A 72,089-nucleotide genomic window follows, 5' to 3' on the forward strand; every position below is an offset into this window, starting at 1 on the left:
GATCGGAATGGGGGCTTTTTTCGTTTTTACCCGTAACCTCTAAGGTTTTCGCCATCGATACGTTCGTCGACACAACGCAGTATAAAAGTTTAAAAATTGTTAAGTGAAACTACATAACACTAAGAGAATTTTGTTTAAGAAGAAGTGAATTGTGTGAATATAAAAAAAAGAAAAAAAAGAAATAAAAGTTATTCATTTGAAAGTAACATGCTTATTTCCTTTATTTCAAAAAATTTGCGAATTAAACATTCCTGCTGCAAGTGCAAGTGAGTATACCGACATCAGGGTGAAAAAGAGAATTAAAACAGAAAGAAAACGAGGCAGTTGTCCATGAGAACTTGGTGCTGTCATTAATTGACGATCCTGCCAGGAGATGAAATAATCTCTGGTGGACCAAAATGTGATAATGAAATTCTGCGGTAACCATTTAAGGGGACAAAAAATCCCCGTGTTATCATTTAAAAAACGCAAAAAGTATCGCGAACTTGCGAGAAAAGAAAAGCAAAATCCGAAATATAAATCTACAATCAAATGTATACTATTATATCAGAAGATTCCAGGAGATTTAACTAATTATACCGCGGACCAAATAATAAACAAAAATAAAAAATTTTCAATATAACAAAAAAACAAAAACTCTGTATGTAAAACTCTGTGCGAAAGGGCATACTGAAGTTGAGTGAAAGTTAAAACAAGTATCCGTTAAAACGGAAAAAAATGAAAAAAACAATACGAAGGAAACATTTGCGTGAAAATTATAAATTTAAAACTACGGAGTAGAAAGAGCGGAATAAAAATAAATATAAACTTCTTCTCTCCTTAGTTTAGAATAAGAATAAAGGCAAGAGGCAATGAAAAAAATTTATTAATTGGAAAACTTAAGCAAAGAAAATAAAAAAAAAAACAAAATAAAGAAAAGTAAAAATTAAAGAAAAGTATAAAACAAACAAAAAACATTTGCATGTAGAGAAAAATTTTGTACACAAACCCTAAGGCAAAGAAACATTTGTACTTCAATATACATTGCTAAGGTTAGTGTAAAAACTTTTATGATAAAACTACAAAAGCAGGAACAGCAAATAGCTAGTGAAATATAGCAGTAAAAGCAATAACAGAAATAGCAGTAGGCTGCAAACTTCATTAACAACAACAACAACATCTTCAACAGCAACATCAAATGCACCAACAAAATAGTTGTAAGTAGCTCTTATATTCATTAATTGCAAGGGAAACAATTCCTCTAGAATTAAGTTAAGTTAAAATAAAAATCATACCACTCACAACAGACCGAGTTAAAAAAAAAAAAACAAAAAGAAGAAAACAAGATAAATTTTTATGTCAACAAGATACATTGTATTAGTATATCAAATATATACATATTATATTAAATTAAGTCTTAAAAGTTTTAAATGAAGGCTCGACCAGCCAAATAATAAAATATTTTTAAAACCGCGATTCACTACCGCAAGGGGGATCCTCCGGTTTATAATATAAACTCCAGGTGTTCCAGAATAAAAGAGTATATTTTCGTAGAAACGATAAAAAAATTAATAATTTATAAAGCAAGGAACAACAAATGTAGTTGCTGATTAATTTAACTAGTTCAAATGAATCGAGTGACTCAAGTGATTCACTAATAGAAACCCAACATTCTGCAGAAAGTAGCGATGGGTATTAAACTCATGAAACAAAAAAACCTTCGAATAATTTAAAGCAACATATAGTAATTGGTAATGGAGCAAGAATTACTGTCTTAGAGACTATTTCTTCTTTTGGTAATAATCGTTTTTAATTGAATATGACACACCAGATAATATAATTGGTATTTTAAAAGAATATATGAACCCAAAAGTAGTTACAGGAATTTTTGCACACCTGAAGTGCTATATGCAATAAAAAGCATTTTGAAAGGAGAAATTTTCCACAATAAAATTTCTATATACTAAACTATTCCCTAATGATATATGCAATAAAAAATATCAAGGAACGATAATTGAGTAAACACATAATAGAGCTAGGGATGCAAACATTGTGAAATGAAACATGGATGGTTCGATGTATCGATGTTTCTTCAAACAACATCGAAATCAAAAACATCGGCCATTGAAACATTGATGGATTTTTGAACTTTTTTAACGTATTTTATTAGTGAGCTACGCCTTTAATTGATATATATTTTAGCTACCCATTAAAACCTTTTCTCAATAAATAAAAGATATAAATAGTTTGTGGGCCAGCTGTTTATGATGGCTCCAAATATCAAACGGGTTTTCCGTTGCACACTCATCCGAAGTTTCCGACGTATTAACGCCATTATTTGCATCCTTTATGAAATTATTTAAATACAAAACTGTTTTGTTTTTAGCCAGTTCATCTTTAAAGTGTAGAAATTTGAATCTCGAATCCAATACAGTAGCCAACGCCAGGACTGAATTAAATTCAAGTTTGCCAAATCTCTTATTCATGTTCTTTTGCAGTTCACTTTTTAGCTCTCTACAATAGCGTCTTGAGCTGAAATTTTTGTCAGAGCTTCAGTTAAATAGCTTAGGTATAGGTATAACCCTCCTTAATTTTGTTCATCTCGTAGGCATTAACCATAGAGGGTGCTTCTGGGCGAGTGAGCAGTACTTCACTTAAAATAGGGCTAACTGGACAAATCTCTTTAACATACTATAAAAACATGAATTCCATCGCGTTCTTACGTCAAGAATCATTTTCTTGGTATTACTTGTAGAAGCTCCACTGTCTATTTGTTTCTTTCGCAATTTATCACTGGCATTAACACTTCTTTTAATAAACTTAACAATATCGCGCACCTTAGTTATCAAAGCTGATACTTCCGTGGACTTGTGTATTGCGTTACAACCGAATTAAGCGTGTGTGCGAAGCAGGGTATTATTTTTTTTTCGCCAAACAAGCTTCTATTTAATTTCATCATGGTTGAATCATTATCAGTTACACAAGCAGAAACTTTATTTATGGAAAAGTTTATTTATTGAAAAGTTTAAACATAGTTTCTTCTAAATAAGCTGCTGTGTGACTTTCGTGTAGTTCGATTACTCCTAACGTCCCACTCAACAAACGTAAATTGTCCAAAAAATGAATTGTTACCCCAAAGAACGACTGATTTTTCATTGTCTCCGTCCATATGTCATACGTTAGGCAATAACTGTCGCACTTACGAATATACTCTTTGAAAATTGAAGACATTGATAAGAAATACTTTTGTCTTTTGTCTTTCACATTTGCAGTACTTACGGAGTACATGTACTAGGAGACGATTCAATACATGCAGTCTTCTTATTACTATTGTCGGATAACTCACTTGACGCTGTCGTCCCAGCGGTTGGTGATATGTTAATTATTTCAGAAATTTTTCGCTGTTTTGGTTCCGAGTGCGGCGTAGTTTTGGAGGAGCATTCTGCATTATCAACTTGATCGAGTAATACCTTTTTATGTACATTCTCAACGTGACAGCGAAGATTCGACGTGTTACCTGTTGATTTTAATTTCTTGTTGCAGAGTTTGCATGTGGCGGAGGCATCTGAATCTCTTATAAAGAAGCTCCAGACCTTGCTTTTTAATTTTGAAGGCAGCATTTTGAAAATCTGAAATATTATGTACATATTTAAACGTCTAACGCAATTATTTACATATATTTTATATTCACTACACCACAAATTTGTGATTAACAACAGATGAATTCGCAACAAAACTTATATCAAACGCTCAAAAACAACTTCTAACACACATAACACGAAATAGACTGTCACACAAAATGTATTTTCGATTTTTTGTAAAACTTATTTCGCATTAATTCATAAGCGAATTCTCAGTATTATTCAAGTGCACATTCAACCAACGAATTCTCCGTATTTTACAACAAAATACATGACAGTTTGCTAAAGCGTTTCGAAGCAGATGTTTTCGCATTAATACCGAGAAAAAGTGCTTCAAAGATGTGGAGGAAAATTTGAAAAAACATCGATCCAGGCAGCATCGATGTATCGATGTTTTTAGAATCACAACATCGATGGCAAACATCGATGCTTTTTGACAAAAACATCGATGTTTCAGAAAAAGTATGCAAAAAATTGTAGCATATGTAATAGTAATAAATATAGTAAAAAGTAGGGGAAGCACCAATACCAAAAAAGAGGGAAAACAACTCCATATAGATATTTTTTTCGCACAAAAGCTTAGATTTCTTACATGTATAGATTCATATTCCAAATTTCTAATCATAAAACATATAGAAGACAAATAAAATTTAGAAGAAAAAGTTTTGGAACTATTACAAGCCTTTCCAAATGTTAAAAGTATAGTTATTGATAATGAACCAAGCTTAAGTACTTAGTTCAAGTCTTTAATGGAAAGGATAAATGTACAAATTTATTATTGTACACCACGTCACAGTACAAGTAATGGCCAAATAGAAAGAGTTTATTCAACACTGTTTGAAATTTCTAGATGTTTAAAGCAAGAACACAGCTTAGTTAGTAATTTTGAATCAATTAGGAGAGCAGTTCAACAAAATAATAAAACAATTCATTCTGTAACAGGTAAACAACCTTGCAACATTTTATTTTATAAAGAACCTCACGAAAATATGAAAAATGTGTTGCAAAATGCACAAGAGAAAATGCTAGAGAATCATAACAAGAAAAGGCTTCAAAAAAGTTATAAAAAAGGAGATATTATATGTGAAAAAATATTTGGGGAAAGAAATAAGTTAAACCCCAAATACAAAAAACAAGTAGTATTAGAAGATTTTGGAAATAAGTTAAACAACAAAACAGAAACAGAATAATTCATAAAGATAATATCAAATAATAAATCTTTTACCTTCAATATGGTAGAAAAATAAATTTTTCGTCAAATTAATGTGACATATAAAAGGACTTCCATCAAAATATAATTAGAAGTCGAAGATAATATAAAATGTATCGAGTCAAATTTAAATAAATTGTAAATATGAATTAAGATTTCAAAATAGTACTGTTCAAATTGATAAATTAGTCTATAGCCTCACATACTTATATATATATCTCTTTGAATCGGGACGCTTCAATTTAGAGGTGGGGGAGTTAATACCACCAGTTCATATTACATGAACATATCTATTATTTGTCATAAATATGTAACATGACACTTACGACCCATATCGTCCGTTTTAAGTGAATTGGAAATGTAGTTTTTAAAACGAAATATGAAACATTGTACTTAGCCAATACAGTCCGCCTTAATGGCCCTATTTCCTAGGGAATAAAAAGAATCTCCCGGGAGATTCTGATGTGCACCCCCGAACGCAATACCTTTTTAAATTTTTGTTATTCTTTTTTTTTTAATAAAACTATTTAAAAAATCGCGTTAAATTGAATTGGCGATCTTATGAACTTTCCGCGACGAAATTCCTTTAGAAATAAAATGCCGTTTACGATTTCTTCTTCAACTTTCATTTTGGCGCAATTTCCCTAGTAAAAGATATAAGACTTAGAAAAAAAATCTAACTAATTGTATATAGTATACAAAAACTTTTCGAATCAAAAAGCAATATCCCCTCCTTATCTTTCATTTTGGCGCTATTTCCCCCTTAAAACATACATATACATATATGTTAGCTTTAGAAAAATTCATATGGAGCATACAGGAACTTTTCCGCCAACCAAAAATCGCCTCTATTTAAATAAACATATGTGTACATATACATATATTAGCTTTGCCCTACATTGGTTTTCTTTTATTTTTATTTACATATATTAACGTTCTTATAGACTCTAAAAACCCCTCAATCGCTGTTAAATGTGGTGAAACACGCTAATAATTTGTCTGTGATGAAACTCCCTCATCTCTGCCGAGTACCCCTTCGAAAAGTTACGATATCTAATTCGTGAAGCTTCTCTATGATAAACGTTCTCTGCTAAGAACATCCTGGGCGGCCTTACTCGATAGAGATTGCTACAAACATAAGAAATCCTCACCGAATATTTGGGAGCCACTCAGGCAGCCATATCAAAAAGTTTAAAGGGGCACGATTCCGATTACTTTGGCGGAGGGGTAAAAAACCCGAATTTCCGTATAAATGGGGTATGTGCGGATAGGGGAGCTTCTCCAGAGAAGAAATATCCAAAAATAATATAAAAATAGCTTTTATTTTTCAAAATATTCACGATTAAAAGTTCAAAAATTTGCACTAATAACACATGGTATTTCTCTATGTTTCACTAAATTTTTTCACGTTTTTTCACTGTGTATATTTAAATATACACTATAAACATTGAAATAAGTTCATATTTCACTTTTATTTTGCTATATTTTACCTAAATTTATTAATTTACTTAGCACACTCATCGTTGAAAAGGTTAGATTGTTTACAATTATGAGGAAAACGAGCCTTGCCACATCTTAAACAGCAAATATGCAGGATTTTTAACAATTGTTCTTTGTTTGTTTTTTCGTGTGATTTCTTTTTTCTATATTAACTAACTTTCGCGTAGTACTCCTTTCTGCGTTGGCGGCCTTCGTCCGCGCTTTAAAAAAATAACCCTGGTCGAGCGAATACCTGGGGTGACTCTAGTACTTTCGGCACGATTCCGATTACTTTGGCAGAGGGGTAAAAAAACCGAATTTCCGTATAAATGGGGTATGTGCGGATAGGGGAGCTTCTCCAGAGAAGAAATATCCAAAAATAATATAAAAATTACTTTTATTTTTTAAAATATTCACGATCAAAATTTCAAAAATTTGCACTAATAACACATGGTATTTCTCTATGTTTCACTAACTTTTTTCACGTTTTTCACTCAGTATATTTAAATATACACTCTATAGTACATTGAAATAAGTTCACATTTCACTTTTATTTTGCTATATTTTACATAAATTTAATAATTTACTTAGCACACTCATCGTTGAAAAGGTTAGATTGTTTACAATTATGAGGAAAACGAGCCTTGCCACATCTTAAACAGCAAATATGCATGTAGGATTTTTAACAATTTTTATACTCTCGCAACAAAGTTGCTAAGGCGAGTATTATAGTTTTGTTCACATAACGGGTGTTTGTAAGTCCTAAAACTAAAAGAGTCAGATATTGGGTTATATATACCAAAGTGATCAGGGTGATGAGTAGAGTTGAAATCTGTCTGTCTGTCCGTCCGTCCGTCCGTGCAAGCTGTAACTTGAGTAAGAATTGAGATATCATGATGAAACTTGGTACACGTATTTCTTGGCTCCATAAGAAGGTTAAGTTCGAAGATGGGCAAAATCGGCCCACTGCCACGCCCACAAATTGGCGGAAACCGAAAACCTATAAAGTGTCATAACTAAGCCATAAATAAAGATATTAAAATAAAATTTGGCACAAAGGATCGCATTAGGGGGGCACATATTTGGACGTAATTTTTTTGGAAAAGTTGGCGTGGCCCCGCCCCTACTAAGTTTTTTGTACATATCTCGAAAACCACTATAGCTATGTCAACCAAACTCTATTGAGTCGTTTCCTTCAGGCATTTCCATATACAGTTCAAAAATGGAAGAAGTCGGATAATAACCACGCCCACCTCCCATACAAAGGTTATGTTGAAAATCACTAAAGTGCGTTAACCGACTAACAAAAAACGTCAGAAACACTAAATTTTAGGGAAGAAATGGCAGAAGGAAGCTGCGCCCAGGCTATTTTTAAAAATTGAAAATGGGCGTGGCGTCGCCCACTTATGGACCAAAAACCATATCTCGGGAACTACTCTACCAATTTCAATGAAATTCGGTATATAATATTTTCTTAGCACCCTGATGGCATGTACGAAATATGGGTGAAATCGGTTCACAACCACGCCTTCTTCCAATATAACGCTATTTTGAATTCCATCTGATGCCTTCTCTGTATAATATATACATATGTACATTAGGAACCAATGATGATAGCGGAATAAAACATTACACAAATACTGGATTTGAAAAATATGTAAATGACTGATAATGAAATCTCGATTATCACTTTATCGTGCGAGAGTATAAAATGTTCGGTGACACCCGAACTTAGCCCTTCCTTACTTGTTCTTTGTTTGTTTTTTCGCGTGATTCTTTTTTCCATAATAACTATAAAAAAAATACTTTCTACATATTTTTATGTGTAATATGAGATTTATGTGACTGGAGTACTTTCGCGTATACTCTTTTCTGCATTGGCGGCGGCCGCGCTTTAAAAAAATAACCCTGGTCGAGCGAATATGCGGGGTGACTGAAGTACTTTCGCATAGTACTCCTTTCTGCGTTAAAATAAAAAAATATATTGAGTTTCGTTATAAAGTGTTTATATTTTTTGATTATCTTGCACTGATATTGAAACAAAATTTGAGTTTCCGTTATAAAATTGTTAAATTTTGGTTATATATGGCTGACAGATATAGCGCTTTCCATTTATTTTTGATAATACGTTGTTTTGTATATTAGGTGACAATATACATATATAATATTATTATATAATATTACTTATTTATTTATTAAATTAAATAAAGAACATATCCAAATGAATGGATAGAGGAATTTTTGGGAAAAAAGGAATTTTAGCGAATTTCCTTATTATCACATGGCAGCGCTCCATTTCGTCGTAATTTTTAGCACACACATGATGTTCACTACGAGTGTAAAATGTAATTTTTAAAATAAAGATTTCTTCGGTAAAAAAAACTGTTAAACGTGTAAAAGGTGGATTTTTTTAAAAGTTTATAGTTTAGTTTAAATAATTTGAAGTGAAAAAAGTGAGTAAAGTGTCTTTAATGTGATGAAATAGCTTGTTGAAATGTTCGAATTTTGGGAATTTTTGAACTTTAAGGTCGAATATCTCGTAAACTAAGCGTTTGCGGTACCTATAACCCTGTATATTTTTTAATCAGGAGGACTTTCTCTTTCCAACGGTACCTTCAAACCGTGGCGCCAAAGAAATCGGAATTGTGCCTTTAAATGCTGTTTGAACGCAATAGAAGTAACTCAGTTTTGCGTGTTTGTGACTGGTGATGAAGAATGGATCCATTACGGCAGCCATAAACGCAAAAATCATAGGTGAAACTTGATCAGTCAGCCAAAGCCGAATTTCTATGATTTATTTAAATTAATAATAATAATAATCCCAACGATTACCCTCCTCCCGCCCAACCGACGCGAGGGGCGCAATCCGCGAACGAGCGGAATTAGCCGAGTCATAAAAGGCAAGAGAGTTTTAAGCGTTGCGATCTTAAGCTGCTCAGCTACAGAAACAAAAATTTCAACAGCCGAAATTAAGAATTAGATTAAAGTTTTTAATTATTAAATGTTACTTGTTAAGAGTAGATAAAATAATTTTTTTAATGGTAAAGAGTGAGTCTGTTAGATCAAATGTGCTGGAATGAAAATTGAAATCATGACATATATACGGCGGAATGATTCGTTTGACTCAAAATTTGTTCTAGAAAATTTTAAAAGTAAGGGTCTAAACTGCCTGGTAGGGCGAGCGGGAACGTTAAAATTAATATCAGATAAGAGAGATGGGCTACAGACTGACCCATTCATGAGTTTTACAAGAAATATTATACCAAGCATCTCCCTACGACTAGCGAGTGTCGGAGATTTATAAGTTTTAAACGGTTAATGTAAGGGGGAAGATTTAAACTGGAATCCCAATGCAAATGATTTAAGGCAAAAAGTAAAAAATGTTTTTGAACGGACTCTAATTTATCCGAATGGACTTGGTAATTAGGGTGCCAAACCACAGAAGCATACTCCAATATAGGCCTCACAAAAGATGTAAAAAGAATTTTTGTGGTAAGCGGATCTCTAAATTCTTTAGACCAACGTTTAACAAAACTAAGAGCGCCTTTAGCTTTAAAAACCGTGGAAGATACGTGAAGATTAAAATTGAGTTTGGGGTCCATAGTTACTCCCAGATCAACAAAACTGCATACTTGCTCCAACCTAAAGTTTTGTATTGCGTATGAGGTAGGGTCTACAGCTCTACGTGAAAAGCACATCGTTTTACATTTTTTAAGGTTCAATGGCATGTCATTTCTATCACACCAAGAAACTAGGTTGTTTAAGTCTGTTTGCAACTGACATCTTTCGCTGTTTGAAGTATACGTTTTAAAAAGTTTTACATCGTCAGCATATAATAAAACTTTTGAAAACTTAACAACAGATGATATGTCGTTAATAAATAACAAGAACAGAAATGGACCAAGATGGCTACCTTGAGGAACGCCTGAAGGAACATTGATTATGTCAGAAAAAGTATCTTTAAATATGACTTGTTGAATTCTATTACTAAGATAAGAAGCAACACATTTTAGAAATATTGGTTGAATAACTGCATTAATAACTATGACTTAATCCTCAAAATTTTAGAGAGTGAGCTGCATTTTTGTTGGCAACATTGTTAAAGATGGCCAATTTTAATCGACTGTGATTGAAAAACAAGTAACACTGACAGCTGTTTTTCAAATTTTCGATAATAAAACAAGAAGTTTTATGTTATGATGCAGTAACCTAGTTCAACTGATTTTTAATATTATTTACTCGTAAGTAAATTTGCGATTAAAAAATTAATACCCAAATTAAGTGAAACATCGGCTCTATAATGAAAAGTCTATACAAATTATATAAAGTTTTACCGCTTGAGGAAAAAAAAGATATGTTATCTAATGAGAAATTTTCCATTCCGATTTTGTTGTTGTTTTGTTTATCCTTATATACATGTTTAAGTCTAACTTTTCTAATTCAATTTGTATATGTGTATGTTTGAACTTATATTGTTACGCGCGATGGAGTTGATTTCAGTTGTACAAATTATTGCATTTACATTAATATATTTGAATATTATCCATTTTATATGTGCATATATTTAGTTTACGACATTTTAGTGTTCCCTGCAAGGCGAAGCCAACAGACCAGGGATAATGGGATGCAGGGATAATGGGATGCCCAACTTATTCCAGTGTGAGAGCGCCTCAAAATAAGCGTTTTTTATAACATTTTCCATTGCGGCCACATCGAACAAAATAAGAATTTTTGGGCATTTAAATTAAAACGCCCAACGTTTATTACGATTGCAAATTATTATATATTGGACTTTTAATATATGTATGTATGGCGATACCACTTAAATCCTTTTTTATGATTTTATGATATATTAAAACAACTGACTTTCGATCTTTCAATACTTAATAAGGTGAATTAAGCCTGTTACTTGTCAATTAATGAATGTTTTTAATCATTTGTAATAGAAAATGATTTCTATTATGCATCAAATTACAAAACGTTTCATGAAATATGTTTAAATTTCGCATTTTCTCTGCTTTTCTTTGTTTTAAATTTTTATTAACGATCTTGAACGGCGGCAACAAATTTCTCCGTTCACATATATTTTTCGTATAATTTCAATCTGGCCGTTCCAGTCATTCCAATTGCAAAACGTCAAAACCTACCCAATCCAGTCAACTGTCAAAGTTCGGTAGGTGAGCGGCTCTCACATATCCAGTGACAGGAGAGTTGGGCATCCCATTATTCCTGATGGGATGCCCAACTTATTCCAGTGTGAGAGCGCCTCAAAATAACCGTTTTTTCTAACATTTTCCATTATGGCCAGATCAAACAAAATGACAATTTTTGGGCATTTATCAACCCAACACCCAACATTTAGTATGACTAAAAATTACTATATAGTGGTTATTTATTATATGGAGAAACTATTTAAATCTTATTAAAGTATATTGGAATAACTGACGTTTGACCTCTCAATACCCAATAAAAGGATTTAAGCTTGTTAGCTTTCAATCATTAAATGTTTCTAATCATTTTCCAATACAAACAATACTATGATACTTCAAATTATAAAACGTTTCATCAGATACCTTTAAATTTCACAAATTTATTTAATTTTCATTGTTTTACATTTTTTATAAGAGGTCATGAACGATGCGACAAATCCCTCCGTTTACATATTTTTTTGGTAAGATTTCAATCTGGCCATCGCTCGTTTCCAATTGCTAAACGTCAAAACCTCCCCAATCCAGTCAACTGGAGTTGGAGATCTCTTTATCTCTGCAACAGACTAAAACATTTTCAGCTGATCACCAACACTGTTCCATTTTCTGCATTTTTCAATTGAGCGGGAGAAAGCGTAAATAAAAAAGAGAAAAACTATAGACTTTCAAGCTAATCGAAATATTAATATGTTAATACCATGTTCAAACCGAAAATTTAAAAGATTAGATTATATTTAAGCATTTCATAACCCAAAAGTGTTCTCACTGCCGTTAGAAAGATAAAAAAAACAGCTGTTATTGTCATTCAAGAATTTACATCGCTTAATATTTATCAAAAGAAAAGATTGTCATATAGTATTTTAAAATAAAAAGACGGCTTTTTTTAATATTTTCCATATAATAGAAATAATGGATCCATTTTTTCATTTCTTAAGTCGATTTTCAGATGAAATTAGATTCATTGCTTTAAAAAAAAATGTGTTTGTTTACATTTTTTTCCCTTTGTAGTGTCTAAATCAGCTGTGATAATGTAACAGATTTCCAGTGCTGACAAGTAGATTGCGCAAAATCAGAGTCGCACAGAGAGATTTAGCGTGGATCAGTTTCAAATCATTTCAATGAAGTGATTTGGAACTGTAATTTTTGGTATAAAGGAGAATACTAACTGTCAAATCTTTTGCTTTTGCCATTGGCAAATCTGTATGTAGGCAGTTGTTATCATAACATAATCATTTGCGAAAACTTTTTTCTACAAATGTATTTCTTGTAAAAAAAAGATTTTATATTTCAGACTATGATAATTACAGCATAAATATATGTATATATATAAAAGAAAGTTGTTGTTAGATACACCATTTATAACTCAAGAACGGAAGAACCGATTTGGCTAAAAATTGGCGGGGAAGTAGCTTAGAACCAGGGTAAGGACATAGGATACCTTTTACCTCCGGGGCAACGGACAGGTAGAACGCGTACCGTAGTTCCAATGCTGTCTAAGAAATGTCAATGTAACCCAAGCCAGTGGTACAACCACGTCGCAAAAGTACAACAGATTTTAAATAACACTGCACCACGCAGTATGAAAATATCACCTTTTAGAATTCTTACAGGACTGAACATGCGAGTAGTAGATTACCCAGACTTACAGGAGATTTTAAAAGATCTCGAAATAGAGGAACTGAATTTAGAACGCGATTCATTAAGAAGAGTGCTCATGAAAATATAGAAAAAATACAAAAAGAGAACTGTAAGACATTTAATCAAAACAGGAAAGAAAGCTGTGAATACAACATAGGAGATTTGGTAGCCATTAAGAAAAAAAAACGAAAGTTTCATTAGTTACACAATTTATAGCTCAAGAACGGCTGAACCGACTTGACTGAAAATTGGTGGGGAAGTAGCTTAGAACCAGGGTAAGGACATACGATAAATTTTATCTCTTTATATCAAAATTTAATACAACTCATAAATACAAAATTTATCTTTCAAATAATAAGTATTTGTTAAAAATTCATGGGAATCATTTGAATATATGCCTACAAATTTAAACAGATTCTTATTCAAAAATAATACAATTGCTAAGTATTTGTAATAGTAGAAAAGAACTACAATCAAATACGCAGTGCAATGGATTATAACTGGCTCAGTAATCAGTCGTTGAGTGTGTATTATACCACGTGCATCCCAAAAGACTGATGTTATAACCTTTTCAGCCGACTTTTTCGTCTTTCCACGCCTGAGAACCGGTTCATCATGCGCAGTTCACTAGAATGACAGTCGATTGGACTCCAGTGGCAAATGATGGAGCTATGTTTCTATTATCACACACTGACGCAAAAATTCGGTTTTGGTAGTAAAGAGCGCTCAAATACTTCTCATAATCATTTATTCGTTGTTTTTATTGGATTATGAACTTGCGAGAGACCCACTTTGCACATATGTAGCTTTCGAATCTTTAGAGCATCATTGTCCTCGGTGCTCAATTCGCCTGTTTCCAGGTTAGCAAATGTTTTTTCGAAGCGAATTTCCCTGTGCCAAAATTCAACAGTATTTTCCCCAAAAAAGAAATGCTTTATTAACACACGAAATGCTTTATGATCAATTTTTTTGTAAACTAACACAAGTTACTCCACAAAAATGCTATAATGCTTATCAACTAAAAGTTATAATCCAACTAATAGAAACCATTAAGATGGTAGTAGTATTATCTATGTATTAGCAACAGTGAAGCGTGGACGGATCCTCTAGTTTTATATAAATTAAAATAATAAATTTGATATGAACAATGATATTTTGATTTATGCTTGTATAAGTTTATTAAATTTTAGACTTCTCTCATTCCCAACCCATTTTGCATAATTTATCTGTAAATTAACAATACTAAACTAAATATTAATTTTTCGGAAAAATGTTATTTTGAAAATGTACTTTATTTTTATATTATAACACAAACGCCTTTATACTCGCTCAACTACATTTAATATTACCGAAATGAAAATGCCGCCGGTATATGTGCAAATGGGATATGTTGCCTCTTAGAAATTTTCATGGGATTGAAAACTGCGCTGTCAAACTGCTGAAGTGACAGCTTATTGCTTTCAATATATGGCATACTAATTAGTAATCCATATATTGCTTTCCATAAGCAATAGGAAGTCTCCACTGCCAAAAGGCACGGCAATACAGTTAGTATAACAAAAATTGTATCCTGTCGAAATGCCCCGTTAAAGTGCCCATACACGACACACACAAGTGCGTTCGTCCGGTATGTGTGCGCATGCAGTTTACTCGTGTATGGGCTTGTGCGCGTACCGATTCATGATCGCGAAAATGTTTGATTTTTTACGATCGGTGCGCGCACATGTGTGTAGTGTATGGCGTTGTGTGCTCACAAAATCTCATTTCTCTCGTGTCGGCGAACAGTGAAGATCGCGGACAATGGCACGTGTTAAGGGGAGAGCCTGCTTTCGAGGCTTCAAAAAATCGAGTTTTTTGAGAATTTTTTTGGGAGGGAAAGAAATAATTGATTCAAGCGAAATTTCTAGGCTTTTTAGTTATATATTTGGGCATATCAAAAATTTTTTGGATACGAAATCTTTGATATTCTGCCTTTGGGAAGCAATTGTCCGATGCATCTCGCATGTGCATTTTTCGGACGGCGGGCAAGATGCAGGTTGCAATTTCTATCGGAAACAAAAAATTCAAAGAGATTCATATTTTTCAATAATTTATCTTCTGGTTAAACTAAGAAAATTCCACAAAAAGTGTAACACTCTAAAATTTTTTTTTAAATTGAATAAATAGTAGCTTTTGGGAAAAAAAACTTACTTTATGTTGTTTAAAAATATGTTAAAACTTGACTTTTCTTAATTTTTTTTTATTTTAATAGAAGATAATTTTATGCCAATGATAATAAATTGTGTCCTAATTCCATACGACGTTTAGTTTTTTTCTATCCTGCCCTCCAATTAAGAATAATCGTAAAAATGAAAAACCGAGAAATCGCGCTTCAAAGTTTTCGCTTTTTGCCCAACCGCTCATACATACTATATCTGTTAGACGCTCGGCAACTATTTCCCTTCTAGCTTCTACAATATTTCGAATTCCAATCTATAACATTGGGGAAATATTGTTAGATAATTTTTAAAGAGATTTAAGCAAAAAAAAAGAACAAAATCGATTGTTTGAAGCTTCTAAAGCAGTCCTGCCCTTAAAAAAGATTTCGTAACAGAATTTATTGATCTTATAAAAAATTAATTGCCAATTTGGCAAACGAAAACAGTGATAAATATAAAAATAAAATTGAGAAAAATAAATTTGGAATAACTTATTAACAAAATACTACAAAGAAATGGATAAAAGTTCTACATTAGAAATAAATTCGAAGAAATGTTCCGCTTGCCTGTCGCACATTTTCACTGTGTGAAGAACGAACGCAAAATGGATTTGTGTGTCGTATATGGGCGAAACGAATTCACACAGATCGAACGCACATATGTGTCGTGTATGGGCCCTATAGATTAGATTATATTTATTTATGAGGAATGCACCGCGATCTTTGGTCTATTGTGCCCTCTCCTAAATCACATGGACTCACTTAGCCCCAGCACGTCGATGAATTCCAATATTTTACTGGGTGCTAATGAGTCGATGCAATTCCTGTTCGGAAACATGGATCCGAGGGCCTTAATCCTGCGTCTGCAGACTGCTGTGCAGTCGATCAGCAGGTGTTCCGGTAATTCAGGCTCCATGTCGCAGAACCGGCAGTTAGTGCAAGAAGATAGGCCAATGTTATATAAATGCTTATCTAACTTGCAGTGGCCAGTATAAAATGCGACCAAGAGCCTAAGCTTACTCCTAGGGAGGTTGATTACAACTTTGAACCTGCTCATGTTGTACCCTCCCATTAGCAACCTGGCATGCCGCATGCCGTGAGTTTGTTGCCAATACTTCTTTCTGCACACTCCCTCTTCTTTGCGAAGTAGCTCCTTTATGGTATGGGGACCCACCCCTGTAAAGGGTTCAGAACCTACCATTTTGGTGGAGGCTGCGGATCGAACGAGCTCGTCTGCCAGTTCGTTACCGGCTATTCCTTTGTGACCTGGCACCCAAATTAGGTGCACCTGGTTTCTTTCCGCAAGGCTGTTCAGCCTTTCTCTGCACTCCTGCACTAGCAGCGACTTGATCTCGTAGGAGGAGATCGCTCTTAGTGCCGTTTGACTATCGCTAAGTATGGCTATCCGCTCATCCGCTCTGGGACGAGATTACCTTTCCTTTGCCAAACCCTTCTGCCGTTATTTGCAGAAGCGTGCTCTTGGCTACTTGGCCGATAACCAAGTGCAGCGGTGTGAGTTCAAGCAGGGCCTCCATAGCTGCCGTTGGGCAGGTGCGCATTGCGCCCGTCTTGCAGACACAGGCTAGCCGCTGCAGCTTCGATAATTTAATTCCTACCGAGGTCTGCGACGCTATTGAGGCACAGGCTACCGCCCCGTACGTGATTATCGGTCGCACTATCATGGTGTACAACCACCTAACAATCCTTGGCTTACAGCCCCAGGACTTACCCGCCAGCCGATTGCACACCATTAATGCCTTTGTTGCTTTGACCAAGGTCAGGTCCACGTGCTGCTTCCACCGCAAAGTGGAGTCTAGCGTGAGACCAAGGTATTTGACCTTATTGGTCATCTCTATCACTCTGCCTCCTAATGTGAGGTTCCTGAGGCCGGGTAGGGACCTGCGTCTCGTGAAAGGGACAATGGTCGTCTTGGAGTGGTTGATGTTCAATTCAACCCCCCTGCACCACCCCTTTGCCAGGTTTAGACCCCTTTGTATCAGGTCGCAGAGAGTGTCCTCATATTTGCCTTTGGCTATAATAACAATATCATCCGCATACCCTTGGCAGCGGATCCCATTGTCCGTTAGCATTGCTAACAGGTCGTCTACGACAAGACTCCACAGCAGGGGTGGAGGTCCCCCCTGTGGACAGCCTCTTGTTGTGCCGAGACGAATACTTTTATCTCCCACTGTGGTCTCAGCAATTCTGGTGCGTAGTACGGCTTCTATCCATCTACGCACCGGTGCTGCCACATTTCTTTTCTCCAGTGCTCTGGCCACACTCCTGTGAGACGTGTTGTCAAAGGCACCTTCGATGTCCAAGAAAGCGCAAAGCATCACCTCCCCGTTCTCCAGAGAACTCTCTATCTCAGAGGTTAGCTGGTACAGAGCAGTACTGGTAGATCTGCCCGCTCTGTACGCATGCTGAGCCGCATGCAGGGGTACCCTCTTCAGCGCTTTCGACCTTATGTCATGGTCCACGATCTTCTCCATGGTTTTTAGTAGGAAAGAAGTCAGACTGATCGGCCTGAACGATTTCGCCAATGAGTAATCTTTCCTTCCTACTTTGGGTATGAAGATCACCTTCGCTGTCCTCCATACTACAGGGATATACGCCGTTGCGAGGCTCTCTCGCAGCAGCCGAACCAGGTGTGGCAGTAAAAACTGCTCCCCCTGCTGTAACAGCGCTGGAAAGATGCCATCCAGTCCCGGAGACTTGAATCTCTCGAACGAGGCGATTGCCCACTTGATTGAGTCCACCGTATACAACTGCTTGGCTATCCTCCAATCCTCGCGGGATGGCCTGTGTTTGATCACGGGTAGACACTGGTCTACCCGAATAGTCTCCGGGAAGTGCGCCCGCAGAAGCTCCGTAGCTATGTCTTCTGCGCTGATCGTAAAAGTCCCGTCATCTCTTTTTATTGCTATTACTACGTCAGTCGTACCTCTAGCCAGAGCTTTATGCAGCCTAGCCGCTTCTGGCGTGGAGGAGACATTTTCGCAGAACCTTCTAAAGCTTGCCTGCTTTGCAGACCTAATCTCCTTACTATATAAGGTAAGGTAGCTTCTATATTCTTCCCAGACCCCCGTACGTTTCGCCTTGTTAAATAGGCTCCGTACTTTTTTCCGGAGGTCTGCCAGTTTCTTTGACCACCAGGTGCAGTTTCGACTGTCTGTGGGCACTCTTAGAGGGCAGCTGCCATGATAGGCATTGATAACAGCCCCGTTCAGCTCCGTTAGCCTACTCTCAATTCCCGGGGCTGAAACGCTTCTATCAGTCTGCCCCCTCTTGCTCAATTCCTCGCTTAGTATCTCACAGAAGGTGTCCCAGTTCGCCTTCCGAGGGTTGCGTCTGGGGGGAAGTTGTCTGACCTCCACCTTCAGCCTGAACCTTACAATCCTGTGGTCTGACAAAGAGGGCTCCGTTGAGACTCTCCATTGTGAGACCAATCCGTTTGCGCGCTCATTGCTCAAGGTGATGTCCAGCACCTCCCTCCTGCTTATAGTTATGAATGTGGGCTCACACCCTACATTCTCTATCGCTAAGCTATTACCTAATATGTACTCTAAAAGGGACTCACCTCTAGTGTTGCAATTGGTACTGCCCCATTCTAGGTGGTGGGCGTTCGCATCACAGCCAATGATGAGGGGAAGCTTGAGTCTCCGGCAATGCTCCACCAGCTTTTCCACCACTACCGGGGGTGCCGTGGATGCCTCCCCTGAAAAGTAGGCTGAAGCCAGTACGAAGTCCTTGCCTTCGAAGTCCCTGGCTTGCACCGCCACCAGATCCTGCGTCAGGAACTCTGAAATACAGAAGAATTCAATGTTATTCCTGACCACTACGCAAGCCCTAGGTCTGTCGCTAGAGAGATCCCAGATTACCTTGTTGCACTCCAACTTGAGGCCTTTAACCTCTCCTCTATGGACCCAAGGCTCTTGGATCAGCAGGATGCCCTATAAGATGCGAGGTTAAGAATCCCCAATCCATTTTGCATAAGTTTTCTACCAATTAATATTTAACTAAATATTCATATATTACAAAATTATATTAATTTATTTAGAAAATTAACTTATATTCCGTACCTTATTTATATTATATAACACAACAGTTTTAATACTCGCACTACTAAATTTAAAATTACTGAAATAAAACTGTCATCGGTACATACTTATGTAACTGAGCTGTCTTGCCTCTTCGTAATTTTCATGGAACTGAACTGACAAACTGTTTACAGTTCAATGCATGCATACAAGAATGATAGAATGTAAGATTACGACACTAGTTTACAGTTAGTTTTTTTCGGTTTAGCTCTTGACAATTCTTACAAAAACAAATACATTGTGCAACAATTTCGTGACGTAACAGTTTTGCGTTGAGAAGAACAAGCATAGAAATGCATACAAATTGTAAACAGAAAAGTAAACACTTTTTGAAATTCCCAAAATAATATTAATTCATTCGTCTTTACAGGAAAAATTTCAGTGGAATGTTTAGAATATTGTTGCGAGAAAATATGTATATAATTAGTTTTAGGCACATCCACAATAAATAGAGTAGCATGTGTGGAAATTGTTCAAATGAAGAAAACCAGTGAAAGTGTACTGTTGTATTTATTTAAATTTCTAAGCATAAATATATTAATTTTTTAAAATAAAATGTGCAGTGGCTTGTTGTAGTAAATATTATGCAATTAAAGGATCGAAAACGAGGCTTTTCAGTTTTCCGGCCGATTTAAAAGTTGCCAAAAAATGGGTGTTATTTTGCAAAAGATATTATTTAATACTAAATCCTCTTTTTTATAGATTAAGTTAATTTATTTTCATATTTATATTAGAATTATTACTGACATAAATATCTGTTTATGTACACAAAAAGAAAGACTGAAATATCATAAACACAATTGATTTAATCATTCACTTTATTTGGAATTCGTTGACGATAGGTTAAAAATATGTTACAAATATATCTTCAATATAATTTCACAATTCTTTTATCATAATTTCATACATCTGATACATCTGAACTTATAATATATGTATATATTTATATACAACACAAGAAACGTCTTCTCCATTTGAATCACAACTTAATAGACAATTTTATCATCACTAGGCCGATATATTTCTTTAGGAATGATTCAAATCTTTTCACTCAACAATATTCAATCGCTTCACTAAAACTTTTCATTAAAATCGAAACAATTAATAATATTTTGCGAATTTACAAAAGTGTTTACTTTTCTGTTTACAATTTGCAAGCCATTTGACAGTTTTTCACTCTTGTTCTTCTCAACACGGAACTATGACGTTTCGTAATGGCGGTCGTTGTAATCTTGTATTCTATCATTCTTGGCATGCATATATGGCATACTATTTTTTATGTATTGTATTCCATAAGCAATATGGAGTCTCCACAGGCAATACAAGAGTGATAGAGAAAGAGATTACGCAATGCGCATGTTTGTTTTCAGTCAGCTGTTCTTGCTGACGTCACGGTTGACTTATTATTCGCCCGCGCCTTTGAATGTGAATTCGAATTGTATTTTCGCGTGTAGTATTAATTGTGAAATTTTATATTTTGTAAAATAAGTTGCGCAGTGTTCGGATGTAATAAAAACAATGTTAAAAATAGTGCAACGAAATGGAGATTTTTCCATTTCCCTTAGGATAAAACAGTACTAAAACAGTGGATTCATTTTTGTGCACTTTGCGCCCGAAGCCTTCGAAAAAAATTTGCAGTTTGAAATGGGTAATTATAGCATTTTGATTACAACAATTTTACTTTTATAACCAAACGCTCTTGCAGGTTTAAGTTCGAGGAGTCTAACGAAGTTGCTACCTAGCGCTATTCTCTCGTTAACCAGATTAACTCCTGCAGAGGCTAATGAAAGGTAGAAAAGGATGGAGTCTCGTTTAAACCTGGACGTTTTAGAAAACTTGTTTGGCGTAATCAGGTTAAAAGGCGGTCTTCACGATCACCCTGACAGGAAGGAGTTCAAGCATAATCTACGTTCCTATATACTTGGTCAGAACGAAGGATCGATTACAGATGAAGGAAATGTTGAAGTCGACAACACCCCACCCTGCAAGATGGAGGTAACAAATTGCACAAACACATTGAAACATTTTCAGCTGTTCACTAACACTGTTACATTTTCTGGAATTTTCAATTGAATGGGAGAATACGTAAGTAAGACAGAGAAAAACTATCGGCATTCTAAACATATTGTATTATTAACTTGCTAGAATAGGAGAGACGAATGCCCATTTTTTCAAGAAGAAGAAAACGAAAAGCGCAGTTTATTTTGGATTTTAAAGAGGTAAGTTCGTTATTTCATATTTTGATATTTTATAATTAATTTCTTATATATAAATATATTTGTTTTTAATTTGTTTTATATAGAGTAAACGAAAAAACGAAAAAGCTTAACAAGGAAAAAAAGGTAAGCATTGTGAATTGAATGTCGTGTGTGTAATTAAAATTTTTAATATTACAGAAATCATTTGGAGCATTTGGATGCGTATAACAAAGACGCACCATTCAACTAGCCGCATCACCGGTCACATGGAGGACGATCATTACGTAGAGCTCGCTATTAGTTTAAGTAAATATTTGATTATTTTTATTTTATTATTAAATAAAGAGAAATAATAAAGAAAAAACTGAATTTTATTTAAATGAATTGAATTTGCTAGAAGTAACAAATGGGTAACAAATAATCTTGTTACTTCTAACATGTTTATATGTTATAAGTAACAAACTGATAACGAAAATAGTAACACTAATAGATATTCGGGTAACAAATACTTTTTGTTATCCATAACACATAGGTAAGCTATGCGCTAACAAAAGAATTGTTTACCCGTAACATACTGTGAAGAGATTTCCTAACAAATGTATGTATTCTGTTAGAACAAGGCAGCATGCTATATTTGCCATTGGTTAGAGCGAGATAACCATTGAACATTAAACAGCTATGTGTTACTATTTTCCCACTCTCTGAACAAAAGTAACAAATATTATAACGAATGCAAAAGTGAACAATAACAAGTCGCTTATACGTCTAATAACAGCTACCCGTCTTGCAGGGCAGATTTCGAAGGTAATTACCCTGCAAGACGGGTAGTTGTTAGCAAACGTGTAAACGAGTTGTTATTGTTCCCTTTTGCATTCGTTAAAATATTTGTTACTTTTGTTCAGAGAGTGGGAAAAAAGTAACACATAGCTATTTAATGTTCAATGGTTATTTCGCTCTAACCAATGGCAAATATCGCATGCTGCCTTGTTCTAAAAGAATACATACATTTGTTAGCAAATCTCTTCACAGTATGTTACGGGTAACAAATTCTTTCGTTAGCGCAAAGCTTACCTATGTGTTATTGATAACAAAAAGTATTTGTTACCCGAATATCTGTTAGTGTTATTATTTTGGTTATCAGTTTGTTACCTTTAACATGTAATCATGTTAGCAGGAACAAGCATTTCTGTTACCCATTTGTTACTTCTAGCAAATTCAATTATTTTAAATAAAAGTCATTTTTTTTAATTATTTTGCTTTATTTAATAATAAAATCAAAATCAGATATTAATTAAATTAATAATATGCCTATTATTATTGCATTCGGCAGAAAAATTATATACAAGTTATTTGAGTATAAAAATTATAATTGTAAAATTCATATTTTAAAAGTAAAATTAGACACTTCAACTTAGAACTAATATATACAACTTAAAACTAATATGTACAACTTAAAACTAATATTTACAACTTAAAACTAATATATATAAGTAATAATAATAAAACTTATATTAGTTTAGCCCTTAGTTTATGTTTCTTCTATTTAAAACGATTGTGGCTTAAGGCCACAAATCTCCGGAGCTCCCCACATATACTGCTTTTATCCTTGTCAGGAAATAATGATTACATCGTCTGAAAACAAACCACGAAGTACGCCGTCCACACTGCCTTTTGCGCCCTTTGATTTCAATATTAGCCGCATCTGTAAAAAAAATTACAGTAAAGTATATTACAATCGCATAATATTTAAAAACGAAATATTTACCATAGCATCCGTGCTTTCCTTTTGGGAAAGTTTGTCTTCCAGGAAGCGCACGTGCTCTTCCGATGACATGGGCAGTTTCGAAGCGAGCTCCACGTAATGCTCGTCCTCCAAATCACCGGTGATGCGGCTAATTGAATGGTGCGTCTTTGCCGCTATGACGCGGCATTTGCGCAATAATTTACTTTGCGCCTGCACCTCGGCCTTCACTGGCATCTAGAAAATTAAAATATAAAAATTAGCTTCTGTTTTAATTTGGTACTGTAATACTGCGTTACTTACTTTGTCTGTTAGGGACTTCTCAATGGCAGTGAGACGGGTCTCAATAGCATTCAGCTTCTGGATTATATCTGAAAAACATAAATGTATTTTTATAAAACAAATACTAATATATTTATATATTAATACATTATACCTGCATGGCCGCCAGACGATGGTGACGGTACCACAATTTCTGATGGTTCTGCTGGAGGAGCGCAAAGAGGTTTGAAAAGGTTTTCTTATTCATTATTTAAAACTAAAACTTAACTGATTGATAGGATCCACGTCGAAAACTAAAAAAAAATATTATATAATTATTATATAAAATTAAAAATATTAAGTGGTCGTTTAATTAAAAAATACAATATAGCAACAAATATTACTTTGATAAAGATTTTTGATTTGTAAATACTTACAAATAGTATATTGCAGGAGGAAAATATAGTTGAGAAGTGTCTTTTTAAAAGAGAATATCTATTTCTTAATTAATTTTTGTAAAATGAGAAAACATTATAAGGGAAATATTTACTGATTTACCGAAAAATAGTATTTATGTTTAGGACACATAATTTAACCCTTTTTTACTTGCGACATATCTTTTTGAGATCAACATCCAAGTAAAGAAGTTGTGTATTTCAGCACTAAAGAAAAGACTATATAAATAGTTTAAAAAAATTAAAATGTAAATATCCTTTTTTGAAAAGACACTCCTCATTTGCTTGAAGCTTGAAAAAGTTTAATTTTAATTTTTAAAATCCTGCTTAGGAGCAGAAATGCGTATATGTATGTTTATGATGAAACACTAATGTTGTTTTTATTTTAAACAATTTTAGATATTCTGCATGCGAACAGATATCTTGGACGAACAAATGAACATTTTTAATTATGGAGGAGATTATCCAGTTCAAGAATTTAAATATTCGAGATATTTGCGTTTAAAGGTGGGTTTCCAGCTCTCAAAAAAAGCAAAAACTTCATATAAAAAATCGCTTATGAAATGATCAAGAAGTTTTCTGGTGTAAATTAATTTTACACTTACATATATTTCGCTTTTTATGTTCACTAGCACTTCACTAATTCTGAAAAACCTCCTCAATCCGACAATACCCATTTTATTCCCGAAATCCTGGGACGGTATTCTAAAGTCGGCACAATTATAATTGTAACCGCACAACTCGTTTCAATTTAGATTTTAAATTTTTTACATTTACACATGTATGTATGTATATATGTACATACATATATATGTAGATATAAAGTACAAATTACATATTTGAAATAAATATGCGCTATTTAGCTTTACTAATTTAAAACTTACTCTCTTATTTGTTTGTTGTACCCAATATATCGGGTGATTTTTTAAGAGCTTGATAACTTTTTTAAAAAAAAAAACGCATAAAATTTGCAAAATCTCATCGGTTCTTTATTTGAAACGTTAGATTGTTTCATGACATTTACTTTTTGAAGATAATTTCATTTAAATGTTGACCGCGGCTGCGTCTTAGGTGGTCCATTCGGAAAGTCCAATTTTGGGCAACTTTTTCGAAGCATTTCGGCCGGAATATTTTATCGACAAATTTTGTTCAGCGATGAGGCTCATTTCTGGTTGAATGGCTACGTAAATAAGCAAAATTGCCGCATTTGGGGTGAAGAGCAACCAGAAGCCGTTCAAGAACTGCCCATGCATCCCGAAAAATGCACTGTTTGGTGTGGTTTGTACGCTGGTGAATCATTGGACCGTATTTTTCAAAGATGCTGTTGGACGCAACGTTACGGTGAATGGCGATCGCTATCGTTCGATGCTAACAAACTTTTGTTGCCAAAAATGGAAGAACTGAACTTGGTTGACATGTGGTTTCAACAAGATGGCGCTACATGCCACACAGCTCGCGATTCTATGGCCATTTTGAGGGAAAACTTCGGAGAACAATTCATCTCAAGAAATGGACCCGTAAGTTGGCCACCAAGATCATGCGATTTAACGCCTTTAGACTATTTTTTGTGGGGCTACGTCAAGTCTAAAGTCTACAGAAATAAGCCAGCAACTATTCCAGCTTTGGAAGACAACATTTCCGAAGAAATTCGGGCTATTCCGGCCGAAATGCTCGAAAAAGTTGCCCAAAATTGGACTTTCCGAATGGACCACCTAAGACGCAGCCGCGGTCAACATTTAAATGAAATTATCTTCAAAAAGTAAATGTCATGAACCAATCTAACGTTTCAAATAAAGAACCGATGAGATTTTGCAAATTTTATGCGTTTTTTTTTAAAAAAAAGTTATCAAGCTCTTAAAAAATCACCCGATACTTGAATCCTCCAAATGTTTTCTGTAATATTAAAATTTTTAATTATACACACAACATTCAATTCACAATGCTTACCTTTTTCTCCTAGTTAAGCCTTTTAGTTTCTCTATACAAAAGAAATTAATAATATACATATGTATATATAAATAATATAAATTAATTATAAAGTATCAAATTATCAAGTAACGAACTTACCTCTTTAAAATCCAAAATAAACTGCGCTTTTCGTTTTCTTCTTCTTGAAAAATTGGGCATTCGTCTCTCCTATTCTAGCAAGTTAATATTACAATATGTTTAGAATGTCGATAGTTTTTCTCTATCTTACTTACGTATTCTCCCATTCAATTGAAAATTCCAGAAAATGTAACAGTGTTAGTGAACAGCTGAAAATGTTTCAATGTGTTTGTGCAATCTGTTACCTCCGTCTTGCAGGGTACTTATCTCTAACCGGTAATTATCAAAATATTAAACGTACATAGTATTATAAACCTAAAACTACAGAAAACATTCTTATATAAAAATGTATTGATGCTAACAAATGCAAATATGTACTTACATACAAACTAAGTTTTTGCATACTAACCACTGTTTCTTATCCGAATTGTAATAATAATCTTAACTAACAATTTACTCCATTTATTAATACGCATGTATGTATGTTTATTATATTTTTGCAGGTAATATTTTGCAACGAGTGTCAGTTGATCTAAATTCCACTGACCCAATTGAAAAATATGATGACTTGAAGATTCTCAACAACGGCGGGCTTGAAAATTTGGCAGGGTACATCAGTCACAAACTTGGTAAAGACAACCCCGAAATTGTTTTTCGGAGCTAGAATGTGTTTTAGGATTCGTTCCTTAAATAAAAACTTAATTGAAAATATGTACAGCAAAATAAGAAAATTAAATAAGACAATAGATTGATAGTTGGTCACAAAATATTGAATATTTTTATTTGCATAAATGTATATAGTTGAAACAAACACTGCAAAGAGATAAAATTTAATAATACAACGAAATGAATATGTAGGTATATGTTCACTATAAAATATTCACTTATGTATATTGATATCTTTTATTAATATTCACTTATATTGATGTTAACTTTTGATGATATTCATGTTTTTGTATGCCTACAATACAAAATTGATTTTTATTTCAAAGAAAAACAAGCAACTGAAAATCAGCTGATTGTACGTTGGTCAACCGTGACGTAGATGCGCAGAACGAACAAAATTTTAACTCGTTATTGCGCAATCTTGTTTCTATCATTCTGGCAGGCAATACGTATTGGAATACTGTTAGTATATATTAAAATTTTGCCTGTCGAGATACATTGTAATGTACCAAGTGGTGTTGTGCATGTGTGCTATGTTTGTGTTTGAAGTTTGATAACGAAAATTTGAATTTTTTTATCGATTATTTTTAACCTGAACTTTTTTTGGCGCCAGGAAAATCCCAAAAACATTTTAGTTTTGCAATCAGTTTTAAAACTTTTTGTGCGAAATGGAAGGTTTTGATGAAGCAGGCGTCTTTTTTTCCGACAATTTCAGTGGAGAAAGTCAGCAAGATGGGTCACAAGTTAACATGCAAGCGGTCAAAAGAAAGTATAAAGAATTCCTCCGCACTTTCAGCGAGGACAACTTTTTTTACAAATACAGGTTGGTGTTTATAATTTATGTTTAATATATCTACAATTTTTCATTTTCATTTAGAGATTCTTTGAAGCGCAATTACTTGAATTCAAGATATTTTCTTGAAGTTGAAATTGAAGATTTAATAGGTTTCGACGAAGTTTTAGCAGATAAACTATACAAGCAGCCGACTGAGCATTTGCAACTTTTCGAAGAAGCGGCTCGTGAGTTTGCTGATGAGATAACTTCACCAAGGCCAGAACATGAAGAAAATGTGCATGATATCCAAATATTACTTTCTTCTCATGCTAATCCCACCAACGTGCGTGAATTGAAGTCTGATAGTGTATCAAAATTGGTAAAAATTGCTGGCATTATTGTGTCGGCATCAGGTATTAAAGCTAAGGCAACTCGAATGTCAATAATGTGTCAATCATGCAACACTGTCATTCCTAATTTAAAAGTAAATGCAGGTTTGGAAGGTTTTACCCTTCCGCGTAAATGCACATCTGAGCAGGCTGGTCGTCCGAAATGCCCCTTGGACCCATTTTTTATTATGCCTGATAAATGTAAATGTGTAGATTTTCAACTTTTAAAGTTACAGGAGTTACCGGATTTTGTGCCACAAGGCGAAATACCTCGTCACTTGCAGTTGTTTTGTGAAAGATCATTATGCGAACGTGTAGTACCTGGCAATAGAGCGCTTATCCAAGGTATTTATTCTATAAGGAAAGTTGGAAAACCATCTCGACAAGATGGTCGCGAAAAAGCTGTTGTAGGAGTTCGTGCTCCTTATATGCGCGTTGTCGGTATAAAAGTAGATTCGGAAGGTTCTGGTGCTATATCACGCTATAGTAATGTCACAGTAGAGGAAGAAGAGGTATTCCGGAGATTGGCAGCTTCTCCCGATATTTATGATCGTTTATCAAAATCATTGGCCCCTAGTATATTTGGTTCTGAAGATATCAAGAAAGCTATAACTTGTATGTTATTTGGAGGATCTCGTAAACGCTTACCTGATGGTCTTTGTAGGCGTGGAGATATCAACGTGTTATTATTGGGCGACCCTGGTACTGCGAAGTCACAACTTTTGAAGTTTGTGGAAAAAGTTGCTCCCATTGGAGTGTATACTTCTGGGAAAGGATCAAGCGCTGCAGGATTGACTGCTTCTGTAATAAAGGATCCTTCTACGGTAAACTAATTTTTTATAATTATTAAAGTATTTTAGTAAAATTATATTTTTTGTGAACGGTCAGCGAAATTTTATAATGGAGGGCGGTGCCATGGTACTAGCTGATGGCGGAGTTGTTTGCATAGATGAGTTCGACAAAATGCGTGAAGATGATCGCGTTGCTATACATGAAGCCATGGAACAGCAAACGATATCTATAGCGAAAGCAGGTATAACTACAACACTGAATTCACGTTGTTCAGTTTTAGCCGCTGCAAATTCAATTTTTGGTCGGTGGGATGAAACAAAAGGAGAAGAGAATATTGACTTTATGCCAACTATATTGTCTCGATTTGATATGATATTCATAGTGAAGGATGTACATGATGAAACAAGAGATATTACAATGGCAAAGCATATAATTAATGTTCATTTGTCGTCTAATAAGAACATACCAGTAGAACGTTCAGAAGGAGAGATTTCATTATCAACATTTAAAAAATACATTCATTATTGCCGCACGCATTGTGGACCGCGCTTAAGTGAAGATGCAGGTGATAAACTGAAAAGTCGATATGTATTAATGCGAAGTGGAGCAGGGCAACAAGAAAAATCTGCTGACAAACGTTTAAGTATTCCAATTACTGTTCGTCAGTTGGAGGCCATTATTCGGATCTCCGAGTCTTTGGCAAAAATGAGGCTACTTCCTTTTGCAACAGATGAGCATGTCAATGAAGCCCTCAGGCTGTTTCAGGTTTCTACCTTAGACGCTGCAATGACTGGTTGCTTGGCTGGTGTGGAAGGATTCGCCACAGAAGAAGACCAGGAAACATTGAATAGAATTGAAAAGCAGTTAAAACGACGCTTTGCTATTGGCTCTCAAGTTTCTGAACAAAATGTGGTTCAGGTTGGTGTTTTTGTTGACATGTACAAAAATAATACTATAATGCTTTCTCTACAACAGGATTTTCTACGGCAGAAATATGACGAACGGGCAATTTTGAAAGTAATACATACTATGATAAGACGGGGAGAATTACAACATCGAATGCAACGAAAAATGCTATATAGGTTATGCTAAAGACTTTACACCTTTAAGCATCTATATTTGCGAGAGTACACCAGCGACAACAGGATACCAACCCTTATTTAGTAGGTAGAACTGTTAAAATCAGGAAACTGTTCGAGAGCAGTTATCCATATTACTTTGTGAATTTTACAGTTGAATACATTAAAAATCTTTATAGAAAATATGTTTACTTTATTTTTTTTAAATTTATTTATGCATGTTTTTAACAGAATATTTTACAAAAAAATTGGGAAACTTTGGTATTACCGTTCCATGACTTCGGGAATAAAATAGGTATGTTAGGTCAGGAACAAAAGATGTCGATAAGGTAACACTGGGATCGAATCGTTACATCCGTGTACGGTTCGGCAAACATACGAAAGAAAATCCCGTAGCAAGAATCATAGAATATAAGATTACGACACTAGTTAACCGTTAGTTTTTTTCGGTTTAGCTCGTGACAATTCTTACAAAAAATACATTGTGCAACAATTTCGTGACGTAACAGTTTTGCGTTGAGAAGAACAAGCATAGAAATGCATGCAAATTGTAAACAGAAAAGTAAACATTTTTGGAAATTCCCAAAATAATATTAATTCATTCGTCTTTGCAGGAAAAATTTCAGTGGAATAATTAGAATATTGTTGCGAGAAAAGATATAATTAGTTTTAGGCACATCCACAATAAATAGAGTAATGTGTGGAAATTGTTCAAATGAAGAAAACCAGAGAAATTGTACTGTTGTATTTATTTAAATTTCTAAGCATAAATATATTAATTTTTTAAAATGAAATGTGCAGTGGCTTGTTGTAATAATTATTATGCAATTAAAGGATCGAAAACGAGTTTTTTCAGTTTTCCGGCCGATTTAAAAGTTGCCAAAAAATGGGTGTTATTTTGCAAAAGAAATGATAAATATGTTACAAATATATCTTCAATATAATTTCACAATTCTTTTATCATAATTTCATACATCTGAACTTATAATATATGTATATATTTATATACAACACAAGAAACGTCTTCTCCATTTGAATCACAACTTAATAAACAATTTTATTATCAATAGGCCGATATATTTCTTTAGAAATGATTTAAATCTTTTCACTCAACAATATTCAATCGCTTCACTAAAACTTTCCATTAAAATCGAAACAATAATATTTTGCGAATTTACAAAAGTGTTTACTTTTCTGTTAACAATTTGCAAGCCATTTGACAGTTTTTCACTCTTGTTCTTCTCAACACGGAACTATGACGTTTCGTAATGGCGGTCGTCGTAATCTTATATTCTAACATTCTTGTCCCGTAGTACGTCAATCTTATACGGTGATTGGCATTATGACCATGGTAGAGGAGGAGTAAGGTCACTATCAGGTGATGTTATGTAAACAAAGGCACAGCTGAGAGGTGCCAATGTAGGAACGTCAAGTGTAGTCCGGGGTTGAGTTTCTATTGGTATCCAAGATGGCCGACTTTTAATCAAGATGGCTGACTTTTGACCGGAAAATGGTTGCATTCTGTTATTTTCTTAAAATTTATGAAAAAGTTGTCCCAAAAATATTGGTTATATATAAAAGTTTAATATATTTTCAAAAGAAAATCCTTTTATTTTAATATATATTCTTAAAGATGAGAACAATATGAGCTAATACATGAAAAATTAAGTTTTTTATTTATGCCTCTTTTTAACTTACCACAATAATAAATGTTCACCACAGAAAAATGTTACGAACAAATAAGCAACCATGCCGAATAGTGGGGTCCAGATTATGCTCATTCACAGCCATATTTACATTTTTGCCATCGTAACGAAGGTTTTTGCAAGATAATTTGTTTGAGTTTATTTCATGGTTAAATGCTTTACGATGGTTTATTTAGTTATTTGAATCTGGAAGAAGTGTGCAAATTTCCCTTGAGACGATAAATAACAGATCGGGTTGGGATTTTATTCCAATAAAAGTACGGAATAACTAAACATGGCCTCGTTAATACTGCTGCGTAATGGGTCAGGTGCTGTTCCAATTTTATGATTTAAGAGATGTAAAAGCGATTCGCGATGCTGTGAAGTACTCAAATGTATTTATGAACTTAGTTGGTCGTGAATGCGAGACAAAATTTTAAATTCAATGACGTGCTTGTGGAAGGTGCACGTCGCATTGCTAGGTAAGCTAAAATTAAACTTTATTTCAAAAGATTTACCATGTAATTTTTATTTTTTTTTATAGAATCAGCAAAGAAGCTGGTGTAGAACGTTTGATTATTTGTCTGCTTTAAACGCTAGTCCCAAACCAATGAGCTTTGTGTTTGAAGGTGGAAGTAACTTTTTGAAGAGCAAATACTCCGGTGAGCACATTCGGATGTTGTACGAGCTATTGTCAATTGCGATTAGGATACCGATACTGCTGGTCAGCTTTATTAAGCTGTTGTGTAGGTTTTGAGCAAAATTGAATTTACATAAATTCAGAAAACATGATTATTATAATTATCTCTTGATTTATCTTACAGTAAAAAATTGTATTTTACTGTTCAGACGAATTATTATGATATGTAATACCAAATTTTTCCACAATAGTTATCTCTCTTTGGTACACTCATTATCAAAAATAATTTTCAATTTGTCCATGAATAAATTAACTTAAAAATATATAGCATATTTATTTATTTATTTATTTATTTATTTAATAATAATTTTATATTATAGCATTTTCGCTTTCTGCAACCCGTTTTGACCTCTCGCCACCCTTATTCACCAGAGGTGGCCATGATGTTTTATTGTGAACGTACACTTGAGGGGTAGGTTAAGGACTGTGAATGGCTCTTTCTTCTATTGTGAATGGGACTTTCCCTACTCCTTTATACCATGATTATGACTTACGATGGCAAACTGATGGTAATTGGTTTTTAATTCACAATAGTTTTTAGAATCGTCATTGCTTTAGATCACAATAGATATGGAACTGTAGAAACTGTTACAAATTTTTCAATAAACTAAATAATAGTGGAATTCAGTAAAAGTGCCCATACACGACATACAAGTGCGTTCGATCGATATGTGTGCGCATGCTGTTTACTCGTGTATGGGCTTGTGCGCGTACCGATTCATGATCGCGAAAATGTTCGTTTTATTACGATCGGTGCGCGCACATGTGTGTCGTGTTTTTTTTTTGTTTCGAAGGGGGAATCTTCGCTGAAAAAAAAACTACGTTTTTGCCAAAATGTTACAAGTAAGCGAAAAAACATCAAGATAAGGAAAAAATTTAAAAGGTCATAAAAAAAAACTGACACATACGAACGCCAAACCCTTTGAGGGTTTTACTATACTGACCTAGTACCATCACCCTGACTTGGAATTTCTCACCCCCCCAGACAATAATCCCAAAAATGTTCCACAGTGTAATTAGCACTGCTTCCGTTTTTTGGGCTGCTAGTTGGAGCTTTTTTGCCGTGAGCCAGCTTTTTATTCTTAAAGTGGTGTCTTCACATAAACTTTCTACTTGACTGATTTCTTTTCCTACCACCGTTACCGCAATGTCATCGGCGTACCCGATAATTTGGACCCCTCTTTCTAATGGTAGTCGAAGCACTCCGTCATATAACACGTTCCACAGCAGTGGACCTAGGACTGGGCCTTGTGGTACTTTTCCCGCCCCCTGTACTGTTTTGGTCCCTCATCGGTATCATAAAGTAGCAGCCTATTCGACAGGTATTTGGAGATAATTCTCAACAGATGCTTCGGTGTTCTTTTGTATTCGAGAGCGCTCATTATGTATGGCCAATACGCAGAATTGAACGCATTTTTAACGTCAAACGTTACGACTGCACAGTATTCTTTCGTGCCATACATCCACCTCGTTCCTTCGATGGCCTTGCTTGCCACATTTGTCACGTTTGTGATCGCATAGATGGTTGACTTGTGCTTACGAAAGCCAAATTGGTTTTCGGCGAGTCCTGGATATTCTTGCTCCAGATGCTTCTCCAGACGTACGCATATTATTCTCTCCAAAATGTTTCCAAGCGTGTCTAGCATGCAGAGAGGGCGGTACGCACTTAGTTCTCCAGCCGTTTTGTTTGGTTTCTGCAAAAGTACTAAGCGCTGTTTCTTCCATATTTTTGGAAAGACACCTTCTTGCAAACAGCGGGTAAAGGGCTGTGAAAAGGGGCTCGCTTTGTGTGTTATAGCCGCCCTAAAGTTGGGGATTCCATCTAGACCCGGTGCTTTGGTATTTCCAAACCTTTTGGCTGCTTCTATCACTTCATCGTCGGTGACCGATGGTGCATCTATTACCGTAGATATATTTGATAATAAAGGTCCTTCGTTCCTCTGCGTAGGGAAAACCGTTTCCACGATGTTTTTCTATAGGGTGGGACAGGTTGGTGTTCTCCCTTTGCTTAATTTGAGTTTTGTCATCACTATTTTGTACGCATCGCCCCATGGATTCTCATCGGCATTTTCGCAGAGCTCTTTGAAATAGGAGAGTTTGCTTCTTTTGATTGCTTTCTTGAGCTCACGGCGTTTCCTTTTAAAACTTTCTTGCAGGTTTTCGTATTCTGGTGAACTTCGTCTTCTCTGGCAGGAACGCCCGGCTTTGTTGCAATCAGTTCTCAGGCTGTCGATTGCACTATTCCACCAGTATGCAGGGTGTCTGTAAGCGTTAGCGCCTTGTTTTTCCCTGCACATGGCAGCGTAACATGCTTTGCTGACATGCCTCACCAATCAGCCCTATTCTGCATTTCGATTACGTTCCCGCTCTACGCTCCGTCTGAATCGAAAATAGGTATTCTGAATTACGATTGGATTGAAAGAAGAAGAGGAAGAGCTGTAGCTCTTTCGAAGTCAGCTGTTTGCCTTGAAACGTGTGAAAATGAAACATAACAAAGCAAAAATACACAAATTATTGTTGGTTTATTAAAATAAAGAAATTATATCTCGTTTTTTTTTAAACACTAACATGGAATCAGTAGCGGCAGCGATATTACTTGAGGAGGAGAGCAATGCATTATTCAAAATATGCCCTACATTATTCTATTAAATAAAAACAATTGCATTCAGTGCATTTTACAGCTCCTATATTAAAAAAGTAAATGTTTTTATTTCATTTCACAGCTCGTTATATAAATGAATAATAGTAAAATAAATAAAAGGCTAACAATTAAAAAATGACTACTTTGAATCCGGCTTATAATTTGGATCTAATCTTAGCATTTGCATTTTTATTTCTACTTTTTCCTTCACCAGCTCTTCCTTAATTCTATTGTGTCGCTTCTGTTCTTCAAGTTGCTTCACTGCAGTCTCCGCCAAAGTTTCTAGAGAACGATTCATGTGCCGTAAATATGAAGTAACCTCTTCCATTTTACCAAAGGCAGCTTCATTGAATTTTTTCGTCTCTGCATAAAATTCTTTTTGATTTGTATCTGTTGCTTAAGTAATGAAGAAGTGCTCTGCTTGTCTGTTCTCGCCTCTCTATTTTGGCTGCTAGCTCTACTGGTTGAAGGGATATCATCCGATTCCAAACCCGTCAAAGCTATCACCTTTTCATCAAGTGGGCTTATGCGTTGTAAACGGCAAGGACCTCCACCGGTGCTCATCCTTTCTTTTTTGTTATGCGATAATTTTCGCTTCATGTAGCATTTTTAGTCAATCCAGACCTGCACGAAAACGTTAGATTTAACTTAATCTTTTAAAATTAATTGTAGGTAATACCTTACCTCCATGTATTGGAATCTTTTGTTGGTGGGCCAAGTGCATTTAAATTCCTTGCAACCTCCTCCCAAAACTCCTGTACTTATTCCTTCGGTCGCTTTTGGAAGCCCTGCGCAATATCTCTTTTCGTGGCCATCATATCACACAATTTTTCGTATTGCTCTGCCGTTGTTACTTTTGACCTGCAAACATATCAAAAAATATCATTTAAGCACAAACAACCAAGGACACCACCATTATGTCTTTTACAACTATAATCATAAAGTTTTACTTACATATTTGAGGAAATTATTTTATCCAAGTGCACGAAAATGAATATATAACGGCTTTCCGTCGACAAAACTTCAACGTAAAAAAACGTAATTACGATCGCAATGCAGAATACATAGAATTGGAATTTTCGAAGTTGAATCGAAACGCAGAATACCAAAGTTGCCAATCGGAGAAAATTTCGATTCGAGTAGAAATGCAGAATAGGGCTGAATATCTCCGCCTGTCGTTCTGTATCTTCTACATTTGCGATGTTGTCATTTAGCATAAGTCGAAAGATATTTTCGTCGAACGTTTCTGCTTTCCATTCTTTTGTCTGTACCATCTTTGTGTGCGTGTATATTCTACTCCTAGATTTTCCGATCTCCATTATGATAGCTAGGTGGTCACTATGCGTATAGAGGTCAGACACTTCCCAGCATGTTGATCGTACCAACGGGCTACTAACAAACGTGATGTCAATCAAAGATCCACGGCCATTTTTTTCTAAAGTGTTCCTATTTCCAGTATTCAATAGCACCACTTCGAGCGATGAAAAGGCCTTGAGAAGAGCGTCCCCTCATTTGTTCGTACTAGCACTTCCCCAGTCCACAGCCCATGCGTTAAGCGTTAAAATCGCCTACCACGTTATTCGTAGTTGTTAGGATTTCCTGTACCAGGTCATCCAAAATCCTCTCAAACGCGCTTTGCGGGACACTCGGTGGTATATAGCAGCTATAAAAGTTGATTCCACAGATCCTGGCTCGTGTGAAGTAGGGCTTTCCTAATAGTGGCTTTTCATGGAAAGCTTTGCCTCCACATGCCCATATGGCAGCTTTGCGGGTGGTGTCTGAAGCCCATGTGGCGTTGTCTATGTTTTTGTACTGTTCGCAAAGTATTGCTACGTCCACCTTCTCTTCAAAGACGGTTTGCTGAAGCAAATCTTGCGCCGCTTCGCAATGATTCAGGTTTAGCTGTATAACTTTCATTTGTTGAATTTTTTTATGCTTCCTGATATAGAGGGCATCTTTTACTACCTATTTGGTGGTTTGAGTTTTCCCTTCCCCTGCTCTTGCAAGCACCACAAGAGGGAGCCTTGTCGCACGTCTGTGTGAAGTGCCTTTTTCGCCACATCTTAGACAGCACTTGCTCTTATCGTCCGAAATTTTACATGCTGCTGCCAGATGCCCATATTCCAAGCACCTGAAACACCTTTTTAAATTAGGTTTCTCTCTTAACCTGCAGACTACCCAGCCTATCCTTATTTTTCGCTCATCTAGCAGTATCCTTGCTTCCAGCGCAGGGAGGCTTACTACCGCTACCTGTGTACCGGCATATGCCGCCCTGAGGTTTTTTATCGCACTCACATCAAAATTATTTAGTTTTTTCACCTGCTTCCGCATAGCTTCCGAAATGTTCTCTTTGGTTGTGATTTCGTCAGGGTCCCGAATTTCTACTGTGACTTCGTGGGTAAGCGCTTTGATTTGAGCCTGGTCTTCTAACAGTTTTCTTATTTCGCCCCTTAGTTCGCTCGTATTTTCCATTTGGGTTTCTTTGAGTTCCAGCAATATTTCACCTTTGGCTGTCTTCCGAATACGCGATACATTTTCCCCGAGTTTCTGCAGATTTTCTTCTTTTGTCACCTTCATAAGGATGTCTCTATAGGACATATCTCCAGAGCGCGCTATGACTATAGCATCGGGCCGTGGGGGTGGCTTTCGGTCAATTTTTTTGTGGCTTGCGCTTGACGCTTACCCAGCCGTCATCTTTTTTTCTTCTTTTCTGGATTTATCAGGGCTATTTCATGATGTCTCTTTGATCTCCGCTTGCTGGTTTTTCGGTGCCTCTTCGTGCTTCGTTTTATTCCTTTTAATCGGTGTTTTCCGTTTGGGCTGAATTTCCTCGCGCGGCCTTTTTGGTGTTGGTCCGTGTTTGCGGTTCTGAGCTGTACCTTCCGTCTTGCTTCTATCATTCTTGTGTGCTCCTCCAGGGCTTTTGAATATAGCTTTGCTATAGAACTAAGCATGTCTCTCATTATTTAGAGACCGCTGCGGCGGTCAGTCAGTCTTTTTATGGCACTTCCTAGTTCAGAGAAGTAGTCCCCGGGATGTTGTGCTACTTTGGCTTGAGGTGTACTATCCTCGCTCGCACCGGTTTACTGATTATGGGCGTCTGATTGGGCGATCAAGCTATCCTCGATACACGTTTGAATGGATCTACTTCCGTATTTGGGGTCCTCACAGTCAGATCTGCCTCTGATGTAGATTTTTCAGCATGGCTACTCATTAAAATTCCGCTTTCAGTAAGAGTGAAGAGTTCAAGGGACTCCCAGTATGCTGCGTCGTGTACCGGTCAGGTAGATTTAATCAGCCGCACCTAACATGGTGAACAGACGCTGACCAGGAAGTCGCCCATTATGGATCCGTTGGGCCTGGATTTTTTTATTACACAAAGGGCATGTTGCGGGAGACACATATTTCAAAGGGGCGGTGTCGATTCGCCCACTGTCACAGGAGTTTCAACGGTCTTGCTGGCTTTTATACCGCAACCTCTACTCCCCCCGCTTCTCGTCGGGGATTGCTTATTCGTTTAAACTTATTTCGCAACTAACCTGCTACTACAGGCCGTCTGGCTATCCGCGACCTGCCGACCCCCTCGGTCGCTTAAAGCTCAGCGACGGTGACTATTCCCCTTGGAAATTTAAAGTCCCACCGGGACTGTGTGTCGTGTATGGCGTTGAGTGCGCACAAAATCTCATTTCTCTCGTGTCGCCGAACAGTGAAGATCACGGACCAGGGATAATGGGATGCCCAACTTATTCCAGTGTGAGAGCGTTTCAAAATAAGCGTTTTTTATAACATTTTCCATTATGGCCAGATAGAACCAAAAAAGAATTTTTGAACATTTAAATTAAAACACCCAACATTTGTTTCGATTGCAAATTATTCTCTCGTGTCGTGGAGGGAAAGAAATAATAGATTCAAGCGAAATCTCTAGGCTTTATAGTTTTATATGTATTTGAACATCTTTCACAAATTTTTTGGATACGAAATATTTGATATTCTGCCTTTGGGAAGCAGTTGTCCAATGCATCTCGCATGTGCATTTTTCGGACGGCGGGCAGGATGCAGGTCGCAATTTCTATCGGAAACAAAAAATTCAAAAAGATTCATATTTCTTAATAATTTATCTTCTAGTTAAACTAAGAAAATTCCAAAACAAAGTGTAACATTTTACAATTGTTTTAAAAATTGAATAAATAGTGGCTTTTGACCAAAAAAAATTTTACTTTATGTTGTTTAAAAATATGTTAAAACTTGACTTTTCTTAATTTTTTTTTAGTTTAAATAGAATATAATTTTATGCCAATGATAATAAACTTTGCCCTAATTACATACGACGTTTAGTTTTTATTTCTATCCTGCCCGCCAATTAAGAATAATCGTAAAATGAAAAACCGAGAAATCGCGCTTCAAAGTTTTCGCTTTTTGCCCAAGCGCTCATACATACTATATCTGTTAGACGCTCGGCAACTATTTCCCTTCTAGCTTCTACAATATTTCGAATTCCAATCTATAACCTTGGGGAAATATTGTTATGCTATGTTCGGACCGACAACGAAAACTTGTTTTCGTGGGAAAAACTGGGTTTCGCACGAAAACTTGCGTTTTCGTCCATGTAAAATCTGTACATTCCACTCATTATAATCGGTGCCTGCTCTAGTTTAATCGATGTTTTTGGAAGACATATTTTGCCGGCCCTAAATTGTCACTTGATATTTGTTTACATTCCATATAAAAAACAGCTGTCGCTTGATATTCTCATATTAGGGGGACTCTCTTGCTCTTGCAAAACCTTGGACGGTGCAGAAATTGCAGAATTTTCCTCTTGGTGCAACGGCACAACAACAAAAACACGCAGAAAATTATTTGCAATGGCTATAAATATGTCAGACCAAACCCCACGTTTATTTTCGTGCCGTCATATATCACTAGATTCTGCAATGGGTGCTATCTTGGCCTTGCATATTTCGGTATAGGATTTTTGCATTTTGTGTCATCGTGCGATCTTGCAAGAGCAAGAGAATGCCGCTATTGATAGTTGTCAGTGAAAACTCAACGAAAACACACATTGTCGGTCCGAACGACTTAGATTCCACAACATATAAATGTGTTTTCAAAATGTTTTCAATGTCGGTCCGAACATAGTATTAGATAAGTTTTAAAGAGATTTAAGCAAAAAAAAAATCGATTGTTTGAAGCTTCTAAAGCAGACTTCCCCCTTGATAAAGATTTCGTAACGGAATTTATTGATCTTATAAAAAATTAATTGCCAATTCGACAAACGAAAAGTGATAAATGTAAAAATAAAATTGAGAAAAATAAAAGTTGGAATAACTTATTAACGAAATACAAAGAAATCGATAAAAGTGCTACATTAGAAATAAATTCGAAGAAATGTTCCGCTTGCCTGTCGCACATTTTCACTGTGTGAAGAACGAACGCAAAATGGATTTGTGTGTCGTGTATGGGCGAAACGAATTCACACAGATCGAACGCACATGTGTGTCGTGTATGGGCCCTATAAGCAGTCCCTAGTCACTATTTGAGACATTTTGAGGTAAAGTCTCAATTTGGGGCTAGTTACTATTCACTAAATACTATGTTCAGACCGCCCTGTTTTCGTCCATGTAAAATCTGTCAAACGAAAACACATTCAGGGGTTTTATGGAATCTGATAGTTGTCGGAATCAGAATTGAAACCGATCACCGAACCGAGCAGTAGGTGTTCGAAATCGAATTATTTTATTGTTACGAATTGATTTATCTTTATTTATATAGGAGAAAACATAAGAATAAAGTACGAAATGTCATAATTTCGAGTTTTGGGGAAAAATGCGGATATTTAAGGGGAGCCTACTTTAGAGGCTTAAAAAATGGATTTCTTGAGGTTTTTTTTGGAGGGGAAGAAATAATTGATTGAAGCGAAATTTTTGGGTTTATAGTTTTATATATTTCAACATCACCCGAAAATTTTTTGGATACGAATTCTTTGATATTCTCTCTTAGGGAAGCAATTGCCCGATGCGTCTCGCGTGTGCATTTGTCGGACGGCGGGCAGTATGAAGGTCGCAATTTCTATGGGAAACAAAAAATTCAAAGATATTCATATTTGTTAAAAATGTACGTTCAAGTTAAACTACGAAAATTAAAAAAAAGAGTGTATAAATCTCAAATTTTTAAAAATTTGAAAAAAAAGAAGTTTTTGAACTAGTAACCCTTCTAGCTTCGACAATATTTCAAATTCCCATCTATAACTTTAGGGGCATATTCTTAGATAATTTTTAAAAAGATTTGAAAAAAATTAAATTTTTCTCTTGCTCTTGCAAAACCTTGGACGGTGCAGAAATTGCAGAATTTTCCTTTTGGTGCAACGGCACAACAACAAACACATGCATAAAAATATTTGCAGTGGCTGTTAAGTATGTCAGACCAAAACCCATGTTCATTTTCGTGCCGCCATATATCACTAGATTCTGCAATGGGTGCTTTCTTGGCTTTGCATATTTCGGTATAGGATTTTTGCATTTTGTGTCATCGTGCAATCTTGCAAGAGCAAGAGAAGCCCCCTATTCACAGTTGTCAGTGAAAACTCATCGAAAACACACATTGTCGGTCCGAATGACTTAGATTCCACAACTCACAAATGTGTTTTCAAAATGTATTTAATGTCGGTCCGAACATAGTAAAACAGTATCTAGCGTTAGTCTCAAAATATTAACGCAAATTTGAGACCTGGGGGGTTACTCTGTAAGGCGTTGCGCAAGTGAAAACCCTCGTTAATGAAAAAAAGCAACTCTGTAAGGTGACAAGCGCATTGGAAATTGCGTTTTGCGATTTTATTTTTACTCCTTCGCAATGGCAGCACTCTGTATTGCGTAAACGAGTGTCAAATCTGTGCGTTTAACGAAATTTTGATTCGATATGAAACTGGCAAGCGCAACGGACAAAAAATGTAAGTTTATAAGGCATATTTGTAGTTTTAATTAAAAAAAAATATTTAACAGGGAACATTCTAAAAATAAACAAAGAAACCCAACACAATTCGAAATTTTAATTAATTATATGAAAACACATGCGGAACTTTCCAAAGGACAACTGAAAACTGTGGACGTGAAAAATGCTGCAAATAATTTATGGAAAGAGTTGGTATGCCACCTTAGTGCTGCGGGGCCACCATCGCGCCATGTTTTGAAATGGGAAAAGCTAAACAAGATTAATTATAAATGATTTTTGAAGCACATATTACTTAATTATTTAAAGGCTTGTTCGGATTATAAAACCCATTTGAAAGCAAAAATGCGGCGGAACAAACTAAGTATCTCTGGAACTGGTGGTGGTCCCCAAGTCATTGCTCCTTAACACCTTTGGAGGAGCAGGTTAGTGAGCTTCTGGCAATGGAAATATCCGTCAGTGGAATAAGCGGCGACTTTAACGCCAAAGTGGGCAAAGAAGGTATCTTTGGCACTACGGTCGGTAAATTCAGCCTCCACGAGGAAACTTCCCCAAATGGGTTGAGGCTGATTGACTTCGCCGGGGCCCGAAATATGGTTATCTGTAGTACTAGATTCCAGCATAAGAAGATTCATCAAGCTACCTGGCTGTCTCCGGATCGGAAAACTACCAACCAGATCTATCATGGTGTGATAGACGGAAGACACGTCTCCAGTGTTTTATCTTGTTGCAGCCAAGATTCGCACCCGGCTCTGTGCAGCAAAAAACGCACGCCTACAAACACAAGGAAGGTTCGACGTCGAGAAGCTGCAATCACAACAGACAGCCGAACGATTTTCTACTCGGCTTGCACTCCTGCTCTCTGAGAGCACTCGTCAACAACTCGGTATAAGGGAACTGTGGGACGGCATTTCAAATTCCTTACGTACAGCTGCAACCGAAGCCATTGGTTTTCGAAAAGTGCAAAAGAACAGCTGGTACGACGAGGAGTGCCGTGTCGCAGCGGAGAGAAAACAGACTGCCTACCTCGCAACGTTACGATCGACCACAACACGTGGGGGATGGGATAGATACCGAGAGTTGAAAAGGGAAGCGAGACGCATTTGTAAGAAATTTGTAAAGAAAGAGGCTGAAGTGCGTGAGTACGAAGAGCTTGATGAGCTGGCCGACAGGGGTAATGCTCGAAAATTCTACGAAAAAATGCGGCGGTTTACAGAAGGTTTCAAGTCCGGAGCCTACTCTTATAGAATCCCCAAAGGTGATCTAGTGACCGATGCCCAGAGCATACTGAAATTATGGAGGGAACACTTCTCCAGCCTGCTGAATGGCAGTGAACGCACAACGCCAGGAGAAGGCGAACCCGATTCCCCAATCGATGACGATGGAGCAGACGTTCCATTGCCCGACCATGAAGAAGTTCGAATAGCAATTGCCCACCTGAAGAACAACAACGCGGCAGGGGCCGACGGATTGCCGGCCGAGCTATTCAAACACGGCTGCGAAGAACTGATAAGGAGCATGCATCAGCTTCTTTGTAAAATATGGTCGGACGAAAGCATGCCCAACGATTGGAATTTAAGTGTGCTATGCCCAATCCATAAAAAAGGAGACCCCACAATCTGCGCCAACTACAGCGTATTGTGTGAAAGATTAAAGCCCACCGTCAACAAACTGATTGGACCTTATCAGTGTGGCTTCAGACCTGGAAAATCAACAACCGACCAGATATTCACCATGCGCCAAATCTTGGAAAAGACCCGTGAAAGAAGAATCGACTCTTCGTCGATTTCAAAGCTGCTTTCGACAGCACGAAAAGGAGCTGCCTTTATGCCGCGATGTCTGAATTTGGTATCCCCGCAAAACTAATACGGCTGTGTAAACTGACGTTGAGTAACACCAAAAGCTCCATCAGGATCGGGAAGGCTCCTCCGAGCCGTTCGATGCCAAACGAGGTTTCTGATAAGGCGACTCCCTATCGTGCGACTTCTTCAATCTGCTGCTGGAGAAAATAGTTCGAGCTGCAGAACTTAGTAGACAAGGTACAATCTTTTATAAGAGTGTACAGCTGCTGGCGTATGCCGATGATATTAATATCATCGGCCTCAACACCCGCGCCGTTGGTTCTGCTTTCTCCAGACTGGACAAGGAAGCAAATCAAATGGGTCTGGTAGTGAACGAGGGCAATACGAAATATCTCCTGTCATCAAACAAACAGTCGTCGCACTCGCGACTTAGCTCTCACATCACTGTTGACAGTCATAACTTTGAGGTTGTAGATAATTTCGTCTCTTGGAACCAGCGTAAACACCACCAACAATGTCAGCCTAGAAATCCAACGCAGGATTGCTCTTGCCAACAGGTGCTACTTCGGACTGAGTAGGCAATTAAGAAGCAAAGTCCTCTCTCGACAAACAAAAGCTAAACTCTATAAGTCGCTCATAATTCCCGTCCTGCTGTATGGTGCAGAGGCTTGGGCGATGACAACAACCGATGAGTCGACATCATATATGGATATGTATACACATGTGCAAGAGACTAAAGCTTTATATCATTAATGTGAATTTTAATCAAATAAATGTGAAAAATTAAAAAGTTTACTTTATTAAATAGTGTTATATGTTTATAAAGATCATACTGTTTTTTATTTGATCCCTTAAACGTTTAGCATTATTGGTTTCATTCGCATTTCCTATGGTTTCAGCAGGGATAATGGGATGCCCAACTTATTCCAGTGTGAGAGCGCCTCAAAATAAGCGTTTTTTTATAACATTTTCCATTATGGCCAGATCGAACAAAACAAGAATTTTTGGGCATTTTAAATTAAAACACCCAACATTTATTACGATTGCAAATTATTATATATTGGACTTTTAATATGTATGTATATGACGAAACTACTTAAATCCTTTTTTATGATTTTATGGTATATTAAAACAACTGACTTTTGATTTTTCAATACTTAATAAGGTGAATTAAGCTTGTTAGTTCTCAATTATCAAATGTTGTTAATCATTTATAATTGAAAATTAATTCTATTATGCATCAAATTACAAAACGTTTCATGAAATATATTTAAATTTCGCATTTTCTTTGATTTTCATTGTTTTAAATTTTTATAAGCGATCTTGAACAGCGGCAACAAATTCCTCCGTTTACATATTTTTTTGGTAAGATTTCAATCTGGCCATCGCTCGTTTCCAATTGCTAAACGTCAGAACTTCCCCAATCCAGTCAACTGTCATAGTTTAGGTGGTTTTGACGTTTAGCAATTGTTCTCTCACTTCCAGTGAGAGAGGAGTTGGACATCTCTTTATCTCTGGTTTCAGTATAACTAGCATCGACTTCTCCAACTTCTATTGCTATATTGGCAGGTGATTCCACATTAAAAAGAGTGCAAATATTATGAAGAGCACAACATACGTTCAAAATTTGCACCACTTTTTCTAAGGCATATTGTAGTTCTCTAGCAGCTAAAAGGCATCGGAACCGCGCTCTTAATACTCTAAATACTCGTTCGATAAGGGATCTGGCTTTTGAAAATTTGACGTTGTAGTAACTTTCAGCAGAGTTTTCAGCAGCATTTCTGTATAGAGTTAAAAGCCATCTCTCAAGCGGATATCCAGAGTCGCCTGTAAGAAAAAAATTAAGTTAGCAAAATGATTGATGCACACTCGTATAATAGCTAACGAGTAAAATTAACGAATGCTCACCATGAATGCGAATTCTTATTTCTCCATTCACATAGTTGCTTTGTAAATATTGGCGCTCGCTTGACAAATTCCAAACATGTGAATTATGACACGCCCCAGCAAACCGACCGTTAACGGCTTTTATTATCATCTTATGAAACAATATTTATAAAAAAACAAAGATAAATTAAAAAACAATTGCCTTACCACCATAGCGTTTATACTATGCTTTAATTTCCTATTGAAATATAAATGCTCATTCACTGCCGGTCGTATCATTTGCATGTGAGTACTATCCACCACTCCAATTACTCCTGGAATTCCAGACATTGAGTAAAAAGCTCGTTTCGCTTCATTTTTCTCCTCTGAAGACATTGCAAAACTTATGTGTTTTTACAAACTTCAAACACACACACGCTGTTTGTTGAGCTAGTCCTGTATGGTCCAAATTACTGTTGATACCCTCCCTGCGCCAAATATTTTAAAGTTGCCGCTAATTTCACAATTTCGGGTATTTCTGTAGACCTGCGTGGAGTTTTTAGCTCACTACTTATGCTATCCAACACATATTTGAATGGTTCCTTGCTTAAGCGAAAGTTTTGCACGAAACTATTTACGAGTAGAAGCACAAACAAGTTTAAAGAATTACATACATTACACTTTATCATTCAAACCTACCTTTTTCACTAAGACTCCTCACATTAGACTTGTCCCTAATAATTGTCCGCTCAACTCGTTCATCTTTTGTGTTTTCCTCCTATAACACAACGGAATCCATATCCACACCTTTTTTATTAATTTAAAATTACATTTATATAAAACTTTTCAAATTTAATTATGTTTGCCTGTCAATTTTCTACAATTTTTCACTTTTTTGTTATTGATTTTGTTTTCATTCTTTTTCATTTCGGTCAGTAATGTCAACTACACTGGAAATATGTCAACGGGAAAACAGTGCAATGCAAAAGTGTTACAGAGTACCGATTGCCCTTCGCAACGCAATTCACTTTCGCAACGCATTGCTATTCGTAACGCCTTACAGAGTAACCCCCCTGATAGTTAGCAGATGTCGTTTTTTTTATATTTTGTAAGCAACTCAAACACGAAAAGGTTAAAAATAAATCAATTTTACATAAATTTCGTAAATATTATGAAATAAGGTCAACATATTTTATTATTTTTATTGGTAATAATGAGGTGTTAGAGGATATAAAATACAAAGTATTAAATTAATTTAAGTGTTAAATTAATTAAAAAAAAAAAAAACGTTCTTCAAAGAAATTTAAAAACCTCATATAAAAAAACGCTTAAGAAATGGTAAATAAATTTTCCTGCGGTAAAATTTCTTACGCTAGTATACAGCTCTAAAGAAATCTAGTACTAATAATAAGTAAAAATGCGTATTTGCCAATTCAGGTTTTTGCGAAAAAACAATTAATCAACAATTGTTTCTTGAAGGAAATTCAAAGTAATCGTTAAATTCATCCTAAATTAGTTAATATCATTATTATGAAGTATGTATACTTAGTTTTAAAACGTTGTATAAAACTTACCAATCATTAACCCCATTTCTTAAATCGCAATGAAAATATTTATGTTACTACACTCATACATACATACACATTAAGCACAAAAGGCGTGTTTTATTTGTCCAGAAAATTAAGCTATTAGCTTATTTTGTGTGTAAGACTTAGGCAACATAATTATCTTGGCTTGTCATAAACTATCATAGCTTGTCTATTGAACTAGCCGCAGTTCATCAGTTCAGCCAGTTCATCCCTTTTTTGTCATTCACAATAGATAGGCATTTTCCAAAAAAAAGTAGTTGGCAATAGCGAGGAACCTCATTTTGACAGATGAAAATGTAAACAAACAAAAATTACAGGTTTTTGGATGAATATTGAGTTAAAATTAAGAGAAATATGAACACTTGTTTTCAGTTTTTTGTATTCGAGACCTCAAATAAATAAAATAAATATATTTGTAAAGTATATTAATATTCTCTTTAAAAATTTGAAATTTCAAACTAAATTGTATCTCAGCTGATTGTTCTTGTCTGCATTGGCAACACAATTCGAAAATATGAAATAAGCTAAGTGCGTTTTATTTGTCCCTGATTTAACTATTGACAGAGAACGTATAATATAGAGAAGGTTCACCGCGTTGCCAAATTTACGATATTTAATTTTTTGGAGGGTACTCTTTTCTATAGTGGATTTCACCACAAAAAAATGGGTACTCTTTTCTATTAGCGGATTTCACCAATATTTAACAGGAGGGTCGAAAATAGCAGAATTTGAGCATTTTCAGTGTTAAATGAGAAAAATGATGCTAATTTCAATGTACGCTTACAGAAGTATGTACATGTGTGCAATTTGACCCATTTAATGAAGAATTCCATTAAATCTTTTGATATGTATAATAAAGTCATATTTGTATTATTACTTAAATATTTAAATAATATAATTATAAATCATATATGTAGGTTTCTTAAGTTATATACGTATTATATATATTATGTATTTATATATGTATTTATTTGCTTTGGGCATTAGTTTATAAATTTGTCTACACGCAACTTTGTATGTAAATATATACAACCATTGTTTCATACAAAATCTGTTGGTAGAAAATCTGAGCTGTGCCGAAAAAAAATAAGCCAATGGCCGCTGATTGTCACCGCTTCCCTTGCCGCTGTACAGCTCCGCCTACAAACCAGCGTAAATATGTAGGTTTGTGCGTGAGCTTGCATACATATCGACGCAGCTGCGTAAAAATATTTCAGTTATTTTGTTAAAAATAAAAATATATTATGGTATACTTAATAGCCCTGACAGACGAGCAAATTAATGCGCCTTAAGCAACGCTAATGCGCATTGAAATTTTATGGTGACAGACGGCAGACGTGTGCATTTGGACAGCTGATAGTGAAATTTGTTTATTTATTTAAAAAAAAGTGAAATAAAAGTGTGCGAAAAAGAGAAGAATATTGGAAAACTGTGCGTTGTTTATTTTCTGCCATCTAAAAATATTAAAATTTGTTTTTGTTAATATACTTGCACATAATTTAATTAGCAATATAAAAACTGTTTACCTCTGAAGCTGTAAACACAAACAAGGCGGCAGATTTCAAGCGAAATCTGTCAAACAATAGCAGAAACTAGCTATTTTTGGGCAGTGTTGCCTACTCAAATTTAGTAAATTCAGCCAAATTCACTAAATTTTTGTGCATTACAAACTTGCATTAACATGGGTCAAATGCTCTAGTAAATGTAAATTAAGCCCGCTAATGCATATTAGCGCCGTCGTCTGTCAGGGCTATAAAACAATAACTTCTATATTTCAAAAAACAAACCGTGAGAAGCAGCAAGATATATTCTGTTAAGAGTGATGAGGGATGGATTTGATTTTCATTTAAGTGGAGTACTACTTAACCGGGATTGACTGTACACATAAATCAGAGAAATATTGATTATTTTCTTTGAAATATTTTTTCACTTGAAAATCGACAAATAAACTATATTGTCAATTTTATTCTAATATATTTTAATACTTATATTTGCGGGGTTGTCACTTTTTTCTTCTCATACATTTCAGAAATATATTCAATTTATAAATTTTAGCTTTTGAAATCGTTGCGAAAAGACGCTTGTAGGCAAGGCATGCTCGGGGAGATGTAATGGCGTCTGCTTTTATGAATGAATCGAATATGATTTTTAAAAGTACGTTTGCGTTCATGAATGCAAATTTTGTTGTTGTGTAATTTACTATAAATTTTGACGTCGGCAATTTGGTTGCCATATAGGTTTCTGATGCTTTTTCAAACGATTGTTGTTTTTGTAGAACAATATTTGCAATTTTGCGGGTGACATATCTACATGTGAACGGATATATGTAAGTATGTATGTTGTGTATGCATTTTTGGTGTGGGAATGTCATACGCACATATTTACATACATGTGTACGCATATAAGTATGTATGATGATGTTTGATACGATTGTTGTTTTTCCAGAAGAATGTTTGTATTTTTTGATTTACATGCGTACGCATATATTATTTGTGTGAGAATGTCATACGTACATACATACATACATATGTGTGTACGTACATAAAAAGAAGCGCGCGAGTTATGGTTTACAAAATAAAAAGCTTCGGCCTTTTTTGACAACCGTATTTATTGAAGTGAATCTTAAGACTAACTAAATTTTCAGTCCTTATTAGTTAACATACTCCTTATTCTAATGCTAACTGTACATTCTTAGTTAGTTCGCTTCTAATATTAGGCTTAACTGTATTATCGTTCGACATTAGCTTATTTACTTATATATACTTATTTATATATATATGTATGTATATATTTATGTTTTTAGTTGAGTTGGCGTTAGCATACCCGAAATACGCTCACTCTCTTATTCCACAACTAAGCCTAATGTGGAACCTAATTTTATGTTAGTAAGCTATTAAGCATTTACTATATACATACATAAGTATATATTATTACAAGGTGTTTAGAGTATAGGAATGTAACTCGCGCTTGATAGTATCTTGGTTTGAAATTGATTTGTACTTAGATACATACATATCTGCAGGATAGATGCGTATGAAAGTTTTAAATGATAAAAGATGTGATTTACATATATTATTATTCTAATATATTATGTTTTTAGGATATTACGATAATATAGTATATCATATATGTATATAGCATATATACATTTATATGAAATTATATTATATTATCAAGGATAAGAAATATTTAAAAAGTAGCTCGTTTGCCCATTAACTACAAATGTTACCTTGAAAATAGCATAATTTAATAATAATGTTATCAATTTTGCATGAATTCACAAAAATTCGCAAAATGATATTCATATCAATTGATATGATTGCATGTAAACGTATAAAAATATAAGCAAAAGATCAACATACTCTGTTCACTCATCACTGTTAAAATTTCTCCTTCTGAGCCAAAAGTGGTGAAATCCACTAATAGCATTTTGTTAGCTCTTGGCAGTTCACACGCCTGTCCGCAATTGAACCTTCTCTAATACGACGTATAATAGTCCTCTGCTATTGGCTTGTGATGGTCAAATAAAACACGGCTAAAGTTTATTTTCCTTGTTTATTCTTCTATCTCTTCTAATGTGGATCATTCACAATGCGTAACCAGCTGTTGAAATTACTTGAAGAAACAATGTATTTTTTTTTCTTGAGCAGTTACTTAAGAGCTGGGTACGGACCTTTAAACGCAAATATCTCGAAAACTATAAGCTTCCCACGGCTATAACCATACATTCTTGATCAGGAGAACTTCGTCTGGCTGGGATTTAGAACAGCATCTTCCGAGTTCGGGTTTAAATTGGGTATGTACGGATTGAGAAGGTCCTCCAGCTCATGAAAATATAAATTTATGGTTGCCGCTGACTTATAGTTTTTGAAATATTTCCATTTAAAGTTCAAAAATTCAGCTATCTAAAATGCGTGTTTCTCCGATTTATTCGGAGGGGGGATTGTAATGAGTTTCTAAAATGTTCATTTTATTCTTCTCTTATTTAACGATGCAGTAACTGCTAATTATATTCCCAAGATTCGCTTCAGCAATATATTTTTAAAGATGATTTTTGGTTTATAATTAATAAAATTCTAAAAATTTCAAGGTATTGCCTTCAGTGGTTATCCTCAAACCAAAATCGCGATATAGTAACCATGGAAAGTAGCAACTTTAATGCAGTAGTATTCATCCGATATATTCCAACTTAAATCTACCCCTATGAATTCAATTTCGTTATTGCTCACGGAAGGATAAATTATTAAATGGACATAAGGTGTTAAGGTTAAGATTACGATGACGAGAGTAGTGAACCCAAAGCTGATGTGCTGCGCATACGAAAAATATTTCTTGATCACTCAAAATCAAATGAAGCTTGTTTTTTTAATGGAACAATTATGCACAAATTGCAGGATGTCGTTGTAGCTGTAACAGTTTTCTAATTCCCGCTTGGGTGGTAAGGATCAGGTTGGTTGTCATCGAGGTCATTTAACGGTAGTTCCATGGAACGTGCTCTCGGTCGTAGAAATTGGGGAAAAGAGAGTTATCGGGCAATAAGGCGTTTCTCGGGTTTCAGTACAAGGCCCGCTCGTCCGATTTTCAACATATCGGGTATTTGAAGAGTGATCAGCCACAAGTTCAGAACCTTCGTTAGGAAACTTACTTCCGTCTCGCTAAGGTGCTTTAGCGTCAACATGTTTATTCAATCTGGACCAATGGTCTTGTTAATGACACTTTAAAACTCCTCATCGATGAAAGTGAGTGGTGCGCAATCTCTTGGCATTTTGCGCAGTTGTCGGGTAACACATCGTTTGGTTTTGTCTGTCGAAGTGCAGTGTGTATAGCCGGCTAAAAAAGTCAACGCACCGGGATGAAACCAGCTGTAACAGCTACCGACTAGTGGCAGTTGTCCACAGAGATAAAGTCGGTACGCTTATCGGCCGCGATAATTATGGGCACATTTTCTGACATTGAAAAATAATATACCTGCGATCGATTTCGCCAGGTCTTAAGATAGCTCAAACAATTGCATGTGTTGCACCTAACCGAGAAGGAGTTTGGATGGAGCCTTCTAGCGTAAACACAGCAGAAAAATTCCTTCCGGGTTGGCCAATTGTCAGAAGGATGCGGAACAACCCTGTTGCTAGGAGTTGTTCCAATGATAACAAATTAAAGATAAAACTCACCGAACTAAACAGGGTTAGATCGCCGAAATAATAGCCCTTTGGCGGATCCTGCTCTTCATCTCTTCAATGGCGGTTGTTATCAAAAGTGTAGTGCAAATGACTTAAATGTTAAGCTGGTACAAACTAGATATTTATAATTCTTAAGGCAGTTTCAGGTATTATGAACACAGTATTTGTGTGAAATGAAGTAAGTCCAAATGACTGAAAGGAGCCATTCGCTTCAAAATTTAATTTTACTTAATATATGTATGTATAGCAGTTGTATCAACTTTTTATGATCAAATTATAGCTTACCAATTTCGAATTTCCCGAACAAACAAAGCTTACTAAGTACTGTTTGCAGAAAAAGTCATTTTAGTTTCGAAAGAGCCCAGGTGACTGGACAAAATTTTCTGTAATTTTATAGATTTGTGTCTATCGACTTTTTACTTTTTAGCATAAAAAAGCCACAAGTAATGCTTTTTTCTTAAACATTATGAAAAAGTTGTTCTAAAAACTTTGATAACATATAAAACTTTAATATTTTTTCAAAATAAAATTGATTTATTTTATTATATTTATATATTTTTATTTAAGTTTTATATTTATGCCTCTTTTTTTTTTATATCTTCTTTAAAGACGTAGACACCGCTTATGCCATTATAGCCGAATTAACAACACCGCGCCAGTCGCCAGCGCCGCTGTCTTTCAATTCGCTGAACTATGTCATTGTCGTCGTATATCTCATACAGCTCATCATTCCATAAAATGTGATATTCGCCGTGGCCAACGCCCAAGGGACCATAAGTCTTTCGCAGAACATTTCTCTCGAAAACTCGTAACGTCGACTCATCAGACGTCTCATCGTCCATGCCTCAGCACCATATAGCATGACGGGAATAATGAGTGTCTTATAGAGTTTCGTTTTTGTTCGTGGTTAGAAAACTTTACTTCTCAATTGCCTACTCAGTCCGGAGAAGCACCTGTTGGCAAGAGTTATTCTGCGTTGGATTTCCAGGCTGGCATTATTGGTGGTGTTGATACTGGTTCGAAAATAGACAAAATTATCTACAACTTTAAAGTCAACAGTAACGTTAGAGCCAAGTCGCGAGTTGGTTTGATGACAGGAGTAATTTCGTCTTGCCTTGCTTCCTTATCCAGTCTGTCAATGATGTCAATATCATCGTCATATGCCAGCAGCTGTACACTCTTATAGAAAATTGTATCTTCTCGTATAGCTCGGAGAGGTCCCTCCCGATCCTATTGGAGCTTTTGGTTTTGCTCAACGTCAGTTTACAAAGCGGTGGTTAAGAACTGATAAGGCATATACAACAATTTCTGTGTATGATATAGTTGGACGAAAGCATGGGCGACGATTGGAATTTAAGTGTGCTTTGCCCTTTCCAAAAAACATCTAATTATATTGAGAAATTAACGCCAAACAAAAATAGAGATTATACCCTTTGCCCTATTGTCGAATACACCCCTCAGAAAGCCAAACGGATCCTGGGCAAAAAGCAACGAAGAAAAAGCAGAAACTAATTAAAAAACTTAGTCCTTTTATGTTCCATGGTACTTTACCGCAGATGGAAGGATCGCAATATGTTGATGAAATCCCACCAGTAACAACATTTAAACCGACTTGGTGACTAGGGTGGGTCGATTCCGGACTTTTTTCGATTCGGGATTTCTAATAGTGCGGAAAAGTTGCCTTAGTACTTCCTGATTCCAATGCAACTTTTTGTTTTGAGATCGGATTGCATCTTCAACCCCAACTCCGGCCTTGAAATTTCGGAAATTCGCCTAAAATCGTGAAATTGTCTACCTAGTGCCTGAAATATGCATCTCATGGCAAAATGTATAAAACAAAAGCTATTTGTTACGTCATTTGCTACCAAAATGTTATATGTGATCATGGCCGTAGGACGAAGCGTTCCCGAGAAAGAGCGAAAAGGCGGCGCGCGCTAACCTGTATTGGTCACCCAGAACCCACCGCGTGGAGGTGGCTGCTCTTCAGGTTCCTCCCAAGCCCAACCCAACCATATGTCAGGCTTGTTTTAGTCTGAATCTATGTCAAATTTATTGATAAAATCAGATTTTGTACTAAACTTTGGCACTTGTTGCCTAGATTTCAGTGTAGAGCGTATAAAACGATCACGAGATTGGGGGCCAATAACTTTAGAAGATGCCTCTGTCACCAGTTTGACGGTTCTCTCGACTGCCACGGTGTGAGAGGGGAATTCACTAAATTTCCATACCTTTGCAGTGTCTCCCGACAGCCCTTTTATGAGTTCTTCGTTAGAAACTGAACAAAGAACTGGTGGAACAGTCAAGGTAATAGTCTTCCAGTTAATCATATCGTAATAATTATTAGCTTTGAAATTCAGCTTTGACACTTTATTACATCTAACCCTACCATTTACAGTGTCAGACTCTGCTTCTCTTGCTGCCAGAAAACGGTCAAGGGCCAACTTTCTGACTTCTATCCGTTCGTCAGTCATCATACTAAAGAGAATGTTTTTTGGAAGAGCAAAGAAAGCATTCTGTTGAATGAATGAATCGACAACCTTGCGCCGTTTAGCAGGTAAGTATCTCGACCTTTGAATTGCAGCATAGAGATGGCGCGAGCCATCTTTGATTGAACTGTTGAATCTTATTGAGAACCACAAAGGTGAGTAAACTGTAAGTATGTACTTGACCAAAATCTTTATTTCCTTTGTTGATTTGTCAGTAGAAATGTATAATCTCAGAATTCTATTTGCACAGGTGAGCCAGTGAGATTTGCACATGTTACCTGGATGCAACGACGCTAAATCTGAGGAACATTGACCGGAAATAACAGCTTCTGATATTTTATAGAGATAAGCTTGGCCTGTGCTAAGTTGTGTCGGATTAATAACCTCAGAAGGATGAAAAACTTTCAAATTTGAAGCAACAACAGGCAACTTCTCACAATCAGGGAGCAGTTTACCTATGTCGCCAGAGAATGTGTTTGGACTCTTTGAGACTCCATCTATGTGTTCGAAAAGAGTACGAAATGGAAGTTCGTTGAAATGTACAAGACAAATAACCCACTGTAATGGCCTACCTATTCTTTCTTCTAGTTTCCGAATGATTCCACCTTTCCAACCTGTGTTCGTGTTGGTGCCATCAGCACCGGCAACTTCTAGATGTTCCACATCAACTGAATTGTCTTGTAAATGTTGCCATTTAGCTTGCGTCTCATCCTCAGCTGACCCGGAAGGAGAGGTGACGTGGCCAAAGTAATGACAACCAGGTTCCGCTATAAGAGAAATATGTTCCTCTTTGACAGTGTCGCGGTAGTACTTTTCACCTTCGCTGACTTGTGTAAGTGTATTGTCTTTGCGGCCGTCAAAATACAACCCATATACAGAGTCAATACTTTCGGTGTTTTGGAGCTTAACTCCAACACTTTTTTTTGACTAATCTTGCATTTGTCAGTGACAAAGCTAGCCTGATCCTCTGTTATCAAACCTGCTGTTTTGTCATCCAGAAAAGCAGATGAAACAATCAAGGCCGCTGCTCTATCACTTACTCCAAATCTTTGGGCAGCTAAAGCAGTGTGTTCTAATACAAGTGTGTTTTGTTTGGTTTTAGAGGATGGAAGAGAAAATTCATCATCAGGATCGTTTTTGAAAGAATCCATTAGCGACGCACCTACATTGTTGTCGTCTGTATGAAAGTCTGGCTGATCTGAATGGTCACGTGTTCTAGCTGATACTTTTCTGGTAAGTGTTGATGTTGAATGACGTTTTGAAAGCTTTTCTTTACGTTAATTTTTCTTTGTAATCTTTTTTGTTTCAGGTAGATCAACACTTCAAATGCGACCAATTCTTCGGGTTCTCTGGTCCAAGAGAAATGGTTGTTCATTGATAGGAACTTTCCCTTCCTTTGGACAAGTGCAAGAAGAAAAATAAATGCATTTACAAGCAGCGATGTCAAATAATTTTCCGGCAGAAGAGACAAAGTCGTTAAGAGTCAGAAATTTCTTATGGTATGTGGTGAGCATTTGTACAACTCTGGTGTGCGAAACTCTCGGAATAGATGACTTTTTGAAAGTATTTTCAAACTTTTTTGCAACTATTTCTGTAACCTCTTTACTCCTAGGTTCATAGTTGTCGCCTCGGAGTCGCCCTATCCCTTTCAGACCTAGCTTAATCAATTGTGAGATCTGCTGTTTTTTGCCTTCAATGACGTTCAAATATTATTTTATAGCTTTGTTACCGATATGTAATGATTGTGCGTTCTCTTGTGGTCTCACTCTAAACAAAAGAAAACTAAAAAACTGCACAAAAGAAACAAAAGAGTCAGCTGTTTGAGAACGACATCCGATAAGTGTAAACATGCGGCCACATAGTGAGTATTTATTTATTTGTTTTACATAAGTTTAAATCATAAGTAGTCAATTTTGTTGATAAATAGTAAGTGTGTTCGATCTTGTCACAATATAATGTTGAATTGTTTAACATTTTCAGGCAGCTAGGTGTTAGTAAAGTTGACATATCACAATTGTGCTATATAGGCACAGCATGTTTTTTTGATGTAAACTCACGTTTGTGCTATCTTACATTTTTTTTACAGGAAAATACTTTGATTTAAATAATGATAACGACGTTCAAGCTGCATTAGACCTCTTAGACGATTCTGATGCAGATTTCAGTAACGATAATGATATTGATGAAGAAACTTGGGTAATATTCAACATTTTCCCATAATCTCCAGCAAGTGATGAAGATGATAACTGCATCTGCGACTGCATCAGCAATTTCTCAGGACGATTCAAGTGTAGCAGCTCTGCAAAAATCACGGCCAATGATTATTTCTAATATTTTGTTAAATGCAGCACAGCCATCATCTATCAGAAATGTTTCACTAAATACGACTCAGTCATGCACTTCCACAAGTAATACAGCGAAAAGACGCCAACTATGGAAAAGTGCTCTATTTGATTGCAACGATCTACCCATTGCATCTCGTTGTCAAAACATAGCATTAGTAAAAACACCATTGGAGTACTTCAAGAATTACTTCCCAGAATCGCATTACGACGATGCTATAAAATTTACAAAAATGTACGTTATGAGCACACGTGGGCAGGAAGTCCGATACCAACAAGCCGATTTTAAACGATTTTATGGATGCGCAATGATAATGGGGTGTCTTGGATTTCCGAAAATAAGAATGTACTGGTCACATGAATGCCAAATTCCTGCAATTTACAATTCAATGTCACGTGATAAATTTTTGCAAATGCGATCGGACATTCACTTTGCAGATGTTTTTGTGCCAGACCCCTGTAACAAATTATGGCGTGTACAACCTGTGATCGATTTAGTAAGAAACCGTTGCAATAATTTAGCAACTGAAATAACACAGTATTCAATGGATGAACAAGTTATTCCATTTACTGGAAGATGTCCTGCGCGTCAAACAATTCGATAAAAACCAAGACCTGCTGGTCTAAAAAATTTGGTATGTGAAACTGCAAGTGGCATGATAGTGGACTTTGAAGTTTTTCAAGGCGCTGGCACTTTTCAAGACTGTGGTTTCGGGCATGGCCCGTCTATTATAATGAGGCTAACAAAACACCTTCCAAAAGGCAGCCATATATGTACATATATTTTGATCGCTTTTTCACAACAATACCCCTCATTCAGTCGTTGCACCAAATCGGTTTCCATGGAACAGGAACTATAATGGCAAATCGATTGGACAAAAAATTGAAATTTCCCCAGGACAAGGAAATGAATAGGGGTGAACTGGATAATAGTTCACGAACGGTGACAATGTAGCCGTTGTCAAATGGAAAGATAGCAAGGTGTCGTAGTCGTTTCCAGCCAGTGCGGCAAAGACCCCATCAGCGAGACAGATAGGTGGAACAAAAACATGAAACGCCGTTGCCCTGTGCAAATCCCAAAAGTTATAGAAAATTATAATGAATTTATGGGGGGTGTCGATATAGCTGACCAGATGCTTGAATACTACAGGATAAAAATGAAAACCAGGAAATGGACTGTAAAAGTATTTTTTCATTTTCTTGATCTGGCTGCATTCAACTCAGTCTAAAATAGATGCCAAATTAGCCGGCCTGCATAAGTCCAAAGTTAAGCCCTTTTTAACGTTCTAAATGGAGTTGGGAACAGTACTGGCGGGATATTATCAAGCTCCTGACTATGTTGAACCGTTTAAAGTCGATGAAAATATGTATGGAACGAAGTATCAACCAAATGACGCGCCTGACGACGTAAGATTTGATCGCTACGATCATTGGCCCTCATTCGCATATGAGGCACTTAGAGTTTGCCGCAATAATTGTGGTAGTCGGACAAGAGGACAATGCCAAAAATGCCACGTCAGCCTTTGTCTAGCAAAAAACAAGGTTTGTTTTGAACAGCACCACACAAAAGACTAAATATGTTCCTTATTAATTAGCTATTTTATTTCTAGGGCAATGAAGTACCTAACATTTTTTTCTATTAATTTTCGGCATGACTTTTTGTTCATTTTTTTTCAATAAAAGAGAAAACCAAATATTATTTTTGTGTCTTATTTCTTGGAGCAATTTTTCAGCCTAAGACCTAGGTATCACAATTGTGCGATGTCCTTTTTCCAAAAAAAATCATTACAGTCATGTTCATCATGTAATTTGTGATCAAAAAATGCAAAACTTTCTTTCAGATTGGTGATTTCGGTGGAATTAGAAGGAATCAAAAGCATAGGTCTGAAAGGGCTATAAGAAATCTTTCAAACTGATAACACAAAAGAACATCCCGGTAAGTAGGTAACTGGGACTCAGAGAGAATGTACGGATATATGCCAAACACAGGACATTTCTGTCTAAATTTAAATTTAGATACAGACATTTTGAGTTCTGTGTTCTGTTGAGAGAATCGAAATCAACGTCAAGAAGTGTGGCCGCAAGCCGATTTTCACCTTGCGCTGTGGCGCGCCGCCTTTTCGCTCTTTCTCGGGAACGGTTCGTCCAACGGCCATGGCCACATATACCATTTCGGTAGCAAATGACTTGACAAATAACTTTTGTTTCATACATTTTGCCATGAGATGCGTATTTCTGACGCTAGGTAGGGTTAAAGTTGCAATCCGATCTCAAAACAAAAAGTTGCATTGGAATCAGGAAGTACTAAGGCAACTTTTCCGCACTATTAGAAATCCCGAATCGAAAAAAGTCCGGAATCAACCCACCCTATTGGTGACTGCTGATGTATTAGAAAATCTAACGCGGGAAACATTATCAAAGCTTACGACACTAACAAACGCTTGCTTAAATCTCAGATACGTCCCATTGTCATGAATTTTTATATCGTCCAATCTCACTGTTGACTATTTTGTCCAAACTACTTGAAGCTGTAATCATAAGAAAACTTCAGAATATAATTGAAGAAAAGAGCCCAATTCATCAATTGGAACGAAGTAAACCCCTACTCCACCTCGGCGAAATGTCTTGGTATCACGCTGGATGCAAAGTTGAAGTAGAGGGAGCATATAAAAAAAAAGTTGCAGAACTAAAACTAAAATACAACAAAGTAAACTGGTTAATCGGCAAGAAATCACCCTTAACAATTTCAAATAAAATCCTAGTCTACAATTAAACGTCGAAACCCATTTGAACATACAGCATTCAACTTTGGGGATGTGCTGCACCGTTATACATCGAAGCAGTGCAAAGATTTTAAAATAAAGTTCTACGAAAAATTGTTAATGCCTCGTGGTACATCTTGATCTTCGTATAAAAAAATTTCGGGAAGTCATTCGGGAAACGGTATCGAAACATGACATAAGTTTACAAAATCACGTAAACGCTGAAGCCCGACAACTAGGAGAGACTAGAAGCAGCAGGCGCAGACTGAAAAGAACAACGTTTCATGACCTTTTAAGCGAATAACAAATATTGTAATTCTTAGTTTTTAAAACAAAGTTTAGTTTATAATTATGAGAAATATTGCTTGTTAGTTTACATTAGCCACTAGTTGCAATTTGAATGAAATGTAAAACTATGTCCTTGCTTGCAATTTGTTTTTAATTTGATTTATTTTTTTTATATGAGGGAAAAATGCCACGAGTTAAATGAGCAAATATAGTTCGACGAATCCGTAATGCAAATTATTTTGCGTTACGAAGACGATCACAGACTGCAGATGAACGTGCACAAGCTAATGCATGAATTAGATCTGCTGACCCTTTACCTTTACTGAATGTTGCACGGCGATCACGAATACGTCGTGTTGTTTTGGCTGATATGATGCGTGCTGCTTTTAATTACAACAGTCAGATTGATTTTATTATGTACAGATTGCAATGCATGAAAAACATTCAGTTGTTGTTCACTTGGCTGTGCCTCTTGAGAATGGACAATATGACAAGAGCAGCACAAGTACCAGCCACTGCCAAAACTGATGCATTTGCGATAAATTTGTTATTTCCTGAACAACCTTAGCATTTTACATGGAAAGTCAATGTCAAAACCGTAAACGAGGAACAGCAGTCGATCTGGCATTTTCCAAACAGATGCAATTGGAAGAATATATACAGCTCCTCAAAACAATGCTGAGTGTTTTTAATTGCGATTGTTCAGGGGTGTTGTGGAATCTGATAGGTGTCGGAATCATAATTGAAACCGATCCAAAAAAGCAATAGGTGTCATGAATTCAGATTTTATTGGTTTGATATTCGAAAAAGAATTTGTATTGGTTTTGGGTGTCACGGAAACCAATTTTATCGGTTTTGCTGCCAGAAACAAATCAAGAAGATAGTCGCACACAGAATTGAAATGTAAGTTAAGAAATCAAGTTATTTTAATATTTCGAACTAATTTATGTTTATTTCTATAGGGGAAAACATAAGTATAAAACACGAAATATCTCAATTATTGAGTTTTTGAAAAAAAAAAATGCGGACATTTATTTATATTTTTTAGGTTTTTTTTGGAGGGAAAGAAATAATTGATTAAGGCGAAATTTCTAGGGTTTACAGTAATATATTTAAACATCATACGCAAATTTTTTTAATACGAAATCTTTTACATTTTGCCTTTGGGAAGTAATTGTCAGATGCTTCTCGCATGTGCATATGCTAGACGGCGATGCAGGTCGCGATTTCCATTGGAAACAAAAAATTCATATTTTTTAATAACTTATGTTCAAAAGATTTAAAAAAAGGTGTAAAATTCTAAAATTTTTTAATTTTGGAAAAAATTGGTTTTTGAAATAGAAGATATTTAATACCAAGGAAAATAAACTTTGCCCCAATCCCATACGACGTATAGTTTTTTCTATCCTGCAAACTATAATTAAAAAACCGAGAAATCGGGCGCTAAAGTTTTCGCTTTCTAACTCATTTAAACTCACTAAAAACTTTAATAGGATTGCTTCCAAATGTATTCATTTGCAAGTTTTGTCACATTAGTAAACAGCTGATTCGAATATTGGTTTTGCGAATGTTCGCAAAGACGAAAATCCAATCAGATTCTGTGGCACCATTGAAAATCAGAATTGGTTTGCAATTCCGACAGCTAAGCAATTCTGTCTTGGATTTCACAACACCCCTAGTTATTAATTAAAGTCAAAGGCCCAGAATCTTTACAAGAATTGAGAAGAGTCAACGCACATAGGTCTATTAAAAATTAGCTGGTCAAAAGTCAATTTTTTTTAATAAAAGGTTATCAAAAAATAGTACCAACAATAGAAAGAGAAATAGCTTAGCAATAAGAAATTATTACCTCCACCCACTGGAGCACTGTGTGCTTGCGTCCGCACGTCTTCGCATTACATATTTGTCTGATTGTTTTTTGTGATCTCAATTGACGAAGTTAAATAATCATTATTTTTGTGCTATCCAATTATTATTTTTCAAATATTGTGATGGATTTGAGTAATTCAGGTAAGATTTGTTATATTCTATGGTGTTTCAAGTGTGTTAACTGCATTAACGGTAAGGGTTCAATTTTGAAACAGGGTAATTAGCAAGATATTTTTTTTATATATATATTTTAGTTATATTCTCGTCTTCTCTCGCGTGACAATTTTTATAGTTTTTATTAATAGACATACAAGTTTATTAGGCTCGTTTAGATACATATCTTAGCTGCGGATGTGCGACTTAAAGGTTTTTTAAGATTGGTAGTAATAAAGAAATAAAATAATATGTTTCTTTAACATTTAATCAATTGCTTATTTTTTGGCTTTAGGTACTTCGGGCGTAAAAATAGTGACTCGAAGTTATCTTTGCGATAAAATGCAAAAGCAAAGTTTGCCTGATGGATGGAAAACTAAATTATTTTGAAAATTACCTTTTGGCCCGTTATGGTGACACACCATATAATATAAACAATTTGAAACAAACAGTTTGGTATTTTAAAACTTTCCTTAAAACGAATGAATGTTGGTTAAACGTAGGAACATCCGACAAATGTTGGAAATCGAGTGGGACGGAAAGAACGGAAAAAATTGGATAAATTTGAAATTGGAAAAAGAAACGCTTCGAAAATGCTTCGAGACATTAAAAATTCTCCAAATCGGGTAGGGAAATACAGAAATGCTTTAAAATTTTTGTTTTGTTTCAATATACTTTTATTGAATCTGCTTTTTGTTTTTAAAGCCTAACAATAAGTTATGACATCTTAAATCTATTTAAAAACTAGATACGTTCAAGCAAGTGATTGAGCTGTTTTGGTGATACGTTGCTCTTTAGAACGCGGGCATGTCTCCTTCAAGACGTGTTTGATCGCAGGAATGTACCAAAGCATTAGCCATTTGGGATGTAGTGCAGGTCGCGTCCAAGCTGGTGCATCCTGGGTAACGGTAAAAGGCTTGCGGCATTCACGGCCTTACAACCCCTTGGACAACCTTCGGCTTTGGTCTGCTTTTTGAGAAACTTTTATTTGGATTTGGTAGAACCCTGGGCTGGTGGCAACGGCATTCTGGCACCTGAATATGATGAGGTGACACTCATCATAAATGGCTGTTGGGCTAACGTCCCAACCGCCCCCGTCTCGTTAGAAGCCTGGCAGGCCTCAGAGTACGTTCCCGTCGTTAAGTTGGCGTGGTAGGTGTAAGTTGAGATGACTCCTTCTTTGCGCTTCGCCTTGGCCTCGTCACGGATATAACCTTGGGACCATAAAAGGCGACAACCTTTCTGGGGGACGGATAGCTGCTCTGTGTGGGGACCCTTTTTGCTTGGACAATATCTCTAACAACAACAATGACAAAAACAAAAAAATTTATGGAAAGACAACGAAGGGTGGTGAAGGGTTGTCGAAATCGACACCTAGATCCATCCCAGGCGGGGCTGCTGCTCCTGTGGCGACGAAACCGTCGCTGGGCAACTGCAGCAACAGGACAAAGACCCCAGTAGGTGTCTCCTCTTCAGGTAGCAGAATGGGGGAAGCCGGCGCAAACCCGTCGGCAAGAGAGGCAGCGAAGGGTGGAACCTTCATACGAGGCGGAATCGCCAGCACTAGCAGAGGAACCTCTCAAGGCAGCTTTAGCGGGGAAGCTAAAGTCAGACCGCCGATTGGCGGCTAATGCTACGGTGGCAAGCATGTTTGTCAGGTATCTAAGCAAAATGCTAGCACACTCGAGTGGGCCAAGAAGGTGCTGAGCGAAGACGATAGGGCAGGACCGGAAGTCAACAGAACGGAACCAGCGGTCAAGCGGCAGAGGTCGCACGACGGAGAAACCTCCCTTGGTAAGAAACCGCGAACGGGAAATGCGCCAACCTTTAGCAAAATTGCTAAGAGCGCTAGTGCTATAGTACTTGGGGTGCTCGATCGCAGTAGGGAGGACGGTGCTATCTACCACGAAGAATGGAAGAGAGTTGCGGAGGCTATCTCGTCAGTCTCCCTAAAGATGGTCAAAGAAAACCCTGGGCCACCCCCAAAATGTGTTAGTGCCGGTTGGCACCATGGGCTGCACAGGCTTACAAAATGTGCTGATGAACTGATGAAAGACCGGCCATCTTATATAAGAAGGCAGTCTCTCAGGTGGGAGAGGTTTGGAAGGGAGCCAGACTACTGGCCGTGGATAAAGCGGATTTTCCTCTTCGGCCTAGGGCTCTTGTCTGGCTGCCAGTCGAACCTTCCACAGCGAATGAGATTGAAGGAATCCTCACGTACTGCAACCGTTCACTTCCAACGCAGGACTGGAGAGTTTTAAGGCTAGAGAGAACCGATGAACCATATCTGCAAACGCTGTCCATCGGTCCTTTCAGCAAAACAAAGGGAGCCATAAGCTATGGTTTTGAAATGGTAGTGCTGAAAGTACTCCCATCAGATGCCAGAGCTGATAGCAACCAAGCTGCAGCTGCGGTGGATGCGAAAGAGGGCGCTGACGATCAAACGACCGTATAAACGACCCGAATCTCTCGGACGTGGCGAGTACGTCGATCGGCGACTCCGTTTTCAGCTTCCAAAAACTCTTTGAAGAGGTGCGGGTCAATCACGACAACGGGATCTCTAATTTGAAGACAAGGAGCCATAAGCTGCTGGCGACCAAGGATGCATGTAGGAACAGAGCCTGTATGTTGGTAAGAAATGAATTAACGGTATTTCTTTTGCATAATTTCAGCAACGCTGACGAAGTGACAGCGAAATTGGAGTGTGACACCGGAGATTTCTGGCTTATCTCCGCGTACATGCCACACGATGATGAGGTGGAGCCACCTCCTTTACTTTACTAATAGGGGAAACTCTCCCACTTTTTTGACCGCAAGCAGGGAGGAGGTTTTTGACCTTACCTTAGCCTCACAGGGGATTGTCCCGCTGATCTCAAACTGGAGGGTCCTTGACGATCACTCCTTTTCAGATCACAGGTATATCGGGTTTAGTCTAGTCGGAGAAAGTCCGCCTAGGAAATCTTTCAGAAACCCTGGGAACACCGACTGGGAAGGTTAACGCAGGAGGCTTCGGCAAACTCTCCCGCGCGCACCAGGGATGGGCTCGTTGGCTACTACCGATGCAGTGAAGGGGTGGGTCAAAGTCTTCAGCTTGGCGTGCAATGCTGTGCTGGAGAGGTCCTGTCCACTGAAAACACACAAGGGCAAAGGGAAACCTCTTTGGTGGACTATGGAACTCTCAAATATCAGAGCGTCTTGTAGACGTTGCCCCCAGAAGTGGGCTACCCAGTGTCCCTGGGTTATCTCAAGGATGCGAATGGGAAGTGGGCCCTTAGCAATGAAGAAATACTTCAGATGCTGCTTGACGCTCACTTCCCGAGCAAACACGTCCTCTGTGGGGGGATCTCTCGGAGTGCTGCATGACGACTGTGCGGCCTTTGTCGGCATTCTGGGTGAACGACATTTGACATGTCATGCAGTTGGTTGACACCTATCTATGCGAACTGTATCAGATTAGGTTACAACCCGGGGGCCCGGAGACGAGTCAAGGTTACGTTCATCCCGAAGGCTGGCAGGGCCAAGGATTTCAGGTCCATCAGCCTCTCCTCCTTTCTGCTTAAGACTCTGGAGAGACTGATGGACTGGTATATAAGGAGAGACTATCTATCAGGAGCACAACATGCTTATCATAAAGGCAGGTCAGTGGCATTATGCCCTGCATACTATCGTGTCATAGCTCGAGTAAGCTAATGAAGCCAAGGACTTTGCTTTTGGGACTTTCCTTGATATCGAGGGAGTTTTCAACAATGTCCTGCCTGAGGCAGTAGTTACTGCTCTCGATGGTCGTGAGATTGAATTGAACCTCAAGTACCTCATTCTCAGTCTTCTGTGCGACAGAGTGATCAAAACAGAATGGGGCAGCGCGAGTTATGTATGACCTCCCGAATAGCTGTAAGTTAAAACCAACCATGCCACAGAGGCATGGATCAGAAGCTGAATGTGACGGAATGTCACGAGTCAGCATTTTTTAATGTAAACAATAACAGGTATAGAATAATATGTAGCTTAAATAGACTTAAGTTTGATTTTAATAAAGTAGTCGTAAAACAGAGTTCATACAGGTAGTTATTCTTTGTAATAACATTTCATTGGATAACATAATTGGCTCACAGCATAACAACCATAACTGGCGCAGTCGAAGCGAACCACAATAAAACTGCATTTATACAAAAAAAATAAATATATATATATATATGTATGTATATGTAAATATTATAAATAATAATAACAATTTAGTAACAAAACTCAATTGTGAATGAATATCAATTGTTTTACAACGTCTAAAAGCGTAAAACGACTAATAAAAGTAAGAGACAGAGATCAAGAACATAAGAAAAAAAAAACCGCGAATAGCACCATAAATATCATCACCAGCAGCAGCTATTACAAGAATTACAACATCAATAGCAGCACCATCGAAAACAGCAGCAGCGGTTATAACAAAAACAACTACAGTAACAGCAGCAACAGCGGAAACAGCAGCAGCAGCTATAATAAAAACAACAACATCAAAAGCAGCAAAGACAACAAGAACAACAACAGAAGTAGCAGCAAAGACAACAATAGCAACAACAGGAGTAGCAGCAAAAGTAACAATAACAGTAACAGCAGCAACAGTCAATATTATCATCAAAGCAAGCAGCAATACTCGCTTAAATTAATTAACTTTAGAATATACAATTATACAGAAGCATTTTGCCAAAAGCAATTATTTTAAAAGTTGTGATTTGAAAAAAAAAATAGTAATAATAATAATTAATCTTAATCTGAATTAAATTAAATTTAAAAACACACCTTTCTTTAACTCAAATAACTGATCAAAATGCAGCCAATAACCAATTGTCAATTAGGTAAAGAATAGAAAAAGATTTACAATTGGGGTACTCACAACCCGTCGTAAAGCATCGTAAAATCGTAAAATTATAAATTTTTACACTTGTTTAAAAAAATTGTTGTTGGATTTCATACAAAAATGAGTTTACACATTTACAATTCTCAATGCTATGTTTTCGAATCGTTATAACTTATAACTTTATGAGACTTGTGAAAACCCTAAATATTTAGCTTCCTTCGAAGATAATTTAAAAAGATTTCCATCCTTCATTGAGGCAATTGACAGATTACGGAGAGACTATGTAGGACAGGAAGAAATATTTTTTAGGGTGATCTATGATCTAAAAATCAGTGGTTCAGCAAAAAATTTTTTTCAAACAAACCCACCTCAAGATTGTGTTAGTTGTAAAGATAAGCGAAGGCAGCATTACAGACCCACAAAAGATCAAATGACGATCACGAAAGAAATTTCGGAACTTAGGGTACACAGCATAGCGGAATTAAGTAAAAGAATAAAAGAAATAATAGATATTATGACAGAATATAGTGCACTAAGTGAAAATGGTAACACTATGAAAGAAATATTTTCAGGAATGCTTATATAAAGGGTAAAGCAAATTGCAGCAGGGACTTTCGCCTATATGATACGGAATATAACGAAATGGGCAGACATGACAAATACGATCCACAATTTCATAGAGCTGGACGATGGAAATTTAAATCCTTTATTTTTAGCAATTTGCTTAGAAGGTAAGAAATTATGATAGTAACCACAATCAAAATAATCAAGGAATACGCAACTTTAGGAGACAAAATATTGGCTACCAAAACAATGATCGCTTTTATGCACAAAATAATTCGGGACGATACTCTCAAAGAAATACCAACTTTTCAGGGCAAAATAATTATCACCCAAATAATCCACAGAGACAAACTAAATATCGGACAGGAAATTCAGGCCAATATACAAATCAATATCGTAATAATAATATCTATATAAATAAAAATGAATCGCCAAACTCTATGTACGCTCATAACTTTCATACGACTGAACCAAACTTGATAATTTTTTTTTAAATGTTCGTTGAGGTTCAAGGATGGCTTTTACGGAGAGAAAAATTCGAGTTTTTTAAATTTTTAGGGGTTTTCAGGCAATTATGGAAAACCCCTAAAAACAGCACTTTTCTTTTTCCCACACACACGAATGAATGTTTGTTTTTTAGTAACGCTAAGAGAACGGCTGAACCAATCTTGATGAAATTTTCAGAGGCTGTTCGCTGCGGATCAAGGAAGGTTAAGAAATAAAAATACCTTATAGTTTTCATGAAGAAAAGTCAGAAAATTGGATAATTCCAAAAAGTACAAATTTTTTTTCAATTTTTGTTTGTTTAGTTTTTCAATATTTTGATTTGTAAATTATTTGAATAGTTCAATTTCGGTCGTTTGCTTTTTTATTCCGGCTATTTAAAAGAAAAAATATTGAAAATTATTCAGTGAAAACGTTATGTTTCACACAAAGTGATCAATTACAGATTGAAATTTCTTACGAAGCCACGAAGAGGTCGCGCTAATATCGGTCGGCGTTCTTTTTGCCATCAGCATGTGGCAGCCCAAGACACATGAACGACTAATCTCAGGATGCGATGACATACATGTGGAATTATGGAACGCGGTCAATAAGCAAGCGATCGTCACGATGTCACAGCACGACTTTTCAAACAACAGCAGCGATGTTTAATGGACTTTATCTTGCAGCAACATACGGTACATACATATATATGGTGCTGTTAGATGCTGAATGTATTCCGTTGAGTAGCAAAAAAAAAGTTAGTCGCACGCACACGTTCTTCTTTGGATGGTGGATGGTGGTTACACCAGATCAAACTGATGAACTCATTTCTGCGGAAATTCCTGATGCAGCAAAAGATACAGTATTATACCAAGTGGTGAAAACCAATATGGTTCATGGACCTTGCGGACACCACAATCCCACTTCGGGTTGTACGAGGTGTGTTCAAAAAGTATCGCGAATTTTAAATTTTCGCGGGTTACGTATATTCGAATTTCGATTTTTTTGTGGCGTTATGTTTGCAATCGATGCTGATGGAGCAGACGTTCCATTACCCGACCATGAAGAAATTCGAGTAGCGATTGCCCGCTTGAAGAACAACAAAGCGGCAGAGGCCGACGGTTTGCCGGCCGAGCTATTCAAACACGGCGGCGAGGAACTGATAAGGAGCATGCATCAGCTTCTTTGTAAAATATGGTCGGACGAAAGCATGCCCAACGACTGGAATTTAAGTGTGCTATGCCCAATCCATAAAAAAGGAGACCCCACAATCTGCGCCAACTACCGTGGGATTAGCCTCCTCAACATCGCATATAAGATTCTATCGAGCGTATTGTGTGAAAGATTAAAGCCCACCGTCAACAAACTGATTGGACCTTATCAGTGTGGCTTTAGACCTGGAAAATCAACAACCGACCAGATATTCACCATGCGCCAAATCTTGGAAAAGACCCGTGAAAAGAGAATCGACACACACCACCTCTTCGTCGATTTCAAAGCTGCTTTCGACAGCACGAAAAGGAGCCGCCTTTATGCCGCGATGTCTGAATTTGGTATCCCCGCAAAACTAATACGGCTGTGTAAACTGACGTTGAGTAACACGAAAAGCTCCGTCAGGATCGGGAAGGACTTCTCCGAGCCGTTCCATACCAAACGAGGTTTCAGACAAGGCGATTCCCTATCGTGCGACTTTTTCAACCTGCGTTTGGAGAAAATAGTTCGAGCCGCAGAACGAAATAGAGAAGGTACCATCTTCTATAAGAGAGTACAGCTGCTGGCGTATGCTGATGATATTGATATCATCGGCCTTAACACCCGCGCCGTTAGTTCTGCTTTCTCCAGGCTGGACAAGGAAGCAAAAGAAATGGGTCTGGCAGTGAACGAGGGAAAAACGAAATATCTCCTGTCATCAAACAAACAGTCGTCGCACTCGCGACTTAGCTCTCAAGTCACTGTTGACAGTCATAACTTTGAAGTTGTAGATAGTTTCGTCTACCTTGGAACCAGCGTAAACACCACCAACAATGTCAACCTAGAAATCCAACGCAAAATAACTCTTGCCAACAGGTGTTACTTCGGAAGTCACTCATAATTCCCGTCCTGCTATATGGTGCAGAATCTTGGACGATGTCAACAACGGGTGAGTCGACGTTGCGAGTTTTCGAGAGAAAAGTTCTGCGAAAGATTTATGGTCCTTTGCGCGTTAGCCACGGCGAATACCGCATTCGATGGAACGATGAGCTGTACGAGATATAGGACGACATCGACATAGTTCAGCGAATTAAAAGACAGCGGCTACACTGGCTAGGTCATGTTGTCCGGATGGACGAAAACACTCCAGCTCTGAAAGTATTCGACGCAGTACCCGTCGGGGGAAGCAGAGGAAGAGGAAGACCTCCACTCCGTTGGAAGGACTAAGTGGAGAAGGACCTGGCTTCGCTTGGAATATCCAAATGGCGCCACGTAGCGAAAAGAAGAAACGACTAGCGCGCTGTTGGTGTCTACGCCAATTAAGAAGAAGAAGTTATGTTGGTACTTATGTCTCTCACTTATGCCGACAAGCTCATTGAAATGTTCATTTTGAATGTTCATTTAATTGTTGACAGCTGCTTTGCTTGCACGTGTTTTGGATCGTCTTCGATTTTTACCTATTCAAAAAAATAGATCAAAGAACCTGTATCAAATTTTGTGTGAAAAACGAAATTAAGTGCGCGGATGCATTCCGAATGTTGACTGTGGCATACGGAGAAGCTACCATGGACCGAAGCAACGTTTATCGGTGGTACAAAAGTGGAGAAAATGGTATTGGCCAATCGTCGAATTACCGTTAGAGAAGTTGCTGAGGACCTAAACATATCGATTGGCAAGTTATGCGCAATTTGCGCAAAGCAATCCGCGAGAAACGCCCGGATTTTTGGAAGAACAAAAATTGGCTTTTGCACCACGATAACGCCCCTGTTCACACATCGTTGCTTGTGCGCGACTTTTAGGCCAAAAACAACACACTAATGATGCCACAGCCACCGTATTCCCCAGATCTGGCCCCCTGTGACTTTTTTTTGTTCCCTAAACTGAAGAGGCCCATGAAAGGACGACGCTACGCTTCTCTTGACGAGATAAAGACGGCATCGAAGGAGGAGCAGAAGAAGATAAAAAAATGATTTTTTGAAGTGTTTCGAAGATTGGAAAAACCGTTGGCACAAGTGCGTAATATCTCATGGGGACTACTTTGAAGGGGACAAGATATTCATGATTACATAAATAATTTTTGAAAAAACACAAAATTCTCGATACTTTTTGAACTCACCTCGTATGTTTGACAATAAATGCACGAAACACTATCCAAGTGCTTTTCTTTCGGAAACTCAAACTAGAAATGATTGATATCCGCTGTATAGGCGTCGCTCACCAGACGACAATGGCAGAACATTCAGCATTCAATTTAGAAGAATGAATATTGAAGTTGACAACACATGGATCGTACTATATTCACCATTATTGTCGAATTCACTTTCAAAACTTATATAAATGTTTAATATTGCAGTTTGGTGAAATCGATAAAATACGTTTGTAAGTACGTCACCAAAGGAAGCAACATGGCGATTATTGGTCTTGAACGATACGGTCGATACGTGAACTGCAATAAAGCGCTTTGTAGGTGTTTGAATGAGTTAAGCATCCACCCCCTCTACTCGGTAAAACTAGCGCATCCTAATGCGACAGCTCAATTCACCACGGCTGATGACACCAACACAACTCACCATACCTATACACCCACTCATCAAAAAGGATGGACAAGGAGAAAGCAGGCTCAATTCGTTTACACAATTCGTTCTAACCAATCCGATGTCCCACTGCGCCGCGTAAACATTACATTTGGTATTTTATACATTTGCTCACTTTTTCGATCACGCTATTCTCCTCCACTTACAAAAATTCAACCACGAGCCATGTCCCGGAATTGGAGTATCACCGCCTCGCCCGTCGATATTATATTTAATAATATTATATAATAAAATTAATAAATTTAAA

General features: G+C 36.7%; 2 protein-coding genes, 2 long non-coding RNA genes and 1 pseudogene across 4 annotated transcripts; 2 read left to right on the forward strand and 3 right to left on the reverse strand.

Moving 5' to 3' along the window:
- Positions 1-23,155: 23,155 nt before the first annotated feature.
- LOC120780687 lies at positions 23,156-25,024 on the reverse strand (annotated as a pseudogene).
- A 2,334-nt stretch (positions 25,025-27,358) lies between these two features.
- On the forward strand, positions 27,359-30,038 carry LOC120780475 (DNA replication licensing factor Mcm5). Its single transcript, XM_040112750.1, has 4 exons — positions 27,359-27,641; positions 27,696-28,806; positions 28,871-29,692; positions 29,750-30,038. The coding sequence occupies exons 1-4, from the start codon at positions 27,487-27,489 to the stop codon at positions 29,864-29,866; spliced, it is 2,205 nt and encodes a 734-aa protein (XP_039968684.1). The 5' UTR covers positions 27,359-27,486; the 3' UTR covers positions 29,867-30,038.
- Positions 30,039-31,544: 1,506 nt separating this feature from the next.
- LOC120780497 lies at positions 31,545-32,804 on the forward strand. The gene is made up of 3 exons (XR_005705882.1): positions 31,545-32,020; positions 32,083-32,284; positions 32,559-32,804. It is a non-coding gene; the product is annotated as an uncharacterized LOC120780497 (long non-coding RNA).
- A 2,516-nt stretch (positions 32,805-35,320) lies between these two features.
- On the reverse strand, positions 35,321-36,036 carry LOC120780527. Its single transcript, XR_005705893.1, has 3 exons — positions 35,834-36,036; positions 35,564-35,740; positions 35,321-35,503 (listed from the first exon to the last, which is right to left on the reverse strand). It is a non-coding gene; the product is annotated as an uncharacterized LOC120780527 (long non-coding RNA).
- A 9,068-nt stretch (positions 36,037-45,104) lies between these two features.
- On the reverse strand, positions 45,105-46,370 carry LOC120780610 (putative nuclease HARBI1). The gene is made up of 5 exons (XM_040112868.1): positions 46,189-46,370; positions 45,718-46,119; positions 45,532-45,661; positions 45,242-45,450; positions 45,105-45,180 (listed from the first exon to the last, which is right to left on the reverse strand). The coding sequence occupies exons 2-5, from the start codon at positions 45,883-45,885 to the stop codon at positions 45,175-45,177; spliced, it is 513 nt and encodes a 170-aa protein (XP_039968802.1). The 5' UTR covers positions 45,886-46,119; positions 46,189-46,370; the 3' UTR covers positions 45,105-45,174.
- Between the last annotated feature and the right edge of the window lie 25,719 nt (positions 46,371-72,089).

This window comes from Bactrocera tryoni, unplaced genomic scaffold (assembly GCF_016617805.1).
Source record: "Bactrocera tryoni isolate S06 unplaced genomic scaffold, CSIRO_BtryS06_freeze2 scaffold_25, whole genome shotgun sequence".
NCBI classification, from domain to species: Eukaryota; Metazoa; Arthropoda; class Insecta; order Diptera; family Tephritidae; genus Bactrocera; species Bactrocera tryoni.

Excerpts from the sequence above, each read along its gene's own strand:
- LOC120780475 (XM_040112750.1), top strand. The coding sequence starts at position 27,487 with ATGGAAGGTTTTGATGAAGCAGGCGTCTTTTTTTCCGACAATTTCAGT. Across the intron at positions 28,807-28,870 it reads TAATAAAGGATCCTTCTACG|CGAAATTTTATAATGGAGGG; the intron begins GTAAACTAATTT and ends GTGAACGGTCAG. Across the intron at positions 29,693-29,749 it reads CTGAACAAAATGTGGTTCAG|GATTTTCTACGGCAGAAATA; the intron begins GTTGGTGTTTTT and ends TCTCTACAACAG.
- LOC120780610 (XM_040112868.1), bottom strand. The coding sequence starts at position 45,885 with ATGTCTTCAGAGGAGAAAAATGAAGCGAAACGAGCTTTTTACTCAATG. Across the intron at positions 45,662-45,717 it reads ATAGTATAAACGCTATGGTG|ATGATAATAAAAGCCGTTAA; the intron begins GTAAGGCAATTG and ends TTGTTTCATAAG. Across the intron at positions 45,451-45,531 it reads AATAAGAATTCGCATTCATG|GCGACTCTGGATATCCGCTT; the intron begins GTGAGCATTCGT and ends TTTTTCTTACAG.